This window comes from Herpailurus yagouaroundi, unplaced genomic scaffold (genome assembly GCF_014898765.1).
Source record: "Herpailurus yagouaroundi ecotype Mexico unplaced genomic scaffold, PumYag 164, whole genome shotgun sequence".
In the NCBI taxonomy this organism is placed as follows: Eukaryota; Metazoa; Chordata; class Mammalia; order Carnivora; family Felidae; genus Herpailurus; species Herpailurus yagouaroundi.
The window spans coordinates 9,102,901-9,172,664 of NW_024412405.1; the positions used below are offsets into that span (position 1 = coordinate 9,102,901).

Genomic DNA, 69,764 nt, shown 5'->3' on the forward strand with positions numbered 1-69,764 from the left:
GTGTATTAGCTACTAATGAGTAAATACTTTCATCATGTAACTCTTATTAATGATAATGGAATTTACATGTGTGCAGTAAGCATAGGTAGTATAAATTGTAAAAATTGTAGCGATTAGAATTTCACATCTCAAGACCGAAATAAATGATAAATGGGCTGATCTGTTAAGGTAAAATTGTCTGCATAAATGCCACACACAAGACAGAAATCAGTTGAAAGAAAAAATCTTCAGGCATTTAAAAATACTTAAATGTTTGACAATAAAGAGTTAAGATACAACGTGAATAAATACCTAAATTTTTAAAAACAAGCATAATTATTTAAAAACAAAGCACTCTGGGATTCTGTGAAATGCTACAATGACGTTCCTTAACATATTAATTAGCAATACAGTTTATGAATTGATAAACCACTGATCTCCCCTCTGCCATTTCTTTTCCATTTATTCTTATTGTTATTGTCTTATTTAAAATGTCCCTGTGCTTAAAACTAACAGCCTTGCTATGGGGAAAGACATGATAGAGATCAGATTAAACCGTGAGTTGGAGGTAGTATGAGCCCGACTATTTACTTCCTCTTGATTTTGAACAGAAGTAGCAGAATTATTGTAATAAGTAACTATCCAAACTATTTTTCAAGCTAATCCGCAACTGAGAATTCCTAAAGCTTCTGATGGACCAACTCATGAATATCATTGTTTTTCAGGAATTACTTTTTCCTTGCTACCTTAATTGTCTTAATTACTTAAATCCCATTTCTTTTTGAATCCTATTTGGAGATGAGGAAAATACGGTCGCCATCTTGAAATAGTAGACTCTTAGATCTGAAAGAACCTGAAGAGGTTATCGACCAAATAGTAATCATTCTTCCTGCATGCCACTAGCATTGAGAAATTCAGTTATATAAAAGGTAACCCTTCCAACTGTTAAAACGTCCTTTCAAATAATTAGCTGAAATTTACTCTGTGTGTAATTTCTTCCCCAAAAGCTTAGTTCTGAAAGTTTAATGGAATAAGTTTAATTCCTCTTCAATATAACAGACCTCAAATACATGAAGGCTTGTTTCTGTGCTGATGTCTCTTTTTCCCACTGAACAACCAGAGCTCCTTCAACCATTGCTTATGTAGGATAGGGTTCATTACCCACTGACCTCTCCACATAGATGTCAGAGAGATGCTCTCTGTCTTCAATAAGACACCCAGAATTAATAGCAATTTGCCCGGTGTGGGTCTGGTAGTGCTGAGTGCAGGGAGCTTATTATCCTCTGTGAACTGGATACCATTCTTCTCTCTATTAATGCAGCCTAGGATTGCATTAGATCTTTTGTCAGCCTCATCACCTTGGATAACCCTCCATATCCATGGATATATTACCAGGAGGGAATGAGGGGAACTTTTAACAGACCGTCTAATCTGCCCCCCCTGAGCCCTTGAGCAAATAGCAGTGCTTTTATAGCAAGCTATCTGGAAACCTATATAAATGGGTCATTAAAAACTCTGTACTTTTTGAACCACTAAAGGTGGGGGGGGGGGGGTACAGAGATTGTTCAAATATCCCTTCTTTCATTCTTGTCCTCACAAATTCAGTATCTATTACTGAGCCACAACCATGTGTCTGGCTGGGACAGAGAGATGAAGACCAGGCCTCTGAATCTCAACTCCTACATTTCTCAGACAAGCAAATCAACAATAAGCTACTGTGCTGAGTAGTGTGACAATAATCTGTAATAGTGAAGTGAATGAACAGAAGAGGGACACCCAACTCAGCCTCAGAGGCATCACCGAGAATACTATCCTGAGTTGTACCTTCATGTAAAGTGAGAGTTCTCCTGGGTCCCTCTCTCCTGTGCCTTAGAACAGAACCTGGGTGCTAAAAAAAAAAAAAAAATGAATAAAATGTAAAATAACATAAATGGAAAAGGTGGATGAGTTAACTAATGGATGGAGTCACTGCTCGATGAATTAATTAGACATAGACTAACATATGAGAGTTTAACCTATTCAGAGACAGCTAAGTGGTTCGGTTAAGCTACAGCTTGGCCTTGTAGAGGAAAAACAAGAAATGGGATTAGAGAAGTAAGTAATGGAGAAAGGGATGTAAGCGGGGTCTCTGGATATAAAACCAACAAAAGCCAAAGAAGAGAAGGAAAGGTGGGGGTGTAGTTGAGAGATACCGAGGACCAAATATATGTCACAGGTAAGGGACAGAGATCATAATTCCTTTGTTTCCTGCTTGGGCAACTGTAAAGAATATTGCACTCAGCAACCTTCAGGCCACAAGTCGCACAGGTTTTGAAAGTGGGGAGGATGACAAATCCAGTTTTTTTTGGATTAAATTGAAGATGGGGTACTCACAGGAGATGCCCATGAGCCACTCGTGCCCCATCTCCAGTTGGGAAGAGGCATCTAACCACAGTTAGCTCGGTCATCAGAGGGTGTAAGTAATTGCTGAAACGCTTGGTGTGAATCAAATTGTCCAGAAAAAGTACACCGTGTGGAAAGAAAAATGCCAAACAACAAGCACTCGAGAACATAAGTATCTACAGGCTACCTAAGGAAAACAAGACTGCAAGTCAAACTTCAGCAAGTAGTAAGAGATTTCCTGTGGAAGGTGGAAGGACTGAAAATATTGGTATGTGGAAGAATAAAGGCCAGCTGAGCAGAAATTGAAAACATAGGAAGGACAATTAATGGGTCAAGCCTTCTTGCATTTACCCACAGTTCTGAAAAGTTCTACCTTACAGACTTTAATTGTAAAATAAGAACTTTATTCTCAGAGAATACATTTTTCTAAGAAATCAGCTAAAAAGTGAGTTTCTTTCATCACTTTTCCTTTGACGTCTTTCTCATACTCAGAGTTTCCACCTAGCTGCCTTCTTGATACTAAAAATTTCCAGAACTTTCCAGAAAAGTTAAGGCAAGAAAGATGGCTGGATCTCAATAGGGGGCACTGAGATGGAGTTTGAAGGAGGAAGTTCTGAACTGCAGTGTCCAGACTTCACCAGTAGGTGCTGATGTCTAACAAGACACCTCTGCTTTGGACCTCAGTCATGTAGAACCCCAGGGATGTGGATCATCCTAGATAACTTGACGGTTTACCACTTTAAGCAACCAACCTGCTGCCCGTACCCCTTTACATTTTTTTAATGGAGTTTTCCCCTAAAACTTGTCTACAAGTATTTCTATCTTAAGATCTGTCTTTTATCATCTTATAGTGAGAAAATAAAAGCCATGAAGGGGCTTCCCTTATCTTACCACCACCAAGTTTACTAACCGTTTCTTATCTCTGCCTATTCTTTGCCTTCTCTCTCTTTATGGCCTGGATCAAGTATCTCAGACTGTATCAAAATCTACCCCACCTTCAATGCGCAGCATCCTATCCTCACTTATTCACCTCGCAAAGACTTTGGCTCTTATGAGAAATTATCTCATCTTCCCTTTCTTCTGCATCCTTAATTCTCCCTCACTGCTAGAACTTTCTTTTTAAAATACAGATATACTATACATCTCCCACTTTACAGCTAATGCACAAATACCTTGACCAGCCAAGGTCTAGGCTCCCCCCGCAGAATAACTTCAATTGAGTGAGGACCGTCTCTGCTCTCTTACTCCCATTTGCTCCACAACTGATGCTGCATGCCAAGTTCCAACTTTGCGTGAGAATTCCAATCAGATTTCCAATGCTGTAAAAGAGCTCCAGTTGGACTTCTGTTCTGTCCATAAACTGACCAAATGAAGATCACCAGCGAACCCCATGTTGGGAGATCCAGTGGTCTGTCTTCAACCATCGTGTAGTCTACCTTTTCCATGATACAGTGGGTCACCCTGTCCCTTCTTGGAGCACTTTCTTCTGTTGGTTTTTATCACACTAGTTCCCCACTCACCTGACCACCTGGCCCTCCCAGCTTTCCTTTGTTCATCTTTCCTTTCCTCCTCCTCCCATGATCTCCACCAAATGTGTTGATGAATCCCATACCCTGCACTGCAAAATAGAGTGTGATCTGTACCCCAAATCCTCTCTTGCAGTTTCCCATTTCAGTAAACACCACCTCCAGCCAGCCTCACACACAGTTATTTGAGTCAAAAACCAGGAAATCTTCCTCGATGCTTCCCCCGCCTCCCTTCACTCCTTACATGCAACCCACCAGCAAATATCATTAGCTCTAACTTCTGAAATGCACCTGGACTTCACCCACTTCTCCCCACCTCCACTGCCTCCTCCCTAGCCCAACAACCCTCCTACCCTGCCTAGACTTTCCTAACCACCTGACGACATCTCTGCTTGCATTTTGACTTCCCTGTAAAAAGAGTGATCTTCTTAACCTTTGTCAAATTATGTCAGCTTCCCGAATAAAACTCCCCAATGGCTTCCCAATTCACATAGAGTAAGCTCCTATCAGGACCTTGTCTCTGGGCCCTGCCTCCTCCTCTATTTCATCTTTTCCAGAATTCTCTCTACTCACTGTGCATCGCCTGAGACACATGAGCCCTTCTGTTCCTTGAAATCACAAAGCCAGTCCCAGCTTCAAGGACTTTGCATTTATAGCACCTCTCCCTGGAAGCCCTCTCCCTGGCTGGCTTCTCTTCATTCAGACGTCTGCTGAAAGCCCACCACTGTTAACAGCCTTCTCTAGTCTAGACTCTCCCCACCCCCCACCACCGCCAGCCTTAAGTTGGGTCTCTATCACATTATCCTATTGTCTTCAGTTCACTTTTCACTATCAGAAATTAATCGTTTATTTCTTTTTTATATTGTTATCTATCTCCCTCCACTAGAATATGGATTTAATGAAACCAGGAGTCTTGCCTATTTGAGTCACTTCTGGATCTCCCCAGTGCCTAGCATATATGAGGCATTCAATAAATAATAAACTAATGATAAACCTGGGATAAATGCTGCCTGGATTTGCTTCTGAGATGCCTGGTAAATCAAAATAACATTTATGGAGATAACAGTTTTCTCCCTTAAATGTTAAAAACTTCATGCCCTGGCGAAGGTATTTGAAAATCTTATTTAAAATTATAAAGATGGGCATGAAGCCTGAGGAATTTGTTTTGACATGGAGTCCATACAAGGCCATGTCAACACATTTATGTATGACCTCTCCCAGTGAGATTAAATATTTTTTAGAATTCTAAGCATTGCTGATTATTCTTTGATAGTAATGGGTGCAATAAAAATGTTTAAAATGGTCTAGTCCCATTTTTAAGTTAGGAAAACAAACGGTTGAAACCACCCGATGTAGCCTACACCAGTTATGAAGCAAAGACCTTGAAAAGTTTTAAAACTTGCAAGTGTTCGCAAGAGAGAAGTAAGCATCAAGCGGCTATCCGTTGGCCTCTCCTGTTACGACCCCGTTATAACACCGGCCCACAAACTGAGACATAAAAGAATAAAAGACAGTGAGATGTAGCCTCCAATGGAAACTGTCTTCACTGCGTGGTCATGACCATTAGTCGGTATCCCAACCACTAAAGGCTTCCTAAGCTCGGTCCTGCCCAGGGTGTGTGAGTCCCTCCCTGCCCGTATCCCCACGGTGCTCAGCACTCTAGATTAGAACACAAGTGCCCTACCCTCGTCTTAGGGGAGCGAGTTGCTGAGGGCCAGCTGGGGTGCTGACAAGGCTAACGGGGAGGCTATGAGCTTTCACAGAGGAGAGGAACTGGTAAGAATCACTCAGGCCTCCAGCAGGCAAGGAAAGGGAGCGTAGGGATCCAACTGGGGCCTAACAAGCAGTAGAAACCAGATCTGCAGTAAAAGGCACTGTGATTTCTCCACACTGCTCCATCAGCATTAACTGCTGTGGGGAGTCATGGCAAGACCCTCAGGGCACCACTGCCCTTGTTGGCCTTGAACCTCAGGGAGGTGTTGCTTGACCAATGGAACTCAGCTTTCTCACCTGCCAACACGTGTTAATGGTTACTATTTTCTCTTTGGCTGGCTGGAAGCAGTAAATAATAATAAGGGCATAGTAGGGACTTCACAGAGCTGTTGCTATCATCACACAAAAAAGCTAAAACTATGGCCTCTGGGTCTGTTTTCCGTAACTCTTCTGTTCCCGTCTTTGCTGTTGGGCCAACATTGCCCAGCAGATCAGCTTTGAGTAGCTCTGTCCTTCCCACTGGACCCAATTCTACTTATCTGCATGGGGCCTGGTGTGCCTCAAAACTGACAATAAATTTATAATCTTTCATTTACACTCTGTCTTCCCCATTATGCTAGAAGCTCCATGAAGGCAGGCACACTCTGTCCTGTTCTGCCTACACCCTCCCCGCCTCGCTCTGGGTTGAAGCAGACTTGTATTTGACTCCTGATTCAATAAACATTTGTTGAACATTGCTGAGTGGATGGCTAGAAATCTGGTAATCATAGCCATCACCCTAGTAATAAACCAGTGACAGTGGCAGGGGGGGTCCCTTATGAGGAGTCTGCATAAAGGTTAGCATGTGAACTTTTTAAATAACTTCTCAGAGGCGTCTTGCCTTACTTCTGAGTGGTTCAGTGATTCTGAGCTCTCCAAGAGCTTTGGAGAAACACTGCCTGGGGCCTGGGGAACATTTGCTAAAGTCTGCGACCCCATGTCTATGAAATGGAAATAATTGTGAACTCCCAGGAGTATTGTGAAGACTGAGTGTGACATAGAAACAATTTGCAAACTTATGTTTAAACGTTTTTGAAACAAATATAACAGGAAATCCCAGGAACTGGTGGAGCTTCAGTGGGGACGACTGTCTGCTTGGCATGTGGGACATCCCCAGGAAACCTCATCAGAAGCCAGAGCTCAGGGACCGCGGTGACAAACCTGCAGACACTCAGACTGACAGAGAGCGTAATAGGCTTGCAGAAGGTTGCCTTGTTTTTCCCCATTGCATTTCGCGGAGGTTGCTTGGTAAATAAGTTACAGGTCAAAATAAGTTATAGATCAAGTCCTAGATCAGAGGAGGGAAGGGGTATGTGACTTTCCTCCAGTATGAAATCTAGGTTCCTCCTAGAACCCTACAAAATAAATTCGTTCTCGAAGTTTTAAATTGCTGATATTATACTAGAACAGACACTCAAATCACTAAACACAAACTTCAAGCATATGAAGAAAGAAAACTTGCGTATGTCACCTTAACTAAATTACATACATAACACGGAGCCCCACCTAGGGATGTAGCAGGAAGGATTATTTGATAACACCCAGAGCATGTGATTGGTGTGGGCCCTTTCCAGTGAAAGCAACCAACAAAAAAAAAATATTTTAACAGCTACAACTTGACTATGAAACACAGAGGTGGTATTCAATTTGTTGTTGTTTTTCATTTCCCCTCCATCCAGAAGGAGAGGAAGAGAGAGCTGGTTCCTGGTGTTTTCTGGAAGCTGAACCTGGTCCTGGGATTCTTCTCTCCTCCCCAGGCACAGACCACTCAACTCTGCCACAGGCTCCTGGGTCTGGTCTAAGCTCTGCTATTTCTGCCTGTTGCTCTGGGCCCAGGAATCTCTCATCCAGCCCCTTGGCTACAGCCCTTCTTGAGGGAGGCCCCATCCACTGATTCCATGGGCCTCCAGATAAAACAGTTCAGTTCCACACACACCCGGGGCACCTTGTATTAACCTTTGCACTTGTTTCATCCTTCAGTTTTGCTGGTGGACCTCGTTTGGCACCTAATGGTGCTTTTCGCTCACCAGCATGCATGACGCCATCTAGTGTTCAAAAAGTCAGCCCACGGAGTCAACTTGGTAGGTGGCTTGTATAATCCAAAAAGAGTGTCAGAATGCCTTTGTTCCCCTCTCAGTTCATCACCAGCACTGCTAGCACCCCCATATGGAACTGCCTCTCTGACCCACGGGCAACTCCACATCTGAGCCCATTTCCTAAGAATGTAGCGGAACATCCAGCTGAAACACCCTCTGGCGAGAACATAATGTCCAACCTGAACAAGAGCTCAAAAAATGACCTGGATGGAACTTTATCCAAACCTGCATGGTTGCATGGTCCCCCCAGAGGAGACACCCAAGACTTACAACAAACACATTTACATAATCGTGTGCGTTTCCAAGTCTGAGGGCAAAAGAAAAAAAACAAGAAAACAAAAAAGTGGCAGGAAGCCAGGCTTCGGTAAAGCCTAACTATGCTCCTCATCCACCAGCTTAATTTTTAAAAGGAGGGAAGTATCAGGTGGTTGTAAATGATTCCTTTTTCAAAATTTTTTTTAACGTTTATCTATTCTTGGGAGAGAGACAGACAGACAGACAGAGCACAGGCAGGGGAGGGGCAGAGAGAGAGGAAAACACAGAATCGGACGCTTAACCGCCTGAGCCTCCCGGACGCCCTTGGAAATGATTTCTTCAGGCTGCCTTGGACAAGGCGCAATCGAATATCATTACTTCAGTCCCTGCGATTCCTTTCATGCCAGCAGGGCATGGACCAGAACGAACCAACCCTTTTCTTAGCAAGGCAGGTCTTATGGGAACTTGACTGCTGCTTGCCGCCCCCCACCCCCACCCCCAACTTTGATCGGGAAGGCTGAGGACCAGGCTGAGGCTCCTAGCCAGCTTGGGCAGGGAACGGTCTGCAGGACCAACACGCCATGTAAGAGACAGAATGAAAATGGTCCAGGGACAGCCAAGGCGGATGCTATGGCCTCGGCCACACAATACGAGGAGACCTACACCATGTCGGAGAGAGAAAGGCAGTTCCGGGTCGGCCCTCCACCAGTGCATTTCCTGTGCCTTAGAATCAATGGACCAGTGCTGCCTGAGTTTCTTCACTGTGCTAACCAAAACCAAACAGTGTAGGAGGCATCAGGAAAGCAGGGAAAGGAGATGGAGACGGAGGGAAGAATCAGGAAGACATGTCCTGGGTGACCATGTGGTTCCTAAGAAGAAGGTGGTTTTCCTTCCCTATACTGGCCTCGTGCACATGGCCGTTGGGGCGGCCTGGGACTGTCTGATAACCTTCTCCCTCCTCTACCTGATGTCCCCTCTTGGTTAGTTGAAGGGAGGGTAGGACTGCTGATCCAAGAGAGCAACCAGAGATTCTCCCACGGGTACGGAATCTGGAAACAAAAAAGAGAAATTCGAATTATTTCTGGAGGCCAAGATAGGAGGCATGTGGGCAGAAAAACATCTGGGAGCCTTTGTTCTAAGCACTTTAAGTGCAGGGCTGGGGAGCATTTGCCACCCGCTGACGGGGAAAGCCCAGAGAGAGAGAGCCACCCTGCAGATAAGTTAAGAATGAGGCAGGTGCCCAGGGCTCAGGGCCCACACCTATCGTCTCCGTGGGCAAGCTTGCCAGAGACTATTCCCACTCGCCCAGACTGTTGAATCTCCCGTTTCACACCCAAGTAGAAATCTGCCCCACTGTTAAACTTTAAGCAGAAAGTCCATTGTTCATCATTCGGTGTTATTTGTTGACCCAAGCACTGTTCCAGGCAGTACAACTGTTCCAAACGGAACAACGGCAGAACACCGTGGCCTTTGTAGAACTCACATTCTAGTGAGGACTAAGAACAAACAAGACAATGTAGAAAGCACATAAGACGCGTTAGAGCTGTGGAGGGGGAAAATAGCGTAGGACAAGAACCGTAAGTTTGGGGGAATTCTAAAAGTTGAAACCTTAAGTTTCAAAGTAAACTTTTCTCAGGTGGGGAAAGATTTTAAGGGAGTTGAAGGGGGAGCCACATGGGTATGTGGGGAAAAAAACACCACAGGTAGATGAAGCAGCCGGTGCAAAGGGCCGGGGGTGGAAACAGCAAGGAGGCTGTGGTGGCCGGGCAAGATGGGGGTGCGGGAGAGTGACGGAGTCAAGGTCAGGGAGAAAAGAGGGCACAGGCTGTGTGGGGCCCTACAGGCTGTCGGAGGGACACTTTCTTTTGCTCTGAAAGAAATCAGGAGCCATTGCTGGTGTTCACCAGGAGAGTGACATTGTCTGACTTACCATCCAACAGACAGTTCTCATGGATCCACCGAGAACACACTGAAAGGGACCAGCGATATTAACAGAATCTGGGATACGCTTGGGAAGCAGCCCTGAGAGATGACGTGGCTTGGCCCCGTACTAGCAGGAGTGCTGCTGAGAGTTCTTCAGCTCTTATTTATATTTCCAAGGTGGAAACAAAATTATTTCCTGATGTTAATTTATGTTATTATTTTTACTTCATCCTCAGTACTCTGACCGCCCGTTTATTCGCTTTGCCTCATTGAGCGTCTACTTTGTGTTCAGCCCGGTGTTAAGTTTTTAAGCAATGAAATGATGATTTAAGACAAGGATTCCAGGTTCCATGGAATTAGCATTCCAGCTGGGAGGCAAGAATGACAGCTATTTGAATAATTATACTACGTGGAGGATGGGGCAGGGAGTGGTTATTAATACAGAAATAAAGGCCAGCATTACAAGAGCGCCTGCTTTTGGAGGTCTGAGCCTTGTCCAAGGGCCACGGGAAGCTCCCGCAAAGAACTGCCTCACAGTCCGTGTGTCTACCATACGAACCTCCAGCATTTACAGCCTGTTAGATATACAAATGGTTCATTTCAGGAAGTTTGTAGGTTTCGGTTTTGTTCGGTTTTACAAAACTACCTTCAAGATGGCCATACTCTTGTCGCAGAGGCTCTGACGGGGAACCAAGGTCCCTTCAGGAACATGGGACTTGTCTTGCAGGTCTGCGGACACCCGCTAGCCGAGAGTTTGCAAATGTCCGCCCCCTCGGGGGATTGTCTTGGCTGAAGAAAGCAGGGTGTTGGGGGTTTTTTTAATGTTAATTTATTTTTTGAGAGGGAGACAGAGTGTGACTGAAGAGGGGCAGAGAGAGGAGACACAGAATCTGAAGCAGCCTCCAGGCTCCGAGCCGTCAGCACAGAGCCCGACGTGGGCCTCAAACTCGAGAACCGTGAGATCGTGACCTGAACCGAAGTCGGATGCTTAACCGACTAAGCCACCTCGGCACCCCAAGAAAGCAGTTTTGACAAAGACATGCCTCCTTCTCAGGGCCACCCAAGCCCCTTTCTCCAATTCAGGACAACTCTGAAGGGTTGTTCCAGCCTGAGAGCCCACTGTGGAATTGCCTAAGGCGTCACGGAGACTGCACGCTGGCCTGATTTCTCTCCGTGCCCAGTCCTGTTATTTTCCTTTCCCTTCCCTTCTGTAGGTGATGATCCCAAGAACACACCTAGACAAACTTCCTGTGCACCAAGTTTCTTCTCAGAGGCCACCGCGTGAGGAACACAACACAGAACACCTTTATGTACCCCAATCCAGTGAGCCAAGTCTATGGGCTTCTATGCTATGTTCCCATCGGCATCCAGCTCCAGATTAAAGTTGGCCTTGAATGAATTTCTATGACTTATTTTGTCAGGAAAAACAACTATAACCCCAAATCTTTTCTTTTTGTCTACAGCTGCCGGGAAACTTAAAACTAAATACAATGATTAGTTATAAATAAGAACACATTTCTGCTGTCTGGAAGCACCTACTCCCTCTGATCGTGTTTTTTAACCCAACTGTCCTTTCCATGATGTTCCATCTTATAAGTCCCTTCAAATCCCTTTGCAAGAAAATTGGCAAAAAGTCTAGGAAAAGATATTTGCCACAGGGTTAATAATTTCTTAGGTATTTCCAGCTGGTTGAACTAGGACCCAAAGACCACTAATACAGAAAACACTTCTTAAGGTTTTTTTTCTTTATTTTTTTTTTTTAGGAACACATTTTTTTTTTTTTATACATTTGTTCTCCATGTTTACTTATTTTTGAGAGACAGAGACAGAGCATGAGCGGGGGAGGGGCATAGAGAGAGGGAGACACAGAATCTGAAACAGGCTCCAGGCTCTGTGCTGTCAGCGCAGAGCCCGACACAGGGCTCGAACCCACGAACCATGAGATCATGACCTGAGCTGAGGTCGGACACTTAGCTGACTGAGCCACCCAGGTGCTCCAACACTTTTTAACTTTGTGGCCTGAATAAGCTTTTGGCTTCCTCTTTAAAGATCATTCTGAAGAGATGCAAATCCGGATCCAAAAACCTTGAAGAGTAACGTGTATTTTTACTGAAGTTGAAGATACCAGGTGAGGTGAAGGGAGATGAGGTGAGGTGAGGTGAGGTGAGGTGAGGTGACACAAGGGTACGGAGCAAAACTCCTCAAATCCAAGCCATTATCTCTCACCTTGGAGTGGTCAGGACTCTGTTGATCAGAGGGTTTAGAGACTCCATCAAATTAACGTGAGGAAATACAGAATTTCTTTACTCAAATGCCTGGAAAGTCCAGGAGTAGACCTCCTCCTATCCTGGCTGACTCCAGAGTCCCCAGTGATGCCATTAGGATTCTGTGTCTCCCTCTGTCACTGGGCCCATCTCACCTCTGCATTGGTTTTAGTCTCAAGCTTTCACAACATGGTGGCAAAGATGGCCACCGGCTCCTGTACGGCAACTACGTAGCCATTCCTTTCTCTAATAGTTCCAGCAAATGTCCCAGAGAGCCCTGTGACTGGCCCTTTTGAGTTCACAACCCCACCTCCAGGATGAGGTGAGATGCATCTACCTAACTCAAACCACATGAAACAGATTTGCTATAAGCAACAAGAGTCCACAGAAGCGGAAAAGGAAATGCATGCTGGGCAGAAAACCGTCCCCAATTCTAAATGTACAGGGGCTCTTCTTAAGCTCTTAAAATTCTAGCACAATCTTATTTCCTTTTCACTCTTCAGTCCTCTCTTTGGATCAGCTCAGCTAAATCCCCCTACTCCAAGATTGTATTTTTTCCACTGTGTATGCCCTCCCCTTGCTTTGTTGACCATTGTCTCCAGTTTTCTAATGCTTGTTTGTACCACTCACGAGGATCAGCACAAAGGAGGCCAAGTAGCTAAACATGCCAAGATTCTTTTATCTTTAGATGGTGGAGAAAGACAAAGGATTGTGGATGTTATGTTTTAATATGATTTGGATTTATAGTACCCCTGGGCCATATGCTTGTATCTATTGATATGCCCAGCACCTCTTGCTTCATGAGTAAGGAAGGAATTTTGGTTGGAGGAGAGGATCCTCAAAGAGGAAGAAAAAACTGGACAGAAGGTTTTCCACCCATGTTCCCAGATTAGGCTTTGAGCCTGTAGTGAGGGGAGTAAGGATCAAAATCCAATGGGATAGTCCAAATGGAATTTGAAAAACCCTGGGCTCCTGAGGTCTAGGAGAAGCAAGTGATAAACTGGGAAGAAGAACATTCTCTCCAACCTCTGAATCTAGCAATGCTCTTACACCTGGAAGAACAGAAGTTGGGAGGCAGCATCTCTGGCACAGCCCTTGGCATTCTTCTGATAGCCAGAGACAGATGAAGTTTCTCTAAGGAGTCTGACGGCCACGGGCCAGAGAGCACCCCCAAAGTTGCATATCTACTCTGTACCGTAGCTGGCAACCTGGAGCGTGGCCAATGCCAGGTACTCCTCTGAAGAACTCTACTGGGAGGCACTGGAGAGTTATTGATTTCTGTCAGCCAAACCAAAATGGCCCCATCCATGCTAGAATTATTCAGGATTATGGCTTACTTTGTGGCCAGAGGCTGATGAGAGTAGAAATCTTTGAGTTTCATGTATAAACAGTTCAAACACATTTCTAAGAGAAGCGCTGAGAAGAGACTAGATAGATGTACAAAGGATAAATTTTATAAAGGAGAAAAGGTAAGAAACATTTTTATATGTTCAACATCAGTGGCAATAAATATTTCCAATCAAAGGGATTTTTTAACAGAGTAATGTAGTAAAAACTGGTGACACTACTAAATTGACAGACTAATACATCACCATTAGCAATGAAAAGCGGCCAAAGTATATTGAAAATTGATTTAATCATATGCATTAAAAGTTTTTAAGTCTTTTAGTGAGAAATACCTCTTCCTTGCTTTAAAAGCACTATGCAAAGCAATGTTCACTATAGAAATTTTTGTAATAATCAAACCTCTTACAGAAGAGTAGCTAAGTACACTATGTTACATGCACTCAATTAAACTTCATGCAGCTTTTTTTTTTTTAATTTTTTTTTTCAACGTTTATTTATTTTTGGGACAGAGAGAGACAGAGCATGAACGGGGGAGGGGCAGAGAGAGAGGGAGACAGAATCGGAAACAGGATCCAGGCTCCGAGCCATCAGCCCAGAGCCCGACGCGGGGCTCGAACCCACGGACCGCGAGATCGTGACCTGGCTGAAGTCGGACGCTTAACCGACTGCGCCACCCAGGCGCCCCTTCAAGCAGATTTTAAAAGTAAGGATTATACAGGCTACAGAATAGTTTATGGGAATAGCTTTAGGGTACTAGTTTGTGATACAATGCAAGGTAAAATTATACATCCCATATAATTAAAAGTAGGACAGAGTTACATGTTGTAAAAAAAGAATATGTTGTAAAAAAAAAAAAAGAACTAGGAAGGAAATAACAATTCAGATCTGAAGGCAAGATAAACCATGGAAATATTTATATTCTTTTCTCTGTAGACAAAATTATATCATTTTTATAACAGGAACATAGGTCTGTGAGCATTCTCTACCTAGAGAATGGCAGAAAGCAAATAAAAATAATCTAATGTTTCTGTACTCTGCTGCATTTATTTTTCTCCTAGTTCGCATGCATAACTGAGTTTTCTATATTTCATAGGAAAGCAAGTGAATAATTAAATTATTGACATAAAATGTTCCCCATAATGTTTGGAATTTGTAAAAGTGACTTATTTAGGGCCCTTACAAAATTGAGAAACACACAGGACTTAATGCTCAAGACTGATAGGAAATTTAATGTGAAAAGGTTTTTTGTTTTTTTTTTTTCCCAACGTTTTTATTTATTTTTGGGACAGAGAGAGACAGAGCATGAACGGGGGAGGGGCAGAGAGAGAGGGAGACACAGAATCGGAAACAGGCTCCAGGCTCTGAGCCATCAGCCCAGAGCCTGACGCGGGGCTCGAACTCACGGACCGCGAGATCGTGACCTGGTTAAAGTCGGACGCTTAACCGACTGCGCCACCCAGGCGCCTCTGAAAAGGTTTTAAAAAGAGCGTTGTAGGGGTGCTGCTGTGACATGCCCCATGCATCTCTGCAGCGTTTATGAGGCCTCCTGGCCTCTATCTTCTTGGTGGGAGTCAATCTACCACATCCAAAATGAAAGGAAATGAAAACGCCCAGGATTCCTCTTCCCACCCCATCACAGTGAGGAAACTGGACCTCTTTTTGACCTACACCAAAGTCATCAAATGAGTAAGTGAAGCCGAGATGGATGGGCCGGATTGTCTTCACTGCAGAAGCAGTAACAAAAGTACTCTGCGATGCAGTAGGAACAGAAAAGGCCTGACCACACCCTGTCTGGGAAAACGCTGATGGTGCTCCCTAAGTCCCAGCACCTTGCTCACATGTTGTCCTAACCACCATCATAATAAGAATCTCTTCAGGTAAAAATTATTTCTGGATCCTAAAATGACTGAGTGAAGGTTGGTGAGAAATAAGATGTTTATAACATCCCCAAACACCTTCCAACAAATCTTATACTAATCACAAAAGGGAAAATGGTCACTTCATAGTGGAGAAGCCACTGCTAAGCGAGCGATCAAAGTTAACAACACAGATCACAGGCCCCCTCACCAGGCTGTGAAATTGTGGAAAAGGTTCTAGTCTTATTTATCTTTGCTCCCCCAGATTCTGTAACACCACGTGTAGTAGCAAAGGCAGAGGGAACGGACGTTTATCAAAGCCAAGTACGTACCCAAGGTTCTCTGTCAGGTGGTAAATTTCCCATTTGACATAGGAAGAAGCTGATGGTCAAAGAGAGCAAGGAACTTGTTCAAGGTAATAAGACCAGTCACGTCCAGGGTCCAAATTCAAGCCCAGATCCGCCTGACTGCAAAGCCCATGTCTTTTTCCACAATGCTTTTGGTATAAAACCTAACCATAAGACAACTGAATTTCATCAGGGAGATTTATTCATCACAAGAACAGAAAATAAAAAAAAATTGCATAGGCAGGGGTCACAAATTTGAAAGCCAATGATTGGCCCTTTAATGCACAAAATGAATGAGTTAATAAGAAAATGGCGTACGGCAGGGCTGTGGTGAGTTGGGAAATGAACAGTTCATCCAAACAGGGCCTGGGCAATTGCCTCCAGATCAGCTGGCATTTGTGGATGAGAACCCAGGCTTGCCAGGTCTTCTGATGTTTCACGGGGAAAAGGAGATCTGTATGTATGCAAAACCTTCCAGTTGTTAAAACACTGGCCACTAATTTTATAAAAGTAAAATACTCAGGGGCACCTGGGTGGCTCAGTTGGTTGAGTGTCCAACTTCAACTCAGGTCATGATCTCACGGCTCATGAGTTCAAGCCCCGTGTCGGGCTCTGTGCTGACAGCTCAGATCCTGGAGCCTGCTTCCGATTCTGTGTCTCCCTCTCTCTCCACCCCAACCCACTCGCATTGTGTCTCTGTCTCTCTCAAAAATCAATAAATATTAAAAAAAAAAAAAAAAGCAACATACTTAACTGGCCAAACTCAAGACATCTATGTGCCATACTTGGCCTGCAACCTCTCCTGTTTACAACCTGCAAACTCACCTATTTACAACCTCTGGCATGGAGCATTCTTCTTATGACCCTTCACATTGTTGTTGGTGGTCCTGTCTTCCCACGTGATGTTGGTGTGGGGGTGTCACTCTGTGTACCCATCCTGGGACTGTTGCCATAGCAACACAGCAGACTGAGCTGAGCCTTAGCACAAGTCAGAGTGAATGTGGAACAAGCTGATGTGATTGATGGTGTTTCATAACCGATTGAGAAGGAAGACTGGAGTAGATCCCGAACTCCTTGGTCTGCAATGTCTCGTCCCATGGACTGACACTGCCTACAAAATCATGTGGCTTTGTAGTGACCCCCTCCCACCTTGGGGCCCTTGCAATGACAGCATTGCTAAGAAATAACAGTATATGCCTGAGAAATAGGGATTCCAAGTACAGTAAAACCTTGGTTTGTAAGCATAATTCATTCCAGAAACATGCTCGTAATCCAAAGCACTTGTATATAAAAGCGAATTTCAAGAACCATTAGCTCAGCTGTGACCATGTGACGTTCGGTGTCATGTACTACCTGTACTGTAAGACATCGCTCGTTAATCATTAAAATTTGTTAGAAATGTTTGCTTGTCTTGTGGAACACTCGCAGAAGTTACTCTCAATCCAAGGTTTTACTGTATTTGTAAAGCTCTGAGTTTATGTTACGTTGGCAAATAAAGTAAAAAGAAATACGACTGCCTAAAATGTTTTTGCCCCCTGAAGAGACAATTTAGAACTTCTTTCCTTCACTTATTAAGGGAAAACGGCACAAGTGCCTACATTCAAATCCAGGAGCTGTCACTCGTCACCTAGGACCTTTGGGCAAGTTATTGAATCTGTGTATCAGTTTCCTCTTCTCCAATATGCAGGGGATAATAGCATCCATTTTTGAGTGTTGATGTGAGTTTCAGGTGGGGATTTGATGACACAAAAGCAGTATGTTTTATCTATTAATTCTATTAAGCTTCTAAGAAAGTGGCTGAGGAAGAATAATGTAAGGAAATAAGTAAAAGTATGGCCATGAGTATAACTTGCGAGTCTTAATTTGATAGGAAAAGAAATGGCTTCTTACCAGTTTGTTTTAAATACAATAATTTATTAAGAACCTCTTTAGCAGTAATTGAATGGTGATAGCTACCAAAGTCATTAGGATTCTGCATAATTTGAAAGCAGATAACTTTCTTTATAGATATTCAGAATGAATTAATAAAAAATGGAAGATGACGGAAATGGCTATAGATACTGAAATAGAGTATTTTTCCCAGCATAAAAAGTTGATGTAACCATGACTCTGTACAGAGGTGACATAAAATATCAATTCAGGGAAAGGATGATAAAAACTTTTTTTAAAGCATTTTGTCAGGTATCTCCTAGAACTGCTAAATTGCCTTTCTATTCTCAATAACATGAGTCAAAGGCCCCAAAGCCAGTATAAAAAATGTGAAACAATCCATCTCTGAACCAGCACCTGATAGGAGAAAACAGGATTTCCAAATCAATTTGTCATGATCCAATATGGATTAAGCAGTTTATTTGTTTTGACATTTCTCATTTGCTAAGTGCCAGCATGCCAAAGTAATCGCCCTGTGATACATACACAGACCAGAACATTTATTATTATTTATTTAGGGGATTTATAGCCCCTTTTCCTCCAGAGAAGTCATTTGAAGGCAAAAATATATTTTGAAATTGGGACTGCAGGTGGCTTCACCTGATAATAGTTTAATCTCATCATTTCGCTCCTACAATGGAAAACCCTGGAAAACCTCCACCACCTTGGACAAAGGAGAAAAGGCCTTCCAGACTTCTGTAGTGAACACAACCACCCAGGGGAAGACTTGAACACCCACCCTTGACAAAAAGTGATGGGCAGCCATTTGTATTCTAGAACCTTCCTAGCCCGGGATATTTTCATCTCTTCCCATCCCTCTTCCTGTTAAACTGGGGACAAGTAGAGACTTCGAGGCTGTTTTAGTGACTCTTAAATAGAGTTAAAACTGCAAGAGATGGAACAGGGGGTGATGAAATGAGCCGGAATCAGACTGATTTGAGTTCAAATCCCACTATTTCATTCATTAGCTATTTAACATTAAGCAAGTTATGGGGCGCCTGGGTGGCGCAGTCGGTTAAGGGTCCGACTTCATCCAGGTCACGATCTCGCGGTCCGGGGGTTCGAGCCCCGCGTCGGGCTCTGGGCTGATGGCTCGGAGCCTGGAGCCTGTTTCCGATTCTGTGTCTCCCTCTCTCTCTGCCCCTCCCCTGTTCATGCTCTGTCTCTCTCTGTCCCAAAAATAAATAAACGTTGAAAAAAAAAATTAAAAAAAAAAATTAAGCAAGTTACGTAGTCTCTCTGAGCTTCAGTTGCCTTGTCTCTAAAATAGTGCTATGATATTTTTCTCATTAATCTAGAAAGATTATAGTGATGCTTAGGTCAGAGAATATGAGTAGAATGCCTAGCCCAGTGCTGGCCCCGGGTACCTCAAGAAATGCTTGCCGTCTCCTTCCAGCCCCCTGACCCTCCTGGGCCCTCACGTTCAGTTTACAAGGTGGGAGGTGGGGACAACAGGGTGAAGACTCCTATTCCTTAAAATGACTCCCAGAGGCTCTAGGTTCCAAAATGTTCTCTCTGCCCGCGTTAGGGAAGTTTGGAGAAACATACAACACGCCGTAGTAGAGGAGGGAGAGAAGGTGGAGGAATCAGAGCAAAGTGACTAGATCCAAGTGGGGGCTTTGCCCTGACACAGGATAGTTGATCTCCCAGCGAGAGAGGAATGTGGGTAGAAAACAGGCATTTCCAGTGCCTCCAAGCCTGCTGTCCCAGGACCCTTCTTCTTGGTGTGGACATCAGCTCACACAAAGCCCTGCCACTTTCACTTGCGTGTATCTATTCCCATTTAAACATTATGTATGTTCGTTATCTCTTTTTTTTTTTTATTTTTTTTTCAACGTTTATTTATTTTTGGGACAGAGAGAGACAGAGCATGAACGGGGGAGGGGCAGAGAGAGAGGGAGACACAGAATCGGAAACAGGCTCCAGGCTCTGAGCCATCAGCCCAGAGCCCGACGCGGGGCTCGAACTCACGGACTGCGAGATCGTGACCTGGCTGAAGTCGGACGCTTAACCGACTGCGCCACCCAGGCGCCCCTGTTCGTTATCTCTTGAGTGTACTGGCTTAGGTGCACTTTAGAACTGCCATTTATAGTTGGACACCGACAAGAATGGACCACAATGCTCATCTAGAGTGCTTCTGCCTTAAAACAGGCTGGTGGGGAGAGGAACAGATTCAAAACCCTGCGTCTCCACATTCCAAAAAGTAAGCAGAATGAATGAAGGACATGCCCACGTAGAAGCTGATCTCTGCCTGATAATCAGCGAGGGAAGTGTAAATGGGACTCTTCCAAGCTGAGAATAACGCTTGCACCTCCCACGTTCTGTGTTCTAAGAGCAAGCATTCTAGAAAGGCTTGTGTGCCCCACACTGGGCAGAGCATTTCTTGTGGAGGACTATGCCTAGTCCTCATGGCCATACTCGGAGGGTATTGTTGAGATCAGGAAACCCAACCATGGAGGTAACAGGTCCATGCTGTCACTGAAGTTTTCTAGTTCTGAAATTCACACAGAATTTTAAGTAAACCTCCTCCATATCAGCCTGTATCCCGCAAGATGGACAAAAAAGACCCGTGCTTAGGAGATCTGGGCTTCGAAAGTAAAAAATTAATGAAAGGTCTGAAATGATAAGTATCTGAAGGAAATCTAAGGAAAGTGATTGGCTGGACAATTCCTATATACTCAGATGCCTACATTCACTGCTGAAAACAAGAACCAAGAGAAGAAGTTCTAGGGGTAGCTATAAAATAGGGGACAATAGAAAGGGCTCCAGACAAAGGATTACAGTCATGAACTGAAAGTGATGCCTTGAAAGAACGAATCAAGCTAGACCACATGTGTGGTGTAGGCTCTGTCTGATGGGCAGCACTTGGTGGTGGGTCTTTTAGGAGACTGATCACTAACCAGTTCCCAATGGACACACAACTCAGTCACCAGAAGCGGCTCCTGCCGGTGATGTGAACGTGCAACCTGCCACCTCTTGGATACCTGATCTTGCCCCCATCGCCACACACAAAAATGGAGTCTCTCTGGTCCTAACTCTCCAGAATGAAGTCATGAGTCAATCATCTTAGCTGCAAAAGGAAACAAGGAAGTGTGTGTCTGGCATTTTTCCTCCTGCAGCGGGAGACTGACTCTCCTCTACAAACACTCAGAAGATGGGAGTTTCCTAAGCACAGCCAGGAAAATCAAATGCTGGACTGTAAAGGAATAAGAAAGCCCACTGCGGAATTGTTTCAATTTATGCCACTTTACTGTGGCCTCGACACACTACACAGATGGTCCCAGAAGGCTCTCTTCACTACATTCCAAAACTCCAGAAAGTTGCAAGATTCTGGGGCTTTCTATGGAAAGTAAAAATTGTTTCCTAAACCTATGTTGCCCCTAGATTGTCTATGTTGGATTTGATGAAATCTCAAATTCCCAGACCTACCAGATTCTTCCCCAGAGTGGTTGGAAACGTCTCAAACCATAGAGTTGTTTTGGAATGAAATATTCTTAAGGAAATTGCAGGACAAAATATATCCCAAGGTCGTGTCAGCATTCAAAACTGTGTCCCTAAATGGTCCCTTGGGACCACACTGCTGCCCTACATCCCCCCATCATGGACACTTGGCCCTACGGGATTACTGAAATCTTGAATACCCTCAATTCTGGGAAGTCCAGTATATTGTGGCCCCTTTTATTTGTACCTATATGGCCTCATTCCATAGCACTATCTAATTTTTTTTTCACATTTTATTTATTTTTGAGACAGAGAGAGACAGAGCATGAATGGGGGAGGGGCAGAGAGAGAGGGAGACACAGAATCGGAAGCAGGCTCCAGGCTCCGAGCCATCAGCTCAGAGCCCGACGCAGGGCTCGAACCCACGGACTGCTAGATCGTGACCTGAGCTGAAGTCGGACGCTTAACCGACTGAGCCACCCAGGCGCCCCTCCATAGCACTATTTAAATATAAATGTAGCCATGTTTTAGCATCAGAAGAAACTGTAGATTTAGAAGTTGTGTTGTGGTTAAAGAGTGAGTCATGGTTGAGACTTCCTGGCCCTACCATTCATTAGATATATGATCATCAGCAAATAGAAGCTTTCTGAACCTAAGTTTCTTCATCTGTAAATTACAGATGCTAACAGTTTCTCCTCATAAGGCTTTTTGAGAAGATTAACAACACTACATAATGATGCCTTTAGAAGGACCTAAAATGGTTTCTGACATATTCAATGCCTTGACAATCCTATTATCAAAATTGAAGCTTAAGGAGATTAAGTAACTAGTCCAAGATTATAGAGCTATTTATGTGGAGGAGTGACTTTTTCTAAATTCATTCCAAAGAGTTGGCTAAGGACTCTGATGAGCTATGGAAAAATAAGTGAAAACTTAGAGCAGAGGATATAGCAGACAACAAATCACGAGATAAACCCCAGTTTCTACATCTCTAAAATGGGTAGACTAAACTTGATTTCCAGGTTAAGGTGGCACTTGTGTAGCAATTCCTGGTCTTCTCCAAATTTCCCTCACTGAAAAACCTACAAAGACACGGGGAAATTTTTAACATGCAATACTTCCAGGAAATTAAGGCTAATAACAAATCATGGTGGATTTAGGAAGAACTACTCAACAAAGCTGCTGGCCTACATGGGTGTTGTTCCCTAAAATAGAGCAATATGTCCTGCTTAGACAGTGGTAGGAAAATCCCAGACCTCTACCCATTATCCCACTGCCTGTCGCCAGCTTAGAGTTTGAGGATCTGCCAAAAAAAAAAAAAAAAAAAAGTTAATTAAAAAAAAGTGCATCCATTCCCGCCCACCTTGCCTCACCCTACCATGTGCGCAACCTATTTTCATGAGTTGCAAAATTTATGCCCAACCCCCGTGTGGCTACCATCATACTACTATATTCCCAGCCACCCCCCCCCCACACACACACACATATTGGCATACTCACTTCACAGACACTCTTAAAGACCTAGAAGTTCAAAAACCTAATGACCAAGAAGACGGCATCATTTTGGGAAATAAAGGAAGACCATCAGATAGAACAGGAAAGGCTACTTCTGCAGAGCCTTCAGTAGCAAGAGAGGGAGCCGCCACAATTTGGGTCTGGCAGAGACTCAAAGGCAAGCACAGGATGGGAGAGCTTCATCGAGGAAAAGGGGAGGGCTCCAGGCGTGCCGCGACTGGAGGCTGCTGGCCTGGGGAAACTGGAGGCGGGCCAGCTAGAACCAGGGTGACCTATGTGATTGGTTAGCATGCACATTTGGTAAAAAGTTAGGGAAGCTGTCAGTTATTAAGTCCTGGCCATTTGGGGCCCATTGCTCTAAGGCTTATTGTATAGTTGCTAGAAACTTCTGTTAGGTGTGACTTACAGAGAGGATGCTCGCTTCCTGGGCTGAATACTCTAGATAATGTGCTGGTTTCCTGGGCTAGTTGCTATAGATCTCCTTATAGCACCTGGCCATTTTCTATTTCTATATTCAACCTCTCAGCTTTATTATATTTTGGCATGTGCACATAAAGGCAGAGACAGGAGAAGGTCTGGCGTCCAACAGAAATTCTAGTTTTTCACACAAATGTTTCCAATGAGAAAAGATCCGTGCACAGCCACAGGTGATCTGGGAGTAGCGTTTCTTGATCTTGCAGACAAAGTACTTAAACTGCAGGGTAGGAGAGGAGCCCATCCAAGTCTAGGAGAATGTAACTGGATAATTTCTGCTTTCACGATACCAGATGATGGTTTTGGTGTGAGACAGGTTTTCAACAAAGCACCTAAATGGACACTGAGCACAGTCAAAGGGAGACTTTGTATTCCATCTGTTGGCAAACACTAAAACTAGACCAATGCCTCCTAAATCTAGACGAGGACGGACTAAGTCCTCATTTTCCTAATGAGTGATTTTTCTGTGGCATAATAAAGGGAGTATCAATTATCTTAAAGACTTCAGGGAATCATATCTCTGAAAACTATTTGCTTCAATTAAAGGAAGAATTTTTAGGGCGTTCCTGGGTGGCTCAGTAGGTTAGCCATCTGATTCTTAGTAAAGCGTCCAACTCTTGATTTTTGCTCAGGTTATGATCTCACAGTCATGCGATCAAGCCTCACATCGGGTTTTGCACCAGAAGTGGAGCATGCTTAAGATTCTTTCTCAATCTCTCTCTCACTCTCTCTCACTCTCTGCCCCTCTGCCCCTGCTTGCTCTCTCTCTCTCTCTCTGTATCTCTAATATAATTTTTAAAAAGAAAGAATTTTTAGAAAATTCAGATATAGGCAAGAAATCATAGACTCCATTGAAAAAATAATCATATAGAATAGGCTGCCCTACAAAGAGACCTAGATAAGACATGAAGACAAAGGCTGAGATTAAATCTGAGATAAGAGAAGTTCTAGACCCTCCCTAAAACCACAAAAGCAGAATTAAACTCCAAAGGTGGGCATCTTTAAAGAGAAGAATCTGTGTATATGTAGCTCCTACTTTTTTTTTTTTTAATTTTTTTTCAACGTTTATTTATTTATTTGGGACAGAGAGAGGCAGAGCATGAACGGGGGAGGGGCAGAGAGAGAGGGAGACACAGAACCGGAACCAGGCTCCAGGCTCTGAGCCATCAGCCCAGAGCCTGACTCGGGGCTCAAACTCACAGACCGCGAGATCGTGACCTGGCTGAAGTCGGACGCTTAACCGACTGCGCCACCCAGGCGGCCCTATGTAGCTTCTACTTAATGGAAAACTAAAGTTACTTCAGCATGCAAAGAAAAAAATAAAACGATACAGCGGAAGGAAAAGTAGCAAAGGGAGGCAAAGAAACTAAAATACGTATTTTTTTAGAAATTAAAAAGAAATTCCCTGAGCTGTAAAACATAAACTCCCTCTCATAGATCAAAAGGATTCATGTCATCCCAGGAAGAAAATATAAAACTTGACAAAGACATAAAATTTCAAAGATCGAGAGCAAAATTTCTGGCTTTCAACGAAAGAAGAGATGTCATATTAGCCGCATATGTCTCCTCCATCAGACTAGATTCCAGAAGAAAATGGAGTTGGGTCTGTAGAATTGGGTAAGAAATCAAAGAATTTCCTACATCAAACTAGCTCATTTATTTACAAGTGGAAGGAAAGATTTTTTTCAGACCTGCTAGGAAAGTGAAAAAATAGTTTTCATGTAGATTGCCTAAAAAACATGTATTTTAGATGACCAAGAATGTAATCAAAATGAAAGGGCCAAAAAATATTCAGGACAACATAAAGAAAAATCTGAGACTGAACACCAAAAAAGACTGAGTAGCAAATGAGATCAGATTAATACAACATTGTTAAATTATCTTCTGCAAAATAAGGCAAAATGTAAAAAAAAAAAAAAAAAAAAAAATCCTGCTCACTTACTATTAATAGCATGTACCAACAAATTTCAGATCTATTAACAACATGGTAAAAAATGTAAAAGTCTGCTGAAAGGATGTTCTAAGTTTAGCTTTACATAGGTCACAGTAAGAAGTGATTATGTTGGGGCACCTGGGTGGCTCAGTCTGTTGAGCGTCCAACTCTTGATTCCCACTCAGGTCATGATCACTCGGCTTCATGGGTTTGAACCCTGCATCAGGCTCTGTACTGGCAGCACAGAGCCTGCTTGGGATTCTCTCTCTGCCTCTCTCTGCCCCTCCCCAACTGTGCTGTCTCTGTCTCTTTCAAATAAACTTTAAAAAAAAAAAAAGAAGTGATTATGTTGCTGTTCATCGACAATTAAAAAAATTTAGATTAGATGGTGTTTTTGAAAAACTTAAAAGATAATCATTACTGACATTACAAACTGGATGCACACCTGTTTTCCAAATCATTCCATAACAAAAAAGGAAAATTCAAGAATCTGCAAAGAATAAAAATAGTTAATATTTATTTAATTCACTCTATGCCAGGTGCTATACATACTTGCTTTTTTCCCCCTCATTATTCCTTAAACTATTGTATAAAGTACTTATTTTATTTTCCCTTTTTTCAGGGGATGAAATTGAAGATTAGAAAAATATAGTAATTCATTCAAAGAGTGTTAAGAGCTGGTATTTTAACTCAGAGAGGTGGATTTCAGAGATAATGTGGACCCACTGTCATGTGTTGTCCTCTCTATATGTCTACTGACAGCTTATGATATGCCAGGAACCATGCCACTAATTCAGTTAACATTTCAATAGTTCTATGAGATAGGCAAGGATATAAAAAGGAGAAGCAGAAAACAAAGCGTTATTAACCCTATCAGTGTACTAGTAACTTAAAATTTATATTGAAGCACAAAGATTTACGGATTTAACTTTTTATTTATTTATTTAAATTTTATTATTATTATTATTATTATTATTATTATTATTTTGCTTTACTTTTGGGTCTAAAACTAAATGATGGGGAAAAAAGGCAAAAATAAATAACCAAAGAGATATACAAGATATGAGATGAACAGCAACAAAAGGAAAGCTTAGGAGATGAAATTAATTCCAAAAATATACACAGTATTAAATGTATGAAAAGCAAAAAGAGAATCATCGTGCTGTATTGCTGTATTGTTTGTATAAGTTTTATCTATAATTAAGACAAAAAGTCAACAGATACGCACTCCATATATCATAAATATATGGCATATTATAGATAACTCTATTATACGGAACCCTATAAAATTATATGTATATATAATTTTACAAAATATATGTATTTTACAAATGAAATGTAGAAAACGTTTATTTGCTGGTCACTGATTCTTGAAATTCAATTCCACATCAATGAAACGAACACAAAATGACAGTCATTGAAACTTGCTAGCCCGCCAAAAACTTAACTTGGTAAAAGTGACCACGTACATATGCTTGAAGGGTCTTCTGACTCTCCGTGTAATTTAACTTCCAGTTTCTACCACATGATGTTCAAGTGCCCTTACGGGTTGGCCATGCACAGTCTAACAGAGAACCAGGTAGATAGTCAAGCAAGAGTTTCTTTCTTTATTCGATGGTAACAACAAAAGCTGCAGTAAATGGTGACTTTTCTATCCAGGAAGAGTAACTAAAGACAGCTATGAAATCTGCAAAGGAAACTAGAGACCAGGACAAAGAGGCAGGGTGAGCCCAGCTGTTGCACGCTGCTCTACCAGCAAGGACAGGCAAGCCAGTTACCGACTGCTTTCCTTACTGACGCGAACTGCCAGTTTTTCCTCCAAGAACTTTGTCAATGGTTGCATTCCATCGCTTGTAGTTCAATACAAAGAATTAGGCCTCACAATAAAATCACATTTTTCAGAAGAAATATCATACACTTAGAATCACTGACTGCCTTTTCTTCGTCTTTTTTTCCTTGAGCGTGTAGGTGTTCGAGTCGCTTGTGTTTCCTCTTTTACACCAGGTACAGGCTATTTGAAAACTGTTCCGTTATCTTTGTCATCAACATTCATTTTAGCCGCTTCAGATTTTCGTTTCTCCAAAACTGTTGGTGTGCAAACTGGTGTGGGGCCCTGGCTAGCCACAGTCTGATCAGGACTGCTAGGAGTGAATGAATTCTTTTTCTTCTTCGCCTTTGGTAAGACCTGACCTGGCTTTTTGTAGATTTCTGAAGACCAGTGTCTTCAAGCATTTCTTTCTTCTTTTTCTTTTTACGTAAAATTAGTGGAGGAAAATCATAATCAATTCCTTTTTCAGCAATTCTTTTCCTGAGTAGTTTTTCTTTCTTCTTAAGTCGCTCCTCCGTCTGTAGCTTTTGAAGAAGCGTCCGATTCTGATTATACCGCTTCAGTGCTGGATAGGATGGCTTTTTAAATGGAATCTGCCACCGTCTGAAAAGTTCTTCATGCACTTTTTCAGGTGGTATAAGATGACACTTTAAGAGCCTTTCACCAAAAAGGTAGTTGTTCATTGTTTCAGCAACTATCTTGGCAACATTTTGAGATGCAAACTCCACAAAGGCATGGCTTTACTCTTTCCAGTCCGTTTCCTTCTGGACGGTCTGAATCTTGTAACAGTGCCAAACTGGGAGAAATACGCTGGGATCTGGGTTTCATAAAGTGCTGGAGGTAAGTGGCCCACATAGATTACTCCAGTAGTAAGTTTTGCTTCCTCCTGTCACTGGATTGCACCCCTGCAAGCCTGCACCACCTCCTTCTGAAACTTGGCCACCTCCTGCGTGTTCAGCGACAGGAACAGGGCCTTGGGGACAGCTTCCAAGCCCAAGAGCTCCACGCAGCTCCCCCGCTATATTTTATATTTTTAAGTGATCATATATATACATATACAGAGGCAGAATCTTTTTTTTTTTTAATGTTTGTTTATTTTTGAGAGAGAGAGAGCACGAGCAGAGGAGGGGCAGAGAGAGAGGGAGACACAGAATCCAAAGCAGGCTCCAGGCTCTGAGCGGTCAGCACAGAGCCCGACAGGGGGCTTGAACCCACAAACCTCGAGATCATGACCTGAGCCAAAGTTGGATGCTTAACCGACTGAACCACCCAGACTCCTCGAGAGAGAGAATATTTTAATATACCAATCAGGTAGATCAAAAGACATAGATAATTAGAATAATGCAATCAAAAAAATCAGTCTAAATCAAGCTTTGCATTCTACAAAAAAAAAAATCATCAATAGAAATTTGGCAGACTGATATTAAACTTAGCCAAAAAATCTCAATTCCAGAGTTATAAAAGCAGAAATTATAGAAGCCAGATTATTTGATTATAAAACTATATTATAAATTAATTTGTTCATATAATACAAAAAAATTCTTGAATATTAAAAAACTGTCCCAATATTTAATAACAGACTAAAAAAAGAGAGAAATACATTGTAAAATAAATTTATGAGAAATCAAGCTCATATATTTCTGTAGGTATATAAAGAAGTCCTAACTGAAATGCTAGCAGATTTATAATCCACTAAAATTAAGTACAAATGCCTGGATGCTTTAATAAAGTTTTTAGAATTGAAATGTTATTAACTCAAATAAGGGAAACCTTGTAGTTGCCTCAATGTGGGGTTAAAAAAAATATTTAATAAAGTTTAATCATTAGTCTTGATTTTATAAGCTTTAAAAAGTCTAGGAATTAAAAACATGAGACACGGTAACAATTTCATACCAAAAGCCATTGCCATTATTAAGTCAATGAGAGTCAACCTCATTAAAGGAAGGCTGTAATCATCATTCTTTTTTAGCATTGTTCTGGATGCCACTACAAATCTAAAAACAGATGACAATAATTAGGAAGAGACAATAGTGTCATTATTAGTGACTAATGTGGCTGTATATCTATAAAATCTACATAAATAAGCTGAAAAAACTTTCCTAATTCATAATGTTCAGCCAAGCGGGTACACATAAGATAAATACACAAAATCAATAGTGGTTTCAATATACCAATAATAACCTTGCATTAAAATTTGTAAATTTTACAAGAGTGTTTATTTTTAAACTGTTGACTTTTTTCCAAGGTGCTTCATTGAGAAAATATCTCTTTCCCTGCCATATGTTTTAAACAATGTAAAAGAAAATCTGAATAAGTCATCAGGAGTGTCCATGTTGCTGGATGTGTTAATGTCTTGCAACTTGACACATAGGTTAAACATAATTTCAATTAAAACCTTAAGCTTGGAATTTAACAAAATAATTATTAAGGATACAAAAATTTGAAAGAATACAAATTGAGGATTGCTAAGAAGCATTGTATACAGGCAAAGAATGAAAGATGACATAATTACTAATACAATAAAATACACTACCAACTAAAATGTTTTCAATTTTCGCAGAGTACATGCAACATATATGACAAATTACAAATTTAGTTACAAAAGTACTAAGATCCTGATAGGCACCTGGAGAACAGACAGAACCAAAAGTTCACGAAAGAGAAGGTTGCAATGGCTAAACATTTGGAGGGGAAAGAAATGCATCATGGCCAGTAATTAAAGAAATGTTTGCTCAACGATGAAATACTACTCGGACCAATTAAACTTGCAAATATGATACCATAACATTGGTAGAGATGTGATAAAACACATCGCTGCCAATGGTAGTGTAATAACTTTCCGGGTTGTGATCTGGAAATGTGGAGGGTGTAGGGGAGAAAGGGAGAGATACAGGAAAAAAACGTGGAAAATATTTGTCGCATCTCAGGGAGGTGAGATTTCTGCGGTGTTTTCTTCTTTATACTTTTCTGTGCTTCTCAAATGTTTTATAAGGTGATATAATAATATAAATATTACTTTAATCCAAAAATAGACGGAAAGCTTGAAAGAGATCATCTCTAACTGACTTCCGGTTATGAATGATTCTATTGCCGTACCAATGTCAACATTCAAGTTCCCACAATTATTGTCTAAATGTACCTAAACCACTTTTTTTTAATGTTTCTTTATTTTTCAGAGAGAGAGAGACAGCATGAGCAGGGGAGGGACAGAGAGAGAGGGAGACACAGAGTGTGAAGCAGGCTCCAGGCTCTGAGCTGTCAGCGCAGAACCTGATGCGGGGCTCGAACCCACTGACCATGAGATCATGACGTGAGTTGAGGTCAGATACTTAACCAATTGAGCCACCCAGGCACCCCGTGCCTAAACCATTTTTAAGGCTATTGATGGTCTACCATGAATTTTAAATCTCTATATCCTTAGTCAAGTTTGATGGTATATTTTTACCTTTCTTGTTTCAGTAAAGTGGACGGTGAAGAAAGTTGCCCACTTCATTCTAAAACTATATTAATATGTAAAGCGTGTAAATAATTGCCCAGAACATATCTGAAAATTCTACTAATTATTTGGACTGTTCAGTGGGAAAAGCAGGTCTTATAAGTGAGCTTTAACATACAAATTTGAAAGAGCTGGGAAAGAAAGTTTCTGCATACAGCCTGACAATGCAGGGAATGTATAATGATGAGTTGAGAAAGATCCATATCATTTGAGTTTTGTAAAAAGGGGAAGAGGGTAGTGTCCATGACTTTGCTTAGACCTGAGAAAGCCTTCTGTTGTGTGGATTTTAAAAGGAGAGAGAAGAGTTAAGTGCTGTCATCTACTCAAGTTCAGGTGGAGAAGCTTAAGCAGATACTCATCAATTCACATCTATTTCTGCAGAACATGATCATTGATTTTGCCCCTTTTGAAAACAAATCAGTTTGTTGTCGTTATGTAGAGTCTTCAGTTATACAGGGAAATAAAATTTTAAAAGGAAAAGTGTACAGGGGATCTGAATGGCAGTCTGCCTCAATTGTGGTCCCCAAACAGGCTTGCAAAAATACATGACTTAAGTAATTGACTCAATGAATTTCATTCTCTGTGCCTGGATAGACACAGTCAAGAAAATATTCCCTTCTCCTCAGTAAAATAAAACTGAAGGTCCAGTGGATGGGTTTGGATTTCATCAAGCCTATTACCCTTATCTCTTCCTTATCTCAGAGTTTAAACCTGAGATTTCTTCATTTTCACGAGTTCACTATTCTTTGGGAATCCAAAGGGAATACCTTCAAAATTTGCTTACCTAGTCCCAGTAAAGGCAAGATTGCTTGGGGGAGAATGTTTCTTAGAATAGAAACTCCATTATTTCCCTCTATTGTCAAGATCATCTTTTACTATAGAGACAAATTCCCAATCTAATTAATCATTACTCTGACTTTCAGTACGTAAAAATTAGAAGAATTTTGCAGTTTCCCAGGTATTTGTAAAACTTGAGCTAGACATACCTAGCGAATTCAGTGAAATAGTTTCTGCTGTCTCGTAACTTTTCTCTATGATAAACTATTTACCTCAGCCACAGGCTTGAGTCAATCAAAATATTGTGAATCGTTTGTTGTCGAAATAATTTGATTAATCTCTTTAAATTTCAAACATCAATCCATAGTGAAATCTTTTTCTGATTTTTTTTCTTCCATCATATTCAGTATTCCCATGTACCTTATTTACTCTGTGTAAATCAGGAAGTCTGCAATGCATCTTAATTCATACTATTTTGTTCAGGTCTTCATGTCAACAGATGCTTTGAAACCATTATCCTGTCTTAAACTTCCTCTCTCCAAACTGTGAGATCATTCCATTGCTTTTACAACTTGTGCCTCTTAACCCTTAATGCATTTTTTGCTCATGTTTAACACTCTGTGGATTCCAACCTTTTTCTAAATTCTGAGATGGACATTTTCTCTAATACATTAATTCATCTAGTGTTTCTATACAAACTGAGCATATGACATGTGCCAAGTCCTGTGGTGGCCCGTGGGAGTGAACAGTGAACAGCTTGTCTCTCACCGTTTGTGTCTCCATGCCCAGACGTCTGATTTCTGTGCACTGACAATGAGTGACTGATTCTGACCCAGTGATGTACTCTTATTTGACTAATCCAGTGACATAGTTGTCTAGGTAATTTCAATACCCTTCAGCTGAGTTTTATATCGGTCCCTATGTGTGTGCTTTTGGTTTCAATACCCAATCATTCTAATTTATCAAAGCCACTATCCAATCACTGATGTCACAAACCCAAAACTCTGTGTTTATTCCCATTTAGGACACATGTGCCGGACCTAATTTGAAAAATAATTTCTGTTAATCTTCAGTACTAGTGCATTTGATTGGTCATTTTGTTCTTGAGACACACTGTGCTCAGAACCCATATGACAGGTGTGGGCCTTGAGGATGTGGTATCTGAGGCCTATGAGAAGCAAAATTTCACCTTCTTGAGACACCAGGCTTTATTACCTCTTCTGCCTTTTGGCTGGCCGACTTTGATCAGAACTCATCAAAATGGAAAGGAAATATTAAGACAAGTAGAGAAGCCAAAATATAATGAAAACAGACTGGAGAGTGACTCCAAAAAAAAAAAAAAAAAAAAACACCAACAGCACCAAAATGGCTTCCTTACGGACCTAATATTTTCAGAATACATTTATAGACTTAGACCCTCTGTTCAGGATGCTTCTCTCCTAATCAATAGTGACACATCCAACTATAATTCCAAATGGGCACCGACTTTGATTTGAGCTCAATGGGACAGAAAACACAAAATAACAGTGGCTGAAGCAAAAAATTATTTATTCTCTCTCAGGTAGACAAAGTATGAGAGCTCCACAATCAGTAGGATCTCTGCCATTCTCACCACATGGCAAAGACCGTGTTGATCAAGATGGCTGCCTCAGCTCTCGCAATGTGTCCGGAAGGAAGTAGAAGAGGAAAGGGCAGAAGTGTATTCTCCCTCCCTTTAGGGATCCTTACTGGAAGATGCCTATACCACTCTGCTCATATTACTTTGGCTAGAATTTAATTATATGGCCATACCAGCTGTGAAAGAGATTAGGGAATTTCATTTTTGTCCTGGGAAATTATGTTCCCAGCTAGCAAGTGGAAGTTCTATGATTAAAGAAGAAGGGGGAATGAATATTGAGGGGAAACCATCATGATCTGCCGAGAACTAATTATTTTTGTTAAATAATGATTTGAATAATTTAATGACACATGAAATCTGACCACCTTTTCTACTTAAGCTCAGTCCAGCTTTCCCTCTGTAAAGTCTGATTCATTTGCCCTAAAAAGCAGCAATAACAAACCATGATTGTAGAAGAGATAACACTGAGCACATTATCTACATTTATCGTGGATCACCTAAGTCTGTATTCAGAAAAATCAGACTAAATCGTCTATACATAGCATTTCACATAAGAAAATTAAATACTGAGCCTGGGTGGCTCAGTCAGTTAAGTGTCCGACTTTGGCTCAGGTCATGATCTCGTGGTTCGTGGGTTCGAACCCCGCATTGGGCTCTGTGCTGGCAGCTCAGAGCCTGGAGCCTGCCTCAGATTCTGTGTCTCCCTCCCTCTCTTTCCCTCCCCGACTTGTGTTCTGTCTCTCTCAAAAAAAAAATAAAATAAACATTAAAAATTTGTAAATAAACAAATAAATAAAATACATATTAAAGGTCATGAAAATTGATTCATGGGATCGATTCTGTAAATCTAAGTAATGTTTTGATAAATGCATGAGAATTCGTATCTCTTCCCTGACTGCATTTGAGCATCACCTGGGGAGTTTGTCTTGTTGTTGTTACTATTTGCTTCATTATCTTCTAATAATTCCAATGCCCAGCATACACCTGAGACCAATTAATCCAGAATCTGCAGGGTGTAGGAAAGGGAAGTGAGATCCAGGTCTCTATCTTTTAAAAGCACTTTCTGAAGCATAGGACTCCATCCACAGCAACTGCTAATGAAGTCTTAGAATATAAGCATGAAGCGGGCCAACACCGATGCTTTTAATTGCACTCAAGAGTAAAGTGCAATTAAGAAAACCTGTGATGTGATTGATCTCTCTGTATATGGAAGATTTTGCACTCAATAAAGGAAGTCACTAAGGCGAACTAAACAAACTTCTGACTTTCCTTTGAAATCCAACATCTTTCCCCCCCCCCCCCTTCCAGGTTAATTATATAAAGCAATTGCAACGATGTAACACACAGCAACAAAATACTCTTCAAGTGCAGAAGGAGAAGAGGCTAAGGCCCTCAACAGGATAGAACAGGTAAGATTGGGTTGAGATCCTTCAGTGCCTTCACAACTGTTTGAATTCTACCTACTGGTACCAGGTGGCTGGCTACCTCGGGGGTATCTGCTTCTTCTTCAGCTACTCAGGCCTTCTGGTTATTCGGGCATCACTAGGGGAAGGGGACAGGGCAGAAGGACAAAACCTTTCACCTAAAAAACAATGTCGGGCACAGTCCTCCGACCAGGCTTGAAAACACTTGCAATCCAAGCGTAGACCTGCCTGATTACCAGTACAACTTCTGACTTCTATTTGTTCTCCCTGAGGCTAAGCGTCCTCATCTGTGAAACACAGGCATTTAACCAGTGGTGTCCCGATACCCTTCTACCTCTAGAATCCAAAGTTTCTACCCTGCAGTTGTCCTACTTGGAAAGAAATTTACCAGTTCGGATTTCCTGTCCAGATCATTGCATCAGCCCTCCCTGACCAAGGTCACACCAGAATAGTAGCTTGACTACAGGGCAAATCCTCAATCTGAGCCCTCTCCCAGGTCCTCCCTACGATTCAAATACATTAAGGCATGTGGTCTGAGTGTACTCAGCGTTTACGCACATAATACAGAAAACACCTGGCATGAGTTCCGCCTTCTGTGGCCCCAAGGGGGGACCACTGCTTTAAGCTTTTGAGACTTTCTAAGAGGTATTTATAGGTCATGGGATATATAGCTTTCCAATGGTCCGAAGAACACAGCCAACTTCAGGACGAGTGATACAAGTGCTGAGATTCTAAGGGGATAAATCCCATAAAAATTTAGATGCTGGGGCTCAATATGGAAACATGGACTGGAAAATGAGGAGGCTCGTGTCATGGACACAAGACAAGCCTGGGCTGTATCTTGTTCCCAGAATGAAGAACTGTGGATATAGGCAGGGCAGTGCGCCCATAGCCTTGAAGATGGGAGTCTAGATATGTGAGGTTCTTGCACCGTGTTCCGCCTGTTAAGGAATCTGAGTGACAAATGGCATAAGGTTAATGAGAAAAACACTGAGAGTCCAGGGAAGCATATATCAGAAACCGGAACACCAAGACTACCCAAAGGCAGGGCCAGATGAAAGGAAGATTGATCATGAGGCTCAGAAGACGATTTAGTTAAGACGGAGATCTTAGGCAGATGGTACAGCCGTATCCCTCCAAGTGCTTCCTGAAGAATCCCAGTTTTGTTCAGGGCAGCAGTCAGTGCTGCCGGAAATAGTCTCACAGCTCCCATGCATGGGCAGGGGTGCAGGGGTGGGGAAAAGGGTCACGAGATGGTTCTGGCCCCAAGTGAGGGAGGCAGGAACCCGTGGAGACGCCATCCTCTCCCACATAAGAAGAGATAGAGCCCCTGAAGGAGGCAGCCTACTGACTCTTCCTGTCCCTCCAAGCCGGGGCATGAATGTGGAACTGGTGCTGAAGCCTCCGTCCTGCCCGTCTTGCACCCAGGAGGTCACGAGAGGGAAGACAAAACCCGAAAGGTAAGGATAAAAGGGCAATGACAGGAGGACACCACAGAACCACCAGACCATCCTGGACTAGAGCCACAAGAGGAAAGAAAGCGCTACTTGATGTAGTCAAATGACAAGCCAACTACCACATCCAATAAGCGCACCAGCTCATAATTACAGCTTAATAACATTCATGGCCTCACGGTGCCGAGGAATCCAAAGCATGGAAACTCGTACAATAGAGTGTATCCTGCTCTCCCAACATCTGCTCGCAGGAACCAACGAAACATCTCTTGTCGAGAAGGTAATCTCCCTTGAGATCAAAAATTAAAAAATAAAAATTAAAAAAAAGTGAAAGTCTTCAAGGAGGCAGACGAAGACACATGTGACCAAATGCTTAGCATGTCCTTGCCAAGCAGGGGGGTGTTTATGCCATTTCCATAAACAATGGAGGAAAGATAGCAAGGGACTAAAATTAGAATCATGCCAGAACGCTGACATTTGAGATGATATTAAAACTACAAACTGGCACTTATAAATGACGAGAAACTCACGGGAGACCAGCACATCTGCCTCGTGTACCTGATTAAGGTTTGAAAGGAAGCATTACGACTCAGCAGTTACACCTAGTGCCTGAAGAATGTCAGATTAGTTGAAGAGAGACAAATAGGAAAACACTACTTTTCTGATTCAGGAAGAGATACCGAGGCCTGAACATCTGGCTGTGGAATAAATAAACTCCCTTGGGGCTGCATTGTATTTATTGCGTGAAGTGGGTAGCATTTGACTTCGGTGTCGGCTGGCCGGAGTGCATCAGAGATGTGGCTAAGCCTGGTGACATCAGCAGGGCAAGAGTCAGAGTGCAAAACATAACAGGCCTCCTAGCCCAGGAGTTATTTTTATTAGGAAAATCCAGACCCTCAATGGAGCTTCAGTGCAGAAATGCTGCCAGCAATGCTTTCAAAACGCATTCCAGGGGCGCCTGGGTGGCTCAGTCGGTTGAACATTCGATTTTGGCTTGGGTCAGGATCTCACGGTTCGTGAGTTTGAGCCCCACATCAGGCTCTTTGCTGACAGCTTGGAGTCTGGAGCCTGCTTCAGATTCTGTGTCTCCTTCTCTCTCTCTCTCTCTCTCTCTCTCTCTCTCTCTCTGCCCCTCCCCCACTCACTCTCTGTCTCTCTCTTTCTCTCTCTCTTTAAAAAATAAGTAAACATTAAAAAAGAAAAACACATTCCCCACCAGGGAGTTTGCTTATGCAAACCTTCTCCTTGTGGTCCAGGGACAATGACCGTGACCCCTCACACATTAATGGTATTGTGAACCCTGGGCAGGGGCCAGCTTGCCCAAGTGTGACCCCAGAGCTGACTGCTGCCTCACCACTGCTGACTCGGGACAGGCCAGCTGAGCAACCGTGGTGTCTGGAAGCTGGGACCCCAGCGGCAAGCCAACCCCGACCGTGTCTCCAAGACACTGCCAACCCCTGACGCCCGCGGTGGATGAACAAAGCCACCTTGCACGGGCACAGGCGGACATCACACCGTGAGTGAGACAAGGTTTGAAGGGTTTTTTTCCCCAAAACTGCTAAAAACTTGACGGAGAGTCTCTGGTCAGAAATTATGTCAGGAAGCTGCTACTTCAGCAAAGATGAACAGCACTCCAGAAGGAAATGTGAATTTTAATTGTGACTGTACTAAAGTAAGTGAAGAAAAGCATAGCAACTTGCTTGTCATTGGGAAAAAGGGCAGTGTGTTGTAAAAATGAGACAAGCTTTGGCTGGAAATCCAACTTTCCTCAAAACCAGCTCTCACCAGCTCAGGGTTTGGCTCTCACCCATTCACCAAACCCCAGAACCCCAGGCTCCGCGTGGAAAGGGCATCACCACATCTGCCCGGCAGGGACTCAGGCGAATTAAACGAGACGACATCTGTGAAGTGCTTGGCACTTTGGTAGTTACAGTGAGTAAAAATTGTGGTATGGTTCTTGTTGACAGTCTCTAAAATGGGGCTGACACTTCCTTCATGAGGAGCATATAGCTTCAAGATTACATTCTATCATAAACAACAGTTTAATCCACTAAAAGGGGAAGTTCTGACCCTACATCTGAGAAGTACCAATCACACTGACATGGGAAGATCCTGACTTGCCCAAAGCCACAAGCTAATTGGTAAAGACAAAGGTGTGCTAGCAGCTGGGGGTGGGTGAGTGGGTGGGGGGCTGCTCTTGATCCAGGGGGATGAACCCCCCTCAGAGGAGCACTGATGAGTGTATTTCCCCAGGCAAGGAATCACGTGGGGTAGACATGATAGGGAGTGAGCTACGATGGGACAAACCCACAGTGTGATGCAGAGTCAGGGTCCAGGGAGAAGAAGGAATGGTTTATCTGGCACATGTGGGTCCTAAACACCACGGGTCTCCAAACAACACGGAGCACTGTCTGCAGAAAGATCTAGAGAGCACAGAGGCATAGTGTAAGCTCATCAAGTCATACTGATAACAGGTTCCATTACTGAACAGCCACTCTGTGCCAGTCCATTTATATTCATTATCTCATTGAACTCTGACAATCAGACTATCAGATAGACCTCATTCTCTCCACCTGTGTGAAGAAGGACGTGTCCCCAAAAACTCAGCCACTTGGGTCATGCAAAGCGAACAAAGATGAACCTTTCTTTGTCATGAGTTTCCTTATCCTTTTCAACTTTACATGGAATCTGCTCCCTTTAGGCTGGCTCCTGGCTAGAGTATCTTTATGGTAGCAGATAACTTGGGTCCTTCTATCTTGCTATCTTGGGTCCCATTCATTCCCCAAGCCTTTTGTGATTCCGATTTCCTAACCATAAGTTGCCTCTGTCTTCCCTGGTTCTCTCATGACAAAGATAATCTGATGACTAGATAATTGGATAAATGCAGTGGTCCTAAGGTAAGCAAAGGTAAGGCTCTTCCTCTTCTCCTATAGAAAAAAATAAAAAGGTTTTCCAAGAGTATTTTACAGCAACGCTGGAATTCTCCAAGAACTTTCCATATGGCCAGAATATTTTTATAATAAAGCTGAGATATTGTGTGCCTTTTTCACTGTTCACTATTCTCCTTGAAGTGATTGACCTATTTCGCTCATTTTTAAGAAAATATCTGCCCAATACCCAAGTCTAAAGAACTACCGTTTGTCTGTCATTTTTTCAGGTCTACCAAAAAAAAAAAAATCTCACAGCAGCACAAGGTCTGTTCTTGGGGCTGACCATCATACTTTGGTACATGGCAGAAGTCAGTATATGTACTTGTCATTTCATTACTAAGGAATAGTTTTAAAAACATGCACTGAAGGGTTGAGATTTAACAAAATTAATAATTTTTGCCATTTCATCATGAACCTATTTAAGTGAAAATGATTTTTGTTTCTTTGCTTTTACTGCGTGGGGTGGGGAAGAGTGCCATGACTGTTCAGTTTGCTGTCACTGCCATGATTCACGGGCAGGCACCGACCATTTCATTCACTGCTGGTTTTGCACCTTTAGTACAAGTGCCCACACAGGGGAAAAGGCAGATTTGTTGCCAGTAATAAAGTCTGACCTTTCAAGAGAAAAACAGAAATTTAGAAAATTCATATTGTCGGTGTGAGCTTTTCAAAGCTTAGTTTTTTTCTGATAAAATTAGTAGTGATGTTAACGAAAGTGACTTTTTGATGTTGTGCTAAAAATTTGACAATTGGAAGATCTTTCTAACTCTATGAATCAATATTTTCCAAATTATCATGAACAGTATTATAAAATCATGCATAAGTGAAAGATTTATTCAAAATGCAAGACCATTGGATGCTAGAGTAATAGATCACAAAATGCTCGTTGACGTGTTTTCATAGTCCACATAGCAATTAAATTTTTATTTTTTTAATCTTTATTTATTTTGAGAGACAGAGAGTGTGCATGGGGGGGGGGGAAGGGCAGAGAGACGGAGAGAAAGAATCCCAAGCAGGTTCTGCACTGTCAGCACAGAGCACACCTCAGGGCTCGATCCCACAAACCATGAGATCATGACCTGAGCAATCGAGTCAGACACTTAACCGGCTGAGTCACCCAAGTGTGCTTAGCAATTAAAATTTTAAAAACTACCATCTGTGGGGCACCTGGGTGGCTTAATCAGTTAGGCATCTGACTCTTGATTTTGGCTCAGGTCATGATCTCTCGGTTGTGATGTCGAGCCCTATGTTGGACTCCACACTGATCGTGGAGCCTGCCTAATATTCTCTCTCTCTCTCCCTCTCTCTCTCTCTCTCTCTCTCTCTCTCTCCCCCTCTGTCCTCTCCCAAGCTTGCCTGCTCTCTCTCTTTAAAAGAAAAAACATTCTAATATTAAAAATAAATAGAGGCACCTGGGTGGCTTGGTCGGTTAAGGGTTCGACTTCGGCTCATGTCATGATCTCATGGTTCGTGAGTTCAAGCCCCAAGTTGGGCTCTATACTGACAGCTCAGAGCCTGGAACCTGCTTCAGATTCTGTGTCTCCCTCTCTCTACCCCTCCTCCACTCCTGCGTGCACACGCGCTCTCTCTCTCTCAAAAATAATATTTAAAAAAATTTTTAATAAAAATGAATAAATAGGTAAATAAATCAATAAATAATAAAAACTACCACCTGTCTCACTTGTCAAATTCTGGCATAGTATGAAAGGAGTATATCCACAATTATCTATAATTGCAACACCCATCCCCCCATTTTCCAACTACACATCTGTGTGAGTCTGGATGTTATTCATACACTTCATATTGTGAAAGATTGAATAAAGAATCAAATATGAGACTTGGCTGTCTTCTATCAAACCAGACCAAGAGATTTACAAAAATGTGAAACAATGCTCCTTTTCTTGCTAAAATTTTCTTTTAGAAAATATATTTATTTTAAATTAAAATGTTATTTGCATTAAGACACAATGTTTATTACAGACACTTAAAATGAATCAATAAATGTATTTAAATTTTCTCAGCCTTAATTCCTTTTTTTTTCAATTAATTTGTTTATTTTGAGAGAAACAGAGACAGCGTGGGTGGGAGAGGGATGGAGAGAGAGGGAGACAGAGAATCCCAAGCAGGTTTCGCACTGTCAGCATGGAACCTGATGCAGGGCTCCAACCCACCAAACCATGAGATCATGACCTGAGCCAAAACCAAGAGTCCTTTGCTCACGTGACTGAGCTACCCAGGCGCCACTCTCAGTTTTAATTCCTAATGCACTAAACATCAATAGATACATCCTACATTAACTAAAGCTCTTTGGGGTCGTTAAGAATTTTAAGAGTGTAGAAAGGATCCAAGATGAAAAAGTCTGAGAGCTGCTGCCTTGAGTCAAAAAATTATAAGTACTCCAAAAATTAGTATTTGGTAAAATAGATCTTTTTGTACCTTCCATAAATTATTTGAGAGATGTAGAGTGCTAGGCAAATAATAACCCCCAAAGATGTCCAAGTCTTTTTTCCTGGAACCTGGGAATCTGTTACTTTACGTGACAAAAAGGGATTAAGGTTGCAGATGGAATTAAGGTTGGTAATCCACTGACTTTAACATTGAAAGATTATCCTGGATTATGCAAGTGGAAGAGCAAAGCAGGAGGGTCAGTGTCAATGTGACGTAGCCTGAGGAGAATTGTACCAGCCATGGCTGGCTTTGGAGCCTGGAAGGAGACACAGCCAAGGAATGGCACAGCCTCCAGAAGCTGAAAAATTCAAGGGAATAAATCCTCCCCATCCTCCCCTGGAGCCCCCAGAAGGGAGCACATCCCTGCCAACACAATGATTTTAGTCCAGCGATACCCACATAAGACTTACACCTCCCAGAATGTAAGATAATAATTTGCATTGTTTTCAGGCACTGACAACTTTGAATTTGACCTGAACCCTGTAGTCCGGAAAAACAGATGATGTTAAAAAAAAAAAAAAAAAAAAAAAAATACCACCATTTTATGCTCTGGGAAACAGCAAAGAACCTCTCTTCATGGAGTGACTTAGATAAGACTCAAGGATGCCCCTCTTGTTTCCCAAAGACAAGGCCAGATGCAGACACTCCATATCCACATTCTTTGCTCCATACATGATTCAATGGACTGTTTGTCCACAATGACAATTGGAGCAAAATCCATGTTAACCCAACATCAGTTAAGTTTCTCTCTTTCCTCCAGGTCCCTGAACTTTGACCCACCCTCAACCGGAGCCCCTCTTTCTCTCTTATGAACAGGCTGGCCTCAGGGTAACACATTCTCTGCTCTACTGTCCTATCATCCTGCTGCACATACCCAGTTCTACTAGCCTTATTCACTCCTCTTTATAAGACAGAATACTTTTCCTGCCTGACCTAGAAGATGCTTGCAGATCTCGTGGACAGAATGTTCTCCCTGTTTCAATAGTCCCTCCACTTCTCTTGCAATAATCCTTTTGAATAAAGTGCCTCCTTACCTAAGTCCACATTTGTTTTTTATTTGACCCCATTAAGTGTGTGGTCATTTGTTACAGCAGTAATAGGAAACTAACACATATGCCTAGCTCAACTAACAGCACCTTACCACCTAAAGTCATCTTGAGAGAATGAACAAAGCAGGTACAGGAGAAAATAACATCATTTCCCACTCTGCTGTATTTCCCACTCTGCTGCATTGCTAGTATGGCAGTGCTCAGAGCAAAGGTGGGGACAATTGGAGATTTTGAAGGAGGTCACCCAGATGAGGATCTTTGATCAATCAGATCAATGATCCCTCCATCCAGACTTGCAGGTGGCATAGCAGGAAGTCTCAAAGAACCATCTTAAATTCCTCAGTGGCCCAGAGTCCCGACGATCACTATGAGGACCCCTTGGCAGTCCAGACAACGGGAGTGCACTTGACCTCTTAGGATCTTCCCTTCTCACACACATCTGCACATGAGAACTCTGCTGTCAGCACGGAGCCCTCTTGGGATCCTCTGTCTCCCTCTCTCTCTGCCCTTCCCCTGCTTGCACTCTCCCAAAAAACAAAACAAAACAAAAATGGACATAATAAAAAAGCAAAAGTTGCAAAATTAATGCAACCTGATGAAAAATGGAAAGATAATCTTCTTTCAATCATAATATTGTGGAACACGTGAGGATTACCTACCAAACCTCACGCCGTGTGGTATTTACAAGGATGTTCTTTCAACAAAAAATGACTTTGTTTTCCTGTTTGCGTTATTTCCAGCATTAGGAGATACCACGCAAACAATGCTGATCATTGTTGGCATGTTGAAGTTGCCAAATGAGACCATTTAGTCCTTAAGAAAAAAATCTTTATCTCCGAAAAGTCACCCTGACGAACCAGATGGTTGAGTACTGTTGGATGCTATTTTAATGTCTCAAGTGCTCATTTTTTTTTTTAACTTGAACATTTAAAAATGATGAAGCAAAAGGGCTCCCGGAGCTTCCTTCGCAGCAGGTAGAGCCTGGCTGGTGAACAAGACACACACGTGCCCTTGCACACATGCACGTGCACTTCCATCAGTCATCCCCCCCACCCCCAACACACGCTGCTGTTCAGCAACCGCTATCTAAATGTACAGGCTACAAACTTCACCCAACCAGAACACTCACTACCGCGCAAGGAATCCCAACTGTGCTAAAGACAACCACGCAACGTGTACCTGACCCTCCACCTCTTCCACACAGTAGGTACAATCTGAGGTTTCTGACTGATCATAACTATAAAACTCAGAGCAGGCCATTTTGGATACGTCATAAAATAAAAAGGTTTACATGGGGAGACCTACCCACAGCTGAGCTCCTGGCCACATTTTATTACTATTTCAGAGCCCAGAAACCTGGTTTGCATTTCCCCTACAGCTTGAAATCCACAAGAGGCCTTTCCCAGCTGAGTGGCCTAGAGTGGGGGCCACGGGACAGCACACGTGCTCTTTCCGACCAGCCACCTGGCAAAACTGTGACTTGCCCCCATGTGAGGGCTGCAGGTTACAGAGGGGAGTTAGAAAAAAAGCAAAAGAGAGAAAACAAAATCAGGGTGTGCTTTAAATGAACTCAACATGTGCGTGGACAATCATCCACCCCTGGTCCACCTTCGATGCCTGTGGATGCAAAGCATTTCCAACCTGAGCTCCCAGAGTGGGTTTATGGAGAAAAACGGTTTCCTGTTACTTGATGCAAAATTGGGGGGAGCGAGTGGAGATGGAAACCAATTTTTTTATCAAATTCTCAATAAAAGGTTAAAACCCACTTCAGTAAGTTTAAAATTCAATGAATTCAGAAATATCCTCTTAAAACTCTCCAGCACAGCTCTAACCATTAAAGGTAATCTCTCATATCTGTGTTTTAACTTTAGCTGTCACCAAAGGGAAGTTTCTCTTTCTTTTTTCTTTTATTTTTTTCTGGGTCCAAGTAAAGAAACTTAAGGGGAAGAATGGGGAAAGCCAAGAAGAGAAGGGAAAATGCAGAACATGGAGTAGAAGACAAATTAACTTCTAGATAAAGAGAAAAGATAAAGGTTATTTATTGTCTCATGAAAAATGAGGATCAAGTAAGAAATTGCTACTGGCTGAGAATTTGAGAGCTAAAGGGATCATTTATTCCAACACTTTTTTTTTTAATTTTTTTAATGTTTATTTATTTTTGACAGAGAGAGAGAGAGAGAGAGAGAGAGAGAGAGAGAGAGACAGAGCATGAGCAGGGGAGGGGCAGAGAGAGAGGGAGACACAGAATCCGAAGCAGGCTCCAGGCTTTGAGCTGTCAGCACAGAGCCCGATGTGGGGCTCAAACTCACAGACTGCCAGATCATGACCTGAGCTGAAGTCGGACGCTCAACCAACTGAGCCACCCAGGCACCCCTCCAACACTTTCTTTTAATGAGTGAAAATAATTAGTGACTTATCAAAGACCCCACGGCTAAACTTCTGCTGATCACTCCCCAAACCAGCAGCCAGAAACCTGTTCCGGGTGAGCGAGCCCTGGTGAGTGATCAAAGGATCACCTACTGGGTCACGAACGGGCTCCTCGCAGACCGTATTTCCCTCAAGGTTTGCCTTTGAAGATATTGTGGGTACACAAAAGCACGCCATGGCCACTGGACCAACCCTGAGCAAATTCCAGGGATTTTTTAAATTTTAGTTGGTGTTTCTTTGGGCTTGATACTTTTCTTTCCACCTATCGCTACACCCTGGCAATTAAAAGAACAGGATTCAAGAAACATTTTTGCATTTACTGAACAGCTGATTCTGTCGTTTCATCCACTTCTCTGTGCCCGTGCGCATCTTACCATTTAAAAAGATGCTTTTCAAGAGCATGAAAAGATCTGATCAGAACACGCTGGGGTGTCAGGGCGCGGTTCACAGATCCTCAGGTCCTCCGCTGTGACCCCCGCACGTCCGGTCTCCAACGTTAGCCTTCACCAGCTCTCTTACATGGTCACCAGGCCTATTGGCCGGTCAGGTGTCTATATACCCTCTGTGTACAGCAGCCTGACTCCTTCCTGGCTTTGGCCTTATCTATGACCCTCTCTCCACAATGTCCTTCCTCCTGTGTCTACCTAGCAACCACCCGCCTGTATTTCCTGTCTCTCCCTGACCCCACCACTGGCAGAAATGCCCCCCTTCACCATGACTCCACCCAACTCTAAGGTCGTTGACACTAAGAGCCACATCCTACTCATCTCTGAAGACACAGCAATTGGCAAAGAGTCTGGCTTCTAGAAGGAATTCTCTGGCTGTAACGGTGAACTGTAGATTTGATGAATTTAGAATTGCTTCAGCTGACCAGTAACTGTTTGCTGATCACCGGCTGTGTACCAGGGCTGTGCTATGAGGAAGGGAGGTAAAAATGAACAAGTCACAGTTTCTGTTTATGAAGAGATTTTAGTTGAGTGAAAATGAAAGCAAATCTCTCCCCTCTGTGGGGGAAAACACATCTGAGTGCATTCATTCCCTCTGATAATAGTCCAGAGGCGCCATATTTACGGATGGAAAACCTGCCCTTATATTCTACCATTCTTAGAGGAACTCACTTAATTGTATATCACATTCATGCCTAATGAAGGTTTAATAATTTGCTATTTTTAAAGTTAAATCCAAGTTAACAGAGGCCTGAAGATATTAGGTTTGGGTAGGGGAAGTACACGAAAGGAAGGAAGAAAACTAAATGTGAGAACAAGAAAAATAGAAGAGATAACCAAATCTTACAGTAGAAGTTTTCATTCTATTTCTTTGTCTCAAAGTGAAGGCTAAGGAGAATTTCCCTTTATTCTTTAGAAAATCTGCAGCTGGCCCAGGAGGCCAGACACGTATTCCGTTCCCACCTCCAGACTCCATTTAGAGCATTCTCCTATTTTTAAAAATGGATTTCTGTAAAACGTTTCATAATGTGGATTGGTTTCTTTGGGGTCTGCCTCTGCACTATGGCTGCATAAAAAAAGACATTAATAACTTCTCCGTTAATGGGTTTTTCAGAGTCTCAAAAGACTCACCTTGTACATTATAACTTCCTCCCACTTAGCCCCCTGGCTAAATCTTGATTGCCCTTGTAAGACATCTTTAGGACATATTGCTGAAGTTAAAGATGGTCCTTAGGAGAAATAACTTCTCATATGATGCACAACGCACGCTCATGAACCGGCAGAGCAGAAGCCCCTTCGTTTTGTGTCATTCTACCTTGGTCCCGTGCCACACTCTGCTCCGAGAGGGCTGACCCTGCCTCGGGAATGAAGAATTTCAGTGACAGAGGCAGCTGAGGCTCTCTCCCAGACCTGAAGGGTGACTTTGAACCGGTTATTTCACATCTTTGTCCTTTGCCAGGACATTCCAGTCAGCTTACCCATCCATCGTTTCACAAGGGGGCATGTGGCGTGTCCGGGACGTTTCTGCATTTTGAAACCTATAGAAGTAGGAAAAGAGACTGTAAATATAGTATGTGTACTATAGTAGTGCACACACACACACACACACACACACACACGGGAATATACATACACTTAGGAAATGTGTGTATATGTGTGTCCGTGTGTATATATGTGTGTACATGAGTGTGTGTTTGTGTATATACGTACATATGTATGTATGTGTGTACGTGTTCATAGGTTTGTATGTGTGTATATATGTGTATGTATATGTATATGTGTATATATGTGTATGTGTATATGTGTGTATGTGTGTACATGTGTATATGTGTGTATGTGTGTGTACGTGTGTAGATGTGTGTTTATGTTTAAAGTGTATGACTATATATATGGTAGTTATATATCTATAGCATATAGTTATATAAAGATGGAAAAGGTAGAATCTTGAAACAGGTCTCAAATTTTGTTCTTTGGGGCTGACACCCCAGGATGTAACCCAGTAGAGGGCAGGACCTATGTAGGCTCGTGTTTGTCTCTGCATCTAGTATTAAATGTTAGCCTTTCTGGCTCCAACAGATATGGCGCCTGCGTCTCTCTAAATGTCTGTCATTGGGACAAGTAACTGCTTTAGTTCAGCAAGTAAAACCTGAATTCAGCTGTGATAAGCAAAGAATCCATAGCGCTTCTTGCTGAAGCAGAAGTGTTCGTGGGTTTTTTTGTTTTTCTTGTTTTTTTTTTTTTTACCTCTTATAAGTCACAGACAGCTTTAAAAAATAATCTTCTAAAAAAAGGTAGTACATCGGTACATACACACGGAAGTTTGCATGCAATTTGTGGAGGACCATGACTTCAAAGTCTCTCTTTTTGAAAATATTTGCAAAAGCAGTTTACCTCATCTCCTGGTATTTTTTTCCTTTTGTGTCCAGGTGGGTGGCTCTGTGTTTCACGTTGGTCTACACCAGCTTCAGTGCTGCCCTGAGAATGAACACTCCTTACCTACGTCACCACTAAAATTAATAGGTAACTGTCGCCATGCGCGTCTCACCACACCGCCCTTAGATGAATGACAGTCTGATTAACAAAACGGCACTGGTTTTCGACAGATGACAAAGCATTTGTGGCGCTGCGGTCAGAGTCCAGACGAACAGCAGTCTGCCTCCCCTCACCACACGACAGGGGACTGTCAGAGGCCAGAGGACACCTGGCCAACATGTCATACAACTGACATGTATGAACAGCATCAGGCTCATGGGCTTCCAAGTGCTACGCCAAACGTTCAGACACAGAACACGATGAAAAGGAGATGTCCTGGGCTGGCAGCCGCCAACAAAAAGCAGATGTTGAACCATTGCTTCCAAAATTCGTTTCTGTGCTTGGGATCCAGGTAACATGGTGGCTCAGAGCACAGGCGTCGGACTCGCAACAGACCTCCTGTGCCGCTTGATTATCCACTGGTTCCTCATCCACCCTCACGCTCAGTTTCTCCTTGTAGAAAATGGGGATATTGGTGGGGAGAGGATCTCCATGTTCCAGGGCTACAGAGAGAGAAAGGGAGGGGGAGAGCTCTTGGTGGTATCTCTTCTTTTTTTTTTTTTTTTTAATTTTTTTTTAATGCTTATTTATTTTTGAGAGAGACAGAGCGTGAGTGAGGGAGGGGCAGAGAGAGAGGGAGACACAGAATCCGAAGCAGTCTCCAGGCTCGGAGCTGTCAGCACAGAGTCCGACACAGGGCTTGAACTCATAAACCAAGAAATCATGACCTGAGCTGAAGTTGGCCGCTTAACCAACTGAGTCACCCAGGCCCCCGTGTGGTATCTCTTCTTATAAGCTCACCAATCCTATCAGATCGTGCCCCTACGACAACCTCATTTAACCTTAATTACCTCCTAAAGGCCCCATCTCCAAATATAGTCACACTGGGGGTCAAGGCTTCAATATATGAATTTGGAGTGGGACTCTGTCCATAGCAAGAGGTAATAGGTTTTATGTATTCTGAGAAACTTGGAATAAAGATCTCAAAAAGATGATATTAATCTTGGATTTTAAAATTTTATAACTTTTGAGCTGAGAAAAAAAGTATTGAGGGGGTGCCTGGGTGGCTCTGTCGGTTGAGCATCTGACTTCGGTGCAGGTCATGATCTCGCGGTTCATGAGTTTGAACTCCACGTTGGGATCTGTGGTGTCAACTCAGAGCCTGGAGCCTGCTTCTGATTCTGTGTCTCCCTCTCTCTCTGCCCCTCCCCTGTTCACGTGCTCTCTCTCTCTCTCTCTCAAAAATAAATTTAAAAAATTTTCTTTTTAATATATTGAGGAAAAAAAAAAACACATAAAAGATATCTCCTCCTCTGGGTTCAGGGAGAGCCAAGCCAAGCATGGAAATTCTTCAACATTGGACCCGCTGTTCTACCTGTTGAGAATCGTTCTACATGTTGAAGTTTGGGCTATGGAACCAGATGCAGGGCACAAGGAACCCTCCAGCATGTACACGGAGAGCATGGGCCCAAGAAGGTGACTCCCCCAGGGCACCAAGCTCCATCCACACCTAGCCATCTGGTGGGCTCAGTGAAGGAGCCAGAGAGAATATTAAGGTTCACATCACAAAGAGAAAGAAAAAGAAGGAAGGGGATATTTTCTGAGGTGGATAAAACCAGCCTGGTTCTCTACTAAATGGGCATGGCTATCTAACTCACTGGGGAAACTAAAATATGAGAATAAGTCCTCCTCGGTCTTTATGCTTCTCTGTCTTCTCTTCTTCCTGTGCCTGAATTCCACTCCTCTCTTCCCTGAGAGGCAACATAGCCCTCCCAGACTCAGGGCCGGTAACACTCACCTCCTCACTGCTATTCCCTCCCTCTCACCCCTGCGACCAAGCATTCTCCGCAACCCCACACTTACAACCGTGTGACCTTTCCCAAAGCTCCTCAACAGCCTCATGCCTCGGCTTCCTCACCTGTAAAATGGGTATCATATTGACGTGTATCTCATGGCTTTGTGATAATTCCCGATATCATCATCTTCTATGCTTTAGTTTTAATAGTTCTTACTGCTATTTTCAAGGTCTTTGACCTTTATTTCTACAGTGTCCAATCAGCTCCTAAGCCCATCTCGTTCATTTTGTATTTCAGATATTGTATTTTTCAGTTTTATAATTACATTTGGTTCTTCTTTGATCTTTAATTTCTGTTCTTGCTGTATTCACGTTTTCTTTTAAGTCTTTTAGCATGTTTCTGCTAGTAGTTTTCAAGTTCTTATCTGACATCATATGTTTTCATTCAGATGTGGATCTTGAGAAAATTAACAGAAGACCATGGGGGATGAAAAAAAATGGATACAAACAGAGAGGGAGGGAGGCAAACCACAAGAGACTCTTAAATACAGAGAACAAACTAAAGGTGGACAGGGAGGGTTGGGGGGAGAAGGATAATGGGTGATGGACATTGAGGAGGGCACTTGTTGGGATGAGCACTGGGTGTTGTGTGTAAGCCAATTTGACAATAAATTAATTTTTTAAATAAAAAACAAAAAAATAAAATTCCTGCCTGTTCATTCCACCATCTCTGTCATTTCTAAACCTATTTCCATTGACCTACCTCCCCCCTAATTATAGGTCATATTTTTTTTGCTTCTTTTCATATCTAATAATTTTTCACTGGGTGGTGGATTTTGAGAATATTATGTGACTACTGATGTTGTTGTTTTCCTTAAGGAGTATTGTGTTTGTTTTGGCAGGTACTTAAACATCAGTTTGAACCTCCAGATACTTGTTTTTTAGGCTCCATAAGTGTAGGTTCAGAGTAACCTTAATTCTGGGGCCATCTTAGCTCCAGGGCTGAGGCATGAACTCTTGGAGTCTCTGCTAAGGCATGATCTTCTGAAGGCTTGACTGAACGCCCAAAGTATTCCTTCTGACTTGTCAGAAATTAGACTTCTCCTAATGCTGTGTCAGCTCTTGGAATTATTCATTCACAGTCCCATACTAGTTACCCTTCACCCAGCCTTGTGGAGTTTCATCCTTGGCTTATGCGGCTTAGTGGTCAGCCAAAGATCAAGGGCAAACCTACATGCAGATCTCTGGACCTCTTCCTCCCAGCAGCTTCCTTCTTTAGCTCTCTGCTCTGCAAATTCCAGCTCCCTCCTCCTGTCTTCTCAGCTCAGTGCGCCCAGTATGTTTTGTTTGTTTTCCCTCTCAGGAAATCTGAGACCACTATAGGATTCACATTGTTAGTTTTCCTTCTTCAGACGGCGCTATTGTCAAATACCTGAAAGCAGTATTTCCTACATTTGACCGGTGTCATAGTTGATTACAGAGGACGGTGAGTCCCATGTCACTTTTATGTGCACCTGTATACACAAGCATTATACAATTGTCATTGAAATAGAACCATTTTTTTAATTAGTCTTCGACACCCCACTAGACCATGGTAGGGTTGAGAATTTTTGTCTTTCATATTTGTAGACCCTGAGTCTAGCAAGATGCCTGGTATGTAATGAGCATTACTATGAAATATTTGTTGAATTGATACACAATTTCTTCTTCACTCCTGACCAAGGGTGGCCAGCCTTCCAGGTGTGACTGGCAGGCTGACTTAAGTTTCTTTTCTACTTTCCGTGTTTCCTGCCCCTGCTTTCTTCACATGGAGGCCTATGTGAGTTAAGGCCAATCTCCTTTACTTGATTTTTGATTTGGGGATTTTTAACTATATCATATCCCAAGTCCAACCAGATTAGTAATAGAGCATAAAAGATGTGGACTTTCCCCCTTGGCCAGTCTATACGAATCAGCCTGTGAAATACCTTATGTAATCCCTGGCACACAGGCGGTAGCTCATAAATGTATTGTTATTTCTGTACTTTCAACCAATCGCTCATCATGGAGTCAGAAATAATCATAAGAATCCACCATATTTGTATTCCCTAAATGCAAGTTAACAGAAGCACTCCGTGTTCATTTGCCACTCTAATTACATATCTACCTTGCCTTTTACATGCATAATTTTTAATTTGGCTTTGATCTCCATTCACTGTAAGTGTTTCATCCCCTTACTTATTAGTTTCATGTTTTATGCTGTTGTCTATCTATTCTTAAGATGTGTAAGCTCCTGGTAGGCAGTAATATCAGAAATAGCCAATGCTTATGTAGCACCTACTCTATGTCAAACACTATTGCAAGTATTGTAGGTCTATTAACTCATTTAAACTTCCTGAGGTTGTAGGTACTATTATTATCTCTATTTTAAAGACGAGAAAGCTGAGATCCATAAAGGTTATACGGTGTATGCAAGGTCACCTAAGTAGGAAGTATAGGGGCAGTGGTTCAAACTCCAGAACCCAAACTCCTACTTGCTACCAGATGCTGCTTTTGCAAGGATAATCTTGTGTCCTCTGTCAAACACTACTCTTTGTACACAATTATGGTGTGTGTTTAACTGGATACCAGCCCAGCACATGCCTCATCCCAGATCCATCCAGTTCCATCTGCCCCTGGGTCTCAGCTACTTTCTTCACCTCCTTGCCAGGATGGCTCCAGTCAAGACATATATTTCTGCAGTCCTCTATTCCTGTCTCCAGACACCAACAAATTTCTCAGCCTCTCCAGAGCACAAGAGTCAGGCTTTGTCATGGCTTCTATACCTTCACCATTGCAAGAACTACAAGAGTCCCAGCACCCAGATCCGACGTGACATGAGCCTTGGAGAGTCTAGCTTTCCCAGTAGCTGTCCAGAGTGACGGAATTCTATTAGTAAGGCCTGTGAAGAGTTAATGCCCCATAGGAAGTACTTTGACCTGAGACAGACAGGAAGGAGCTAGCAGATAAATTCCTCTCCCTCCCTCCCCACTTGATTGCTCTAAGGCACAATGATATCATATCACCTCTCCACCCTTCTAGAGACACCTCCTGTGACTGAGCAATCAACTCTGTCATCCTGAGTAACTGTAGCCAACTTTGCTAAGTACCACTTTGAATTTTTTCCTGTTTTCGTTGCCTAACTTTTCTTTTTCCCTCACTCTTGCTTCCTTCAGATTGTATCTCCAATATTAAAAAAAAAAAAAAAAAGCATGCAATCTTGACTTTAGGCTCTGTTTTCTCAAGCCCAAACAATTTGTTTCCTTCCAATAATACAGATTAATTGGTGCTGACACATATATCCTCTCTCTTGGTATATTAATTAGTTTTTGTTGTATAATAAATTATCCAACACTTTGTGGCTTGAAACAATAAATGTGTATTATCTCATGGTTTCTGTGGGTAAGGAATTCAGAAGTGGCTTATCTGGTGGCTCTGGCTCAAGGTCTCTCATGAGGTTGCAGTTAAGATATGATCCAGGGCTACAGTCATCTGAAGGCTTGACGGGGGACTGGAGGATGTGCTTGACGGGGGCTGGAAGATGGCGCTCTCACATGGCTGTTGGCAGGAGGCCTCATTTCTCATTGCCTCTTGGCCTTAGAAGGTCTTATTCCTTCACCACAATGGATCTTTCCGTAGGGCTGCTTAAGTGTCCTCACAGTGTGACCACTGGCTTTCTCTAGTGTGAGTAATCCAAGAGAGAGCAATGAGGAAGATGCAATCTCTTTTATGACCTAATCTTTGAAGTCACACACCTTCATTTTCACCATACTTACAAAGTCTGGCCCACACTCAAGGGAAGCAGAATTCTGCTTGACTTTTTGAAGAAAACAGTGTCAAAGAATTTGTGGGAAGATTTTTAAATCACCACACCTGGTTCCTTATTTACCAAGAATAAATATCTAAAGGACAGACTGCTAAGGATAGAGTCTGTAGATGAAATAGAGCGATGCTAATAATCCTACAAAACCATTAAACTAATGATCATCACCAACCAGCTGTCTTTTTGTATTGTACTATCATTAATGGTTCAAACATGTTTTTAGATTTGAGTATAATGTCAAGGAAAGTGCTCTGAAGTCATCAGGTCACCAGCTAGACCCCATACTTGACCTTTACTTCCCCCCTGCGTGTACTCACCGACCTTGGTCCCACATTTTTCCTTAAGCTCTTCTTTCCAGTTTATCTCTGAACTCAGGCAAATGGAAAGTGAAACCACCTCTCGAGCAATAGCGACCTCCCTGACAAGACCTCCAGCTGGCCCAGACCACCCAGACCAATTTGAGCTTAACCCCTGATTTGCACCTGCACAAATGGGTGATGGAGTGACCCCCAGAGTGACCGACAACCACCTTTACCCATTATAATACTAAAATCTCCACCCGAAGAGGAACACAAGTGTCATTTACATAACATACAATGTGTGTATAGGCATGTTTCCTTAAGGCTCATGCACAACCTTATGCTCACCTCAACATAGGATGACAAGGCATCCCAATCAAAGTATACATCCTAACCCTAAATCAAAGGAACACATTCTCTCTCACTCAGGGAGTCATGGCTTTGGAAGCTATTCCCCATGATCTCCTTATTTTCTGCAAATGAAGTTATTTTGTGTGACAACTCAACCTGGGACAGGTTCGGACTCACTGAGGAGTGAACTCACACTGGTTCAGTTACAATCTTAGTATATTACTTCTTTGTTTCCTCAGATCTATATCTGCATATTATAATCAATATCCCAACATTTGATCAATACTGATTGCATCTACTGTAAATACTGACTGCATCTATTAATGAGTGTCAACAAAAATAAATGTTCTCATTTGTCAGCAATCACAAGGTTATTCGAAGAATCATATAACTTAGCAGGTGAAAAATCATGTTAGTGTACTGCCTGGCACAGTAGATGTTCAATAAATGTTTCTCTCTAGATCAAAACAAAAAAAATTATATAAACCATTAATCAGCCAATAGCTCTTGACATTGCTGTTTGAGTCACTATAGCTATGATCACATAGGCTCTAGATCATATAACCTGATATTTTTCCCCTCTGCCCCCATCTGGTGGTAAGTAACTTGTCTCTTTCATCTGATATTTTATTGGTACAAAATATACAATAATAATAACATGTCAGGCTGAGCATTTTTCTGCTTAACTGTCTTCTTCCAATACTTAGTCTATCCCTTTGCCTTTAACCTTGGTGAAACATAACATGAATCTCTTTTTCACACTGTAGTTTTAATGAGGTTGTTACCCTGCATATCCAATGAGATAGTGGCTTATGTCATAAATTCATACTTCAAGGTATATGCCTTCAGCTGTTGAATTAACCTTATAACTGAAAATAAATTTCAATTGCTGATCACAAGAACTTTTGATGTATTATTAATATTATTATTATTTAAAATGAATGTTTTGCATGCAAGCAAGGTAAACCTTATGAGTAGGCATTCACTAAAAATGCTTCTGTTTCTGATTAAGTTCCTATGTACAGCCAACTTAATTATTTGTGATACTAGGTAACAATATAATTGAAATGAATGATTGAATAACTCCATCTTATTTACCAAAAACCTTTCATTTTCTCTTGGCCACAACATCTGCCACACTTTAATAACTTAAGTTTGATCTCCTTCTATTTCTACTACCCCTGTTTATAGATGAAATGCTAATAAACATACAAGAGTCAAAATATGTCAGCTGGAAGAAGAAAAGAGATTCATGTACCCCAAAATGAATATTAATTTCCTAAATAAATAAGAATCAACAGTATGTCCTATAATAACGTAGAAGGGGGAAGCTTTCCATAGTGGTAATGATAAGTGATATGCCATCAGATCAAGAAAGAGTGTTTCTTGTCCACTAAGCCAATCATCTTCAACTCCTGCCCCACTGTAACCTAAAGTTCACGATGCTAAAGCATTGTACTGGAAAGGATTCCAGAAACAAAGACATGGATAGAAGGAGAGTGGTGGCACATCTTACTCTGTCTAGGTTGTTGAGAACAGCCTTATTCACAATAAATTGCTCCAACCATTTTGTATCCAACATGCTCACTTAATTCACATGAGCCTCACCTTTGGGCCAACCATACCTTCCATTTCTGGGATGCAGGTTACCATTTACCATTCACTTCCTGCACCCCACCTCCACTAACCCATCTGCCCTTTGGATTCCCCCCTCACTACCAGAGAAGGACAGCAGCAATGAGAGAAGTTATACATAAAATCCAAGCAAGAGAAGGACACAGGGAAGACAAGACAGCCATGCTTCACGGGAACAGTCAGAGATTGTCACAGCTTTGAAAGGGAATTTTAATTCTTAAGGCAAAAAGAATAATGCAAGTTTGATGTCTCTGGAAATTTGCCTGGTAATTCACTATCTTAAGGATGGACCCAGTTTGCCTTAAGGATCTACTCATGGGCTGAGGGCAAACAGACTTCTACAGCGGGCTTAGAGCTAGGCTCAACCTGTCAGCTCTGGAAGGCATTTCTTTGTACAAAGCAGTAGCTTTTCCATAAAAGGTCAATGCTAAATGAACATGTGTTCAGCAAACATGTTTATCCAGTGCCTAGTTTATGAAGGAACTCTGTAGATGTATTGCTATCATTATTATTATCTCTACCAGATGACACTCTGGCAGAGAACTTGACACTCCTGGCCCTTTGGAGGTTAGCGCAAAGTACCAGTCCAGCTTATCAGGGAGAGAGTCCGACTCTTTCTCTCAAAGAACCAGGAAACTACTCCACAGTTCACTTCTCTTGGACACCCGGGATCCCTTTCTAGTCACGGAGGAGCACTTTCCCTCCCCTGGCTCTGTGCACCTCCTGAAGCACAGTTCTTCCCCAGGCTGTCTCAGGCACCCATTTCTTTAATGAGTGCTTTGCCCTGACAGAGCTGACTCAGACAGATGCACAAGGGCCCCGTGCTTGATGTGTCTTACATCTTGAATGTCCTTCCAAACAAATGCCCAGTAGCTGAGAGCCCATTTATTGAAGAGACAAATGCATTTGTTTCGTTACAGAGCTGCGGGCAAAGTATAGTAGTCTGGAAATAGGATGAGGGAAAAAATATCTTTGTATTGTTAAGACCTAACATGACTGAAGTCAAAGTCAGAAAGCCAACAAAGTCACAAGGTCACACGAATTTACACCAAAGACCCCTTACACCAATTTTAACATGTTCATGCATGCATGTAGTTTGATTAAAAAAAAAAAATTCTGTGGGGCACATGCGTGTCTCAGTTAGTTGAGTGTCTGACTTTTGATTTCACCTCATGTCATGATCCCAGGGTTGTGGGATCGAGCCCCGCATCAAACTCTGCACTGAGCGTGAAGCCTGCTTGGGATTCGCTATCTCTCTCTCTCTCTCTCTCTCTCTCTCTCTCTCTCTCTCTGTCTCCTTCTGCTTCTCTCCCCACTGGTGCACACTCTCTCTTTCTCTAAAATTAAAAAAACAAAACAAAACCTTTTGAAAACTGAATCTTAATCTTGCTAATTCTTAATCTAAGCAACTATTCATTTATGTTAATAAAATGGGTCCTTCATGATATCCATGTGTAATTTTTACCTGCCTTTCTACAACTTCAGTATTGAAACATTGGATTTATTATTTTTCTACTTCCTAGACTACTTACCTATGCAATTGCCTTCTTTCCTGTAAAGTTTTTCTTTGTAAGCTGAATTCCAGCCTTGCCCCTTCCAGGCTGTGGCCTTGAGCGAGTCACTACACCTGCTTCTGTGTCAATCTCTTCATCTGTGGAGTGAGGATATAATAGACCCAACCTCATAGGGGAGCTGAAAGAAATGAAGTGTTGCTACATTGAAAAGCACTCAGAACTGAGGCAGGCATGGACCCATGTCAAATGTCACCTCAGAGAGAGAAAAAAATTCAGGTTACAATATCTGACATTTCAATATTATAAAGTGAACACTCAATATTAGTCATTCTGATTAGCCAAAGATCCAGGACCCAATAGGACCATGTTACAGGTGTCCTAACCCCAGACATTCTTATGTCATTACATCATGTTTCATTGGTGACATCCCTACCATGAGCTGACTCCTGAATTTTTAGGCTTTCTGTCTTCTCTGGTACCCAGGCATGTTGACAAGGTTGACTTCTGTGATCCCACTTCTCAGACTCCCCATAGACACACTTTTGTGCTCGTCCTTTGACTCCAACCTCTTCTGTCTTGAGTAACTTCGCACGATACCCATCCTCCAGTGCCCCCCTCATAACACCATTCCCAAAGACAGCTAAACGAAGATGCTCAGGTCCCTGTGCACAAGGGGTACCTGCTCAAGTGCATCCTGGGTGAACATCCTGAGCAGTGGTGAAGCAAAGCAGCACAGACCCATCTTTGGACTTTGTTTTAACTCTGTCTCTCTGCCATCACTTTGCAGTTTAAAGAAAAACAAGTAATATTTTTTAAATGTCGCTGTCATTACATCAAGTAGAAAGAAAATTTGCTGCCAACAAGATAGCAGCCTTGGCACATGCTCTACCCCTGTTCCCCTTTTTGCTTCCCAGAAAACCCAGAACAGAGGAGGAAGGGTTTGGAAGAGAAATGAGACACCCTTAAACCAGAAGCAACAATCAGTTGACTGGTTGCATCTAGCCAGGCCTCCTAGAAAGGCAGCAGCAGCCTACCTCATGACCACGTACACTCTCCACTCTCCACGGCCATGGCCACAGCCACCAGCCTCCTTTCTTTGAAGACCTTCCCACATCAGCCTCAACCTACCTTTCTGGTCTGATCTCCTTTGATGGCCCACACATGCATAACACACTCCGGCAAGGGTGGCATATTTGATGGTCCCCAGTGATCTTTCTCAATGACTTGTGATATTATCTCCACCAGGAAGTTCTTTCTTCGTCTCTCCTCCCATCTTGCTCATTTTCCATATTTAGTTTTGCTTCTTCCCTGAGCTCAGTCACTGTGTCCCCCCACACTTGCAATGAGATATAATCTGTCTGCACCTAACCTGTCTCAGCACTGTGAGTCTACCTCTCCTTGAGCCCTTACTCCACTCAGTTATACATTATAATCATTCACATATTGAATTGTGTCCTTTGCCACCATCAAGCCGTATTCATCTTGAGGGTAGAGACAGTATCATTGTATCCCCTGCCAGGCCTAATACAGGGCTTGGCATGCTGAAAACACTGAGTAAACATTTTTCAAGTGGAATTAAAGATTGTACTGTGGATAAATATCCTTTGAGTTACTTTATATTTGTTTAAATTTATTTTGTTTTATTTTGCAAATATAACCGACCATATCAACTTAATATATCTTTTTCCCTGCTTTGTTCCTGTTACTGGCAATGGACAACATTCTCAACACACTGTGTATGTGGAAAGCTAAAGGAGCAGAAAGAGTGACAAAAAATGGAGAATCAGGCCTTGTATTTAATCTTCATGTTTTACATTTCAGGTGAAAGTGAAAAAGCTTCTCAGGTTCTCAGATAACCTGCATAATGCACGAGGCTATGGCTCCACTGGAATAAAATAAAACTTTAAACACAAGGTTGTATTATTATTCTTTGAGACCATACTTCTCAATTATCCTTCGGTTTATCTCTAGACCTTTATCCCCATGATTCAGGGTTCTCTTCCTTTTTTTTTTTTTTTTTTTCATTGTAAACAATTCAGTTTACAAATGTAGAATAAAAAAATTAGGCTTCATCATAAGAAATTCTGGATGCTGGGAGAAAATAAATCCTATCTCTTTTCCACCCTGAGCCTGGCTTCTTGGTCTCTGTGGTTTCTTCTCTCTGGATCTGTGCCTCTTAAATGCCTTAAGATCAAAAAGTGGGAAGGTGGAAAAGTTGAGAAGGATGATTTTAATGAGGACAGCTGGGTACTATGACTCTGTAATCAATAAGTTAAGTACAAAGCAAGGGAATGTTTGTTGGAGAGCTATTTTAAATGTGTCATCTTTTTTCTCAACAGGAACACCTGGAAGAATGTACTATTTTTGTTTAAATGGATTCTTATAAGGCTCGTCAGAACCCAGCATATTATAATAAACCCATGATATTTAATACAGACTGTGATAAAGATAAAAACTGTCAATATTTTTGTTTCCAGATTCTTTAAAAGACATTGAATTGCTGAACCAATTGGAAAGAAAGAAACAAAGAAAAAAAGGCAGGAAGGGGTAGAACGTAGGAGGGAGAGAGGGAGAAATACTGATTTGGGGAAGGCTAGCTCAAGCTGTCTCCTCTAGTAAATAAATTGAAAAAGCAAGGAAGACTTTCAAGTAACTTACACAGCACTTGTCCAAGTCCAGGGTTGAGTGTATCTAACGAAAACAATACCGTCAGTTATTAACATTAAAAAGCTCCAATAAAGCCGTTTGAAATTTCTGAATGGATGTTTATTGTAATTCATTTCCTGAACACGTAGCCACGTACCTATCTGTTGTAGAGTTGGTGATATCTGAGGTATCCTTCCAGATTCAATGACCAAAAAGCTAAGTGTCTTAAAAACCCTTTGTCCTTTACCATATACAGCACTTCTGTGCTGCGGGGGAAAAGAACAAGGTTGAGTGAAAGAAAGGTCTTTACAAACTGAAATATAGGGGTGCTGGGTGGCTCAGTCAGTTGAGTGACCGTCTCCTGATTTCAGCTCAGGTCATGATCCAAGAGTCATGGCATCAAGCCCCTTGTAGGGGTCTACGCTCCTGCTTAAGATTCTCTTTGTGTCTCTGCCTCTCTACCTCTCTCTCTGTCTCTGTCTCTCTCAAAAAATAAAAAGAAAGAAAGAAAGAAACTGGAATATACATTTTTAAAGAAAATCAGCAAGGAAAAAGGGACGATTTCAGGCATTGTCCTCTATCATAATTCTCCATTCAGATATTCTTATTCAAAGACTCAGATTTTCTTAAAAGCAATATGCCCCCATCTTTTCCTCTTGCCATTTCCATAACTTAAAATTCCTTCTAAGGACACCTGGGTGGCTCAGTCAGTTAAGCTTCCAACTCTCGATTTCGGCTCAGGTCATGATCCCAGATTCATAGGATGGAAAACCCTGCATCCAGCTCTGCATTGAGCATGGAGCCTGCTTGGGATTCTCTCTCTCTCTCTCTCTCTCTCTCTCTCTCTTTCTCTCTCTCCCCCTGCCCTTACCAACCCCCTCCCTCTCTCAAATAAAAATTTTAAAAAATCTTTCTATTCTTTTTTCCTCTTATTAGGGTTGTTAGATTTTATAAATAAAAAATACAGGGCATCCAGTTAAATTTGATTTTCAGATAAATAACCATTTTTTAGTAATAAGTATATTTCATGAACTATTGGGAAATTTGTACTAAAAAGAATTCATTATTCACCTGAAATTCAAATTTAAACAATGAATCTTTTTTTTTTTTTTTTTTGGTATAAGTATGTCCCAAATATTGCATGGGACATACTTACAGTGAAAATTTATTTGTGGTTGTTCTGATGTTCAGACTGAATCTGCTGTATTTTATCTGGAAGCTCTGCTGTTAGGTAAATTCTCCCATCGTTCGAGCCCCGATCAAATCCCATTTCTTCAGTGAATGCTTCCATACCCATCTTATTTTGAAAAGATTCATGCATTTATTCATTACCCCCCAACCAAATATGTAATGAGCAGCTATTTTCCCCCAGGAATTGTGCTGGGTACTGGGGATAAAATGCAAAACCAAGTCCATAGCTAACAGGTAGAAGATGGCCTTGGAGGTGGGTGATAATGACCCAGGGGAGAAAAAGTCACAAGAGAGATGCACAGGGGACATCGGAAAATCCATTAATAAGCATCCTTATAGGATGGCAGCCTGACTGTCCCTGTATGTTCTATCTAACTCTATGTTATATTAACATTTGGAGACATATCTTCTACTTCTCAGCCTCTTCCTGGTGTCACACTTCACCTACAGTAGGACTTGTGTTTGTTTTGTGCAGTGAAGCCCTTTTCTTGATCCCATTCACTTGCTCTCCTTTGGAGTTTTTAGAAAGATAACCCCAAGCTTGAGTTTTGTTTGCTTCACTTTACGGTGAGAAATGGTGCCTTTTCCAACGTACTACATGTGACAGGTGTCACTTCATGTGCTTCACATGGTCACTCAATCCTCACACTTACTCAGCGAACGAGGTACTCTTTATATTCCATTTCATGGAAAAGGAAACAAAGATACAAAAATGGTTCATTGACTTGCCCCAAATCACACCAATAATAAAGGCTTCACTAAGATTCAAACCCAGGAGCCTGGCTTCAGAATGCTGTGTTGCCACTCTGTGATAGAGGTGATTTTAAAAATGGAAGTTAATAATAATAGTAGGAGACTTCAACACCCCACTCACAGCAATGGACAGATCATCTAATCAAAAAATCAACAAGGAAACAATGGCTTTGAATTACACACTGGACCAGATGGACTTAACAGATATATTCACAACATTTCATCCTAAAGCAGCAGAATATACATTCTTCTCCAGTGCACATGGAACATTCTCCAGAATAGACCATATACTGAGACACAAATCAGCCCTAAGTAAGTACAAGACGATTGAGATCACACCATACATATTTTCAGACCACAGCGCTATGAAACTCGAAGTCAACCACAAGAAAAAAAATTGGAAAGGGAACAAATACTTGGAGACTGAAGAACATCCTACTAAAGAATGAAAGGGCCAACCAAACAGTTAAAGAGGAAATTAAAAAGTATATGGAAGTCAATGAACATGATAACACCACAACCCAAAACCTCTGGGATACAGCAAAGGTGGTCATAAGCGGAAAGTATATAGCAACCCAGGCCTTCCTAAAGAAGGGAGAAAGATCTCAGATACACAACCTGACTTTATGCCTTAAGGAGCTGGAAAAAGAACAGCAAATAAAACCCAAAACCGCAAAAGACAGGAAATAATAAAGATTAGAGCAGAAATTAATGCTATCAAAACCAAAAAGCAGTAGAATAGATCAATGAAACCAGAAGCTGGTTCTTTGAATGAATTAACAAAATTGATAAGCCACTAGCCAGTTTGATCAAAAAGAAAAAGGAAAGGACCCAAATAAATAAAATCAAGAATGAAAGAGGAGAGATCACAACCACAGCAGAAATAAAAACAGTATATGAGAATATTATGAGCAATTATATGTCAATAAAATGGGTAATCTGGAAGAAGTGGACAAATTCCTAGAAACATATAAACTACCAAAACTGAAACAGGAATAAATAGAAAATTTGAACAGACCCATAACCAGGAAGGAAATCGAATTAGTAATCAACAATCTGCCAAAAAACAAGAGTCCAGGGTCAGATGTTTTTCCAGGGGAATTCTACCAAACAGTTAAGGAAGAGTTAACACCTATTCTCTTGAAGCTGTTCCAAAAAATAGAAAAAGAAGGAAAACTTCCAAACTCTTTCTATGAAGCCAGCATTACCTTGATTCCAAAATCCCACTAAAAAGGAGACAGAGACTCCACTAAAAAGAACTATAGACCAGTTTCCCTGATGAACATGGATGCAAAAATCCTCAACAAGATATTAGCCAACTGAATCCAACAATACATTAAAAAAATTATTCACCACGACCAAGTGCGATTTCTACCTGGATTGCAGGGCTGGTTCAATATCCACAAAACAGTTAACATGATTCGTCACATCAATAAAAGAAAGATCAAGAACTATATGATCCTCTCAGTAGATGCAGAGAAAGCATTTGACAAAATACACATCTTTTCTTGATAAAAACCCTCAAGAAAGTAAGGCTAGAAGGAGCATACCTTGAGATCATAAAAGCCATATATGAACAACCCAACGCTAATATCCTCCTCAGTGGGGAAAAACTGAGAGCTTTCCCCCTAAGGTCAGGAACAAGACAGGGATGTCCACTCTCGCCACTGTTATTCAACATAGTATTGGAAGTCTTAGCTTCTGCCATCAGACAACACAAAGAAATAAAAGGCATCCAAACTGGCCAGGAGGAGGTCAAACTTTCACTCTTCGCAAATGACATGATACTCTATATGGAAAACCCAAAAGATTCCACCAAAAAACTATTAGACTTGATCCATGAATTCAGCAAAGTTGTAGGATATAAAATCAATGCACAGAAATCGGTTGCATTTCTATACACCAACAATTAAGCGACAGAAAGAGAAATCAAGGAATCAATCCCATTTACAGTTGCACCAAAAACCATAAAATACCTAGCAATAAATCTAACCAAAGAGGTGAAAAATCTATATGCTGAAAACTATAGAAAGCTTAGGAAAGAAATTGAAGAGGACACAAAAAAATGGAAAAAGATTCAATGCTCCTGGATAGGAAGAACAAATATTATTAAAATGTCGATACTACCCAAAGCAATCTACATATTCAATGCAATCCTTATCAAAATAACACCAGCATTCTTCCCAGCACTTGAACAAATTAATCCTAAAATTTGTATGAAATCAGAAAAGACTCCGAATAGCCAAAGCAATCTTGAAAAAGAAAACCAAAGCAGGAGGCATCACAATCCCAGACTTCAAGCCATACTACAAAGTTGTACTCATCAAGGCAGTATGGTACTGGCACAAGAACAGACACTCAGATCAATGAAACAGAATAGAGAACCCAGAAGTGGGCCCACAAACATATGGCCAACTAATCTTTGACAAAGCAGGAAAGAATATCCAATGGAATAAAGACAGTCTCTTCAGCAAGTGGTGCTGGGAAAACTGGACAGCGACATGCAGAAGAATGAACCTGGACCACTTTCTTACACCAGACACCAAAATAAACTCAAAATGGATAAAAGACCTCAATGTAAGAGACAGGAAGCCGTCAAAATCCTTGAGGAGAAAGCAGGCAAAAACCTCTTTGGTCTTGGCCGCAGCAACTTCTTACTCAACACGTCTCCTGAGGCAAGGGAAACAAAAGCAAAAATGAACTACTGGGACCTCATCAAAATAAAAAGCTTCTACACAGTGAAGGAAACAATCAACAAAACTAAAAGGCAACTGACAGAATGGGAGAAGATATTTACAAATGACATATCAGATAAATGGTTAGTACCCAAAATCTATAAAGAACTTATCATACTCAACACCCAAAAAACAAATAATCCAGTGAAGAAATGGGCAAAAGACATGAATAGACACTTCTCCAAAGAAGACATCTAGATGCCCAGCCAACGCATGAAAAAATGCTCCACATCACTCATCAATGGGGAAACACAAATCAAAACCACAATGAGATACCACCTCACACCTGTCAGAATGGCTAACATTAACAACTCAGGCAACAACATGTTGGCAAGGATGCGGAGAGAGAGGATCTCTTGCACTGCTGGTGGCAATGCAAGCTGGTGGAGCCACTCTGGAAAACAGTATGGAGGTTCCTCAAAAAATTAAAAATACAACTGCCTTACAACCCAGCAATTGCACTACTAGGTATTTATCCAAGGGATACAGATGTGCTGTTTCAAAGGGACACATGCACGCCAATGTTTATAGCAGCACTACCGACAATAGCCAAAGTATGGAAAGAGCCCAAATGTCCATCGACGGATGAATGGATAAAGAAGATGTGGTATATATATATACAATGGAGTATTACTCGGCAATCAAAAAGAATGATATCTAGCCTTTTGCAACTATGTGGATAGAACTGGAGTGGATGGTTAAGTGAAATTAGCCAGAGAAAGACAAAAATCATATGACTTCTCTCATATGAGGACTTTGAAAGACAAAACAGATGAACATAAGGGAAGGGAAACAAAAATAATATAAAAACAGGGAGGGGGACAAAACAGAAGAGACTCATAAATATGAAGACCAAACTGAGGGTTACTGGAGGGGATGTGGGAGCAGGGATGGACTAAATGCATAAGGGGCACTAAGGAATCTACTCCTGAAATCATTCGTGCACTATATGCTAACTAATTTGGATGTAAATTTTTAAAAATAAAAAATGAAATTAAAAAATATATAAAATAATAAAATGGAAATTATATAAGCTTCTGGAATTTTCTGTGGACACTTTATTTGTTCTTTTGTTATCATTTTATTTTTAAAACAAGCAATCCTTTTTATGTTTCTAATGGTCCACAAAAGAACCACATAGGCCCAAAGACAATTCAAGGGAAGAAATGTTAAGAAGGAGGCTAACACAATGCAATCTCACACACTGAAAGCGTAAGTTAGTTCATGACCCTTCCCTTCATTATTATCTGCCCCAATCCTTCTGGTCTGTGCTATGGTTTAAGCCTGGATTCAAGTGCAAACACGGTGCACATCCCTGGTTACTACTAGACAACAGCAGACCCGATCGATCTAAGACAACAAAGTAATGAAAGCCTTTTCAAGTAACTGTTTAACTGTAAGTTAGTTATCATGCAGTTAGAAGAAGTAAAATCATTCCTCAACGTGCAGCAAGAAATTTAGAGAAAGCCAAACATGGTGCCAAGAGACGTACTTGGGATAGAGGATTGTAACCTTATTACCTGACTTATAAAATTACAAACTCGAGTGTGCCGAATGCTCTAAATCTTATGACCTCCAAAATGTGACCTGGAGAAGCCCACTTGATGAATATTAAAAATATCCATTTTATGGGGCACCTGGGTGGCTCAGTCAGTTAAGTGTCTGAGTCTTGATTTCGGCTCAGATCATGATCTCACAGTTCATGGGATCAAGCCCCACATGGGGCTTTGCACTGACAGCACAGAGCCTGCTTCAGATCCCGTCTCCTCTCTCTGACCTTCCCTCACTCGTGTGCGTGCGTGCATGTGCTCTCTCTCTCGCTCTCTCTCTCTCAAAAACTAAAATAAACATAAAAATATATCCATTTTTCTATTTGCATAAAATGAGAATACTTAAAACATAAGAGATTAATTTGGAGGCACTCAAACCCCCATTCTCTAAAAAGGATACTGCCTGTTCCCTCTTCTTGGTGGCTGGGACTTCTAGCAAATATGTCATGATTTAAATTTCAACTACATGGGATACAAAGAGATGTCCATCTTCAAGAAATCACCTTCCACTATGAATAACAGAAGCTGTGGTCATCTGGTCTCAGTGTTTGTGTCCCACTTAATTTGGTGCAGTACATCAGGGGAAGTTTGGCTCAGTGTAATTGTTGCCAATAAATTACAGTGTTAAAACAAGTAAAATTATTGAGAAGAGCTGTTTGTCCCTAGGCGGCATTCTGATACCAAAGCTAAGACTTCACTAATATTTTTTTAAGGTCGTTGAACTAAAACATAGCCAAAGGCCTCTTTCACTTTCTGAGTCAGAAGACAGTGCAGAAATGGGAAGTTACCATAGCAAATTATGGTAATTTAATACTTCATATAAATCAAAAGTTTCAAAATCTCAAAAATATATGGAATTCTCTTACTTTGGACAAATTTTCCACCATATAAATTAATGGGAGCTTCATATATAATTGATAATAGTGTGACATTTAGAAAAATATAAAATGTCAACAGAGACATCTTGAGTAAACAGGTCACAAAAGCCTGTGCTTATAACAATAAGAGATAAATCGGTTTGGGGGAATAATAGAATCTCAGAGGTTGAAAAAACTTTAAAGGTTACTGAGTTTACTACCCCAAGTTTTAATATGCTCTCCAGCATCTTCTCCCCCATCTAGACAGCTCTGCTCCAAGTATAGGTGACTGTACATATCACCCCCAAGTTTGTATCTATGTTTCCACTCAAAAGCCATCACTGAAGTTGACTTACTGACAAAGAACAAGAAAATGGGGCAAAGATTGGGAAGCGTCTTTGAAAGGGACCTGTTTCCACCTGTCCCATAAGAAACAACCCTTTCCATCTTTCTTTTGACATCTTTCTTTTGACCTCTTTTGACTTTGTCCTTGAAGCCTTGGAAAGAACTTGTACCTTTGAGGAAGCCCAGCTGGGTGAACTGAGAACCACAGACATGAACATTGGTATGAAAATGAGAGCAAGGTCAAGAACAGGTGTGGGTCAAGGGGAACAGTGCAGAGTTCTCAAGGAGGGTAAGGAGTGTCTTCACTACATCTAGAGCTGAGAAAAAGCCATGTGATCAGAGACTTTTTTTCAGTTGTGGTAAAAAAACACATACCGTAAAAATTTACCATCTCTTCCAGTTTTAAGTGAACAGTACATTAGTGGTTAACTACAGGCGCATTATTGTGCAACACATTTCTAAAAACTTGTCTTTTGCAAAAATGAAGCCCTACACTCATTGAATATCAACTCCCCATTTTCACTTTCCCCAGCCCCTGGCAACCCCCATTCTATTTTCCGTTTATAAGTGTTGACTACTTCAGATACCTCGTGTAACTGTAATCATGCAGTATTTGTCTTTTGATGACTGGCTTATTTCACTAAGTATAACATCTTAAAGGCTCATCCATGTTGGAGCCTGTGACAGGATTTCTTTCTTTTTTGAAGATGCATGATATTCCATTCTATGTACAGTAAAACCTTGGTTTGCAAGCATAATTCCTTCTGGAAACATGCTTGTAATCCAAAGCACTTGTACATCAAAGCGAATTTCCCCATAAGAAATAATGGAAACTCAGATGATTCATTCCACAACCCAAAAATATTCATGTAAAATGATTGCAATACTGTACTATAATACAAAATGCTAAGAAAAATACAAAGTATAAGGAAAAAGAAACAAATTAACCTACATTTCCCTTTGAAAACCTTTGTGGCTGGTGTGAGGGAGACAAGAGAGAGGAGGGTTATCGTGTGGGAGGATTTTCACTATCACTAATGGAATCACTGATATCTCTTGGCTCAATGCAATCTTTTTCTTTTCTTGCAACTTTAACAAGGAACCTATCCAATGACACTTGCTATTGCCTCCTTTTGAGATTTCGCGGAAGTGTGACACTGCATTGTCATTAAACAGGTCCATCACTATCACTGCTAAAGCTTTACTCGGGTAGTGCTTTTCCACAAAGTTTTTCAGTTTCCCACATTTTACACGTCTCCCTAATCTCATCTGAAGTGATTTGAAGGGATTCCTCCTCCTTTTTCTCCTCCTCTGCAGATGAGATACAGATGTAGGCTTCTTATAAAATCTTGCAATTTCAGCCACTCCATACCTCATTCGTACTTTTCGATGATTTCCTTCTTAACTTCTACTGTAATCATCTTATTACTGCCTTTCTTTCCAACCTTTTTCTGCATGGGCACCATTGTATACACACACATGGACTTGACTACAGTGCAGTATTAACAGACTCTTGTCATGTACTGTATTGAATGTAAGTGGCAATAAGGCAGCAGAGGAAATGGTCTGTATCTGCAGGCAGCCTGACCTAGAACGAAGCAAAGCATTCCTAAGCCCACTCTTGTACGGAAAAGCAAAGACTGTCCATAGGTGCTTTGAAGTGACAAAAAATACACTAGTATCAGTTGTGGGCACCTTCCAATGTCCTGAGAAATCACTGATTTCTGCCAAACGCTATAGCCTAAAACCAAGCATCCGAGCATGGGAGACGATCACCCACAATCCCTTAGAGAGAGAGAGTTAGAGAGAAGAACCATTGGCTCATATTGTAAGACATCGCTTCTTTATCAAGTTAAAATTTATTAGAAATGTTTGCTCTCCTTGTGGAACACTCACAGAACACATTACTTGCAAGCCAAGGTTTTAGTGTATATGCTATCTTTTCTCTATCTATTCATTCATCGATGGACATTTAGCTTGATTTTACCTCTCAGCTATTGTGAATAATGCTGCAATGACATGGGTGTGCAAATATATTTTTGAGATCCTTTTTTCAATTCTTTGGGATGCACACCCAGAGTGGGATTGCTGAATTACACGGTAGTTCTATTTTTAATTTTTTGAGAAATCCCAAGTCTTCCCCTTTTTTTAAACTATATCCCTATGTGTTCTTTTCAACTGCCAGTGCTTCCAACTCTGGCTCCTGGGAATTTGCTCTTAACACTATCCAGGGGCATCTGGCAACAACCTTCCTCTGACTCCTCCTACACACATTAGTGTCACTGCTAAGACCAGGGCAGGCCTGTGTGCGTTGCTCTATACAGTCCTCCAAAGATAAAACCAACCCTGGTTATTCTTTACTTACTACCTTAGGATGGGAAATATGCTGGTTCCTCCAATAATTAAGTGTATGCCAGCTTTATTGCAAGAAAGCCTGTCAGTGACACAAACAGAATTTCTATTTCAAAGGAATGATCTCCATCCCCTCTTCTTTGGAGAAAGTAACTTAGATACTTTTAGGTAAAAAAAAAAAAAAAAAAAAAGATTCTTTGGGGATATTTGTTATGAAATGTGTATTGATATGTTTTTTATGTGTACAGTAATTTATAAATGCAACTTATGGAATTAGGAAATGCTCACCTAAAATCTAAAATTAAGGTATCTCCTGTGAATTATATTACTGAATAAACACGTCAGGGGAAAGGCAAGTTTTTTAATGTTTCTAGGTAGAGTTCTGAAGAACCAGGACTTAGCCCAGTAAAGACTTGACTTGTACATTAGTCAGGACCACATTCCCCGCCGGG

General features: G+C 41.6%; 1 pseudogene; it reads right to left on the reverse strand.

Moving 5' to 3' along the window:
• Positions 1-26,646: 26,646 nt before the first annotated feature.
• On the reverse strand, positions 26,647-57,954 carry LOC121037651 (MKI67 FHA domain-interacting nucleolar phosphoprotein-like; annotated as a pseudogene).
• Positions 57,955-69,764: the final 11,810 nt, after the last annotated feature.